The sequence below is a fragment of the Anas platyrhynchos genome, chromosome 2 (genome assembly GCF_047663525.1).
Source record: "Anas platyrhynchos isolate ZD024472 breed Pekin duck chromosome 2, IASCAAS_PekinDuck_T2T, whole genome shotgun sequence".
In the NCBI taxonomy this organism is placed as follows: Eukaryota; Metazoa; Chordata; class Aves; order Anseriformes; family Anatidae; genus Anas; species Anas platyrhynchos.
The window spans coordinates 33,774,256-33,846,344 of NC_092588.1; the positions used below are offsets into that span (position 1 = coordinate 33,774,256).

General features: G+C 37.5%; 1 protein-coding gene and 1 long non-coding RNA gene across 5 annotated transcripts; both read left to right on the forward strand.

Moving 5' to 3' along the window:
- Nucleotides 1-3,773: 3,773 nt before the first annotated feature.
- TRPA1 (transient receptor potential cation channel subfamily A member 1) lies at nucleotides 3,774-42,784 on the forward strand. Of its 2 annotated transcripts, none has more exons than XR_011807467.1 (27): nucleotides 3,774-4,031; nucleotides 6,489-6,651; nucleotides 7,746-7,921; nucleotides 9,318-9,425; nucleotides 10,334-10,442; nucleotides 10,795-10,940; nucleotides 13,272-13,408; nucleotides 15,944-15,992; nucleotides 19,757-19,856; nucleotides 20,937-21,037; nucleotides 22,292-22,461; nucleotides 22,549-22,713; nucleotides 24,054-24,168; nucleotides 25,396-25,562; nucleotides 26,518-26,611; nucleotides 26,964-27,023; nucleotides 28,327-28,425; nucleotides 29,840-29,910; nucleotides 30,361-30,508; nucleotides 33,135-33,224; nucleotides 33,446-33,615; nucleotides 35,675-35,804; nucleotides 35,939-36,121; nucleotides 37,143-37,211; nucleotides 39,059-39,147; nucleotides 39,681-39,778; nucleotides 41,665-42,784. XR_011807467.1 is itself a non-coding variant. In XM_027452346.3 (27 exons), exons 1-27 carry the CDS (start codon nucleotides 3,912-3,914, stop codon nucleotides 41,894-41,896), a joined length of 3,381 nt encoding a protein of 1,126 aa, XP_027308147.1. In that variant the 5' UTR covers nucleotides 3,776-3,911; the 3' UTR covers nucleotides 41,897-42,784. The 2 variants fall into 2 exon arrangements, 1 of the variants encoding a protein (XP_027308147.1); XM_027452346.3 differs by having other exon boundaries at nucleotides 3,776-4,031; nucleotides 39,037-39,147.
- A 10,378-nt stretch (nucleotides 42,785-53,162) lies between these two features.
- On the forward strand, nucleotides 53,163-56,656 carry LOC119716145 (uncharacterized). 3 transcript variants are annotated; one of them, XR_005263911.2, is made up of 4 exons: nucleotides 53,163-53,417; nucleotides 53,504-53,674; nucleotides 53,790-53,925; nucleotides 54,176-56,656. It is a non-coding gene; the product is annotated as an uncharacterized lncRNA (long non-coding RNA). The 3 variants fall into 3 exon arrangements; XR_011807469.1 differs by having other exon boundaries at nucleotides 54,208-56,656; XR_011807468.1 differs by having other exon boundaries at nucleotides 54,308-56,656.
- The last annotated feature ends 15,433 nt before the right edge of the window (nucleotides 56,657-72,089 follow it).

Here is a 72,089-nt window from a genome sequence, read left to right on the forward strand (position 1 = left end):
AGCAAGACTCAATATGTCTAGTATAGTATTTTGTATCTGGTTATCACCAGGAAAAAAAAAAAAAAAAAAAAAAAAAGGAGAAAAGAAAAAAAAAAAGAAGGAAAAAAAAAACCACACTGAAGCACAGTGGAATAATTTTTGTTTTCTATATTCATTTTTTTTTTGAATGAGGTATGTAATAAATCTGTCAGTAACTTAAAATCTTCTGCTGCGGATTACAGCATGTTCCTTACCTCAGCAAAATGTCAAGAAGAAAAAATACAATGAAAAATCTATTAGACGTATCTGTAAAATGTGAGTTAAATGAGTGAAATTCAACTTTTTCTCAATTGTAAGTATAACAAGGTTTCTAAAAATTTGTAAGAGACAGTGTGTCCAAGCTTGATTAGGTCAGACTAATTTCTAGATGACCATAACCAATATCTGAAGTAACATCAGAAATTCATTTGGCTTACTGAATTATGACAACACAAAACCCTCAATATAATTTTACACTTCATAATTTGTATAACACTGTTGCCAAACAAAGCACTTCCAAAGCAGAAAACATACAGTGCATTCTTTTCATTACTGTTATTTGCTTGAATTTGCAGTTCTTATGCCTACAAATTTAACAAAATTGCAGTACACTATTACTAAGGCTACAGGACTGGAATGGTGCATATTTACTGTATATACAATTTAATTATTAAACAATCATTTTTAATGAAATGTTACTCTGTGGTTACTTTTAGTGAACTTTGATTGTACTAATGGATCCACTATTCTACCATTAGCAAGATCATGTTTGAAATAAAATGGTATAAGTGTATTTTAATCCACTCTTGGGAAAAACAGTCGTAAAAAGGTTACTCTTTGACTACTTATGTGAATTAGTTCCTTATGTCAAATCATTATGTAGAAATAAAAGCTGTGGTCAGCCTACTTAAAATTCCATTTGATTCCTCCTGGGAATGGAAAATCTGTATTATTTTTCATAGTCTGAACATTCTTCTGAACATTTACTAGAAGACTGAAAACTAGCAGTAATTCTAAAAGAAGGGGGCAGCATTATCAGATTCAAGAAAATAAGTAAAACTGGTTGTTTGGGGATCATGACATCTATTTTTTCACAGCATTATTCTGACTGCAGTTTATAGAAAAAATGTAGTTTAAGAAAAAATGCATGATATGAACTTAACAACACTTACCAATGTTTCAGCAATCTCTGTCTACTTCCAGGTAATGATTCTTGCAGAAAACAGCATTTGTTTTCTTTATACAGCACTTGTTGAGTTGAATTCCTCATAAAGAGGGCTATAGACAACAGAAAGGTAAAGGCTAGACAGGGAATTAAAAGGGGCTTCACCATGGAAAGGTGAACTATCTCACAATTGGGGCTGCTCTTAATGGAAGTACCATGAAATACAAAGGGCTACTCCAGTGACTTAATCTCAAGACATAAAATTAAAATTATTGAAGTCACTAATGGCCAACTTTCTTGAATATAGCTTTCTTGCTGTAGCAGAAATTACCCTCTTTTACGGTCATGGTTAAAGATTACATAAAAATGTACCTTAAATATGCTTCTGTTGAACATATACAGTACCTATGACTTCCACAGAATGTGGGCTGAATATATGTTTTTTTCATTTTTTTAATGTTGCATGAAAAATCTGAAGGTCTACACCACAAGCATTTAAAACCACTGAGTTAGTTTGAGGACTATACATCTTAGGATTTTAAGACTATTGAGTTAAGGGTGTGTAACTTAAATCAACTTACTATACATGGTTCTGGAGTTAAAGGCTCTAGGATCAAAACAGTGAACATAGTGTTCATGGAGAGAAGTCTGGCATTACACGTGGCTGTGGAATTATCTGAAGGAACTGGCAAGTGCAAAGGTATAAATGATGCCAGTGATACATGCATTTGGGAAAGTCCTTCAGTAAGGTCTCTTAATGAAACAAAAATTGTCCTAGGATGGGCAGGCAGGATTTCCTGAACCTGATTAAGGGCTACAAAACACAGAATAGAAATAAATGGTTAGTATTTTCAACTCAAGGAGGTTCCTTAGGACCCCACAAAATCAGTGTTGGGACCAGTGGTGTAAAGATATTCTGGTGATCAGGAAGGCATTGTTGAATTTTTCAGAATGGCCAAAAATTAAGATAACGGTGGGGTATCCCACAAGATTTGGTGATAGAGTAATGCAATGTCAAATGAAATTTAATGTTGATAAATGCTAAGTGGGCACACTGGGGAACCATAAACCCAACTACCCTCACACGATAATTAATGCTATTTATACTATCACCACTCAGAAAAGGGATTGTGGTGGAGCAGAAAAAATTCTCTAGAGACTTAGCCCAATGGCATTCAAAAAAGCAAATACCATTGTGAACATTTAGGAGAGGAATGAAGAAAAAAAAATGAGCAACTAATTAATAACATTGCATGACTACAAGATTTCTGCTCGTAGGTCTTGTCATCCCATTTCAAAAGAAGCATAGAAAAGAAGCAGAGTAGCAGGATGAGGATGCTCAGGGATATTAAATGGCTTCCCTCAGAAAGGAAACCATGCAAACCTAGTCCCATCAGCAAGAAGAGACGGAAAAAAACTTCTTGAAATATTGAGCAATAACAGGAATAAAAAATGGGAAACAACTCTGCATTTCTCCAAATAAAAACGCTAGGGAGCACTAAGTGAAATTAGCGGTAAAAAGAAACTTTTTTTTTTTTTTCCCCCACAAATACACAATGAAATTATGGCACTTAGTGCCACAGGATGTTGTGGCACGAACACCATAAAAAGGGCTCCAAAAGGGCAGAAGCAAAGTAATGGAGAATTACGAAATGATGGGTATTAAACAGGCTGGACTGGGTGCAACACCTGGGTCAGGAAGCTGTTGAGGGCTGCAAACCATGACCTCGTAGGCAGAAAGTGCTCCCACACTCTTCCTATTGTTTTTCCCGAGCATCTGCCCCGGCCGCTACTTTAAGCCAGGACTGCAAGCCTGACCTTTGGTATGGCTTTTCTTATCACATTAAGTAAACTGTTAGCTTTCCTGAATTACAAACGATTTCATTAAAGACTCAGTATGACTCAGTTAAAGTTGCTTTAGTGGTTAACCCTTTGAAATACGTCGCACCGCTTCTTTCTACGTTTTTCCTACAGCCTTCCTAAACTGCTCCGGATTTTCTGGTACAACAAGGGCTAGAAGGATGAGTCCCCATTCTGCCGCTACAAGGCAGGGGCTGGCCCGGAGGAGTGTTTCTTCTTCTCACAGTTTCGCACCGGGTGCCCCATTTTTGCGCTGCCTCTTCCTTCGGTGCAGGTTTTGCCTTCACAGATGCGCTGAGATCTCTAGGGCTGCCTGACCGGCAGATACTCCGGAAATCTCGCAGCACTGAGAGAATTAAACAAAAAAAAAAAAAAAAATATGCGTGGGTGCTCGGCTCCCTCCCAACATTGACCCCACCGCAGACGGCCGGTCGTGGCACCGCTCTCCGACGGCGGAGCCTGAAGGAGCGGGGCTTCTCCCCCCTTCAAGAAGCCGGGTTTCTTCCCTGAGGGAATCGGGCTTCTCCCTTGACAGAGCTGGGCTTCTCCCCCTGAGGGACGACCCCGAGCGCTGCCTTTTAGCGGAGGCACGATCCCCTCCCCGCCCCGGGAGCGCCAGCAGCCCTCGAAGCCGCGACACCCGAAGCCCCCTCCGGGCCCCCGGCCGCAGAGGCGGCCCCGGCCGGGATCGTTTCGCCCTCCCAGGGGCAGCGGCGGAGCGCCCCCGCCCGCTTTCCCCGCCTCCTGCCGGCTCCGCGGCGGGGCGGCCGGGTCCGTGCCTCGGCGGCGGCCGCCACTCGGTCTCTCGCCCCGCAGGTAGCCGGAGCGGGCGGGGCGGGCGCTGCTCGGAGCCGGGCGGGCGGGCGCCATGAAGCGCTCTCTGTGGCGGCTCTGCCAGTCTCGGGAGAAGGCGGCCGGGTCCAGCGCCTACCAGGGCGTCGTCTGCGAGGCGGATGCCGCCTCCGTCGCCTCGCAGGATGTCTTCAAGGTGCGTGGGGAGGGCAGCGGGGTGCTGCCCGGTGGGGTAGGATGGAGGTCCCCGGGGTGGAGGGTAGCGGGGGTAAAGCCCGTTGGGGATACAATGTTGCCCATGGCAGGGACTTGGGGTGCGGCAAGTGGGCGAGGAGCATGAGGTGGACAAGATGGGAAGAAGGTGTCATGCTCCTGATACCCTTCCCTCCATGACACCCTTTCCATGGGCATGCCGAGGTGTCCCCGAAGAGCTGTGAGGGATGGGAGGTGACGTGGTAGTGGTGGAAAGGCCAAAGTAGGGCAAAGGGAGGGTGTGAGAAGCCGAAATGGGGCTGACACCCCCTCCCCCCCCCCCCCCCCCATACTCCCGCATGGCTCTGTAGAGGGAGACCCCTCTTCTAGAGGTCTACAAAGTTGATGTGGGCATGAGTACACCCTCTAGCAAAAACATCCTAAACAAAAAGTTGAGTACTGGAGCTGTTACGGAGGGAAAGGGAGAATAGGACAAGAAGTGCATTCATGTTGCAAAGAGAGAAACCTCAACCAGATGCTAGAGAAGCCTTTTGTAACAGTCAGAATAATTAAGCAAAAGAAGAGGTTAATTAGATGCCAACCTGTTCTTAAAAATCTCCAAAGTTACCTAAACAAATATGCCAAAGTACGTGGATGGGTTTGATGTCATTTCCAACCTCAAGCCCCGTGTGCCAGCTCTAGTCCCAAGCAACACCTCCTCTGCGTTACATGAGTTGCTGCTCAGGTAGGTGATCTGTCCTTACAGAGCAAGTCAGGCAAAGCAGAAAGGAGTTGCTGTTGGTTAAAAACAACAACTGTTTGATTGCTGTTTTTCTTTTTTCTTTTCTTTTCTTTTCTTTTCTTTTCTTTTCTTTTCTTTTCTTTTCTTTTCTTTTCTTTTCTTTTCTTTTCTTTTCTTTTCTTTTCTTTTCTTTTCTTTAAACCAAACAAAGTACAAAGAGGACCTAATTAATTTCTTGCTTTCCTGTTTTGTTACTGAAACACTGCAGTATTAGCTAAACAATCTAATTTTTGATGTAAGATTCTCATCATGAAGTATTTCAGCCACATTTTATCTTACATTGACAAAAAGTCCCAAGTTAGTGATGAAATGTGATTTAAATCAGTAAAACATTTTAACATTATTTACAATTAAAAATACATTATAATGTAAAGAAGAATAGAAGATACTCGATGCATATATATAGGGCTCTTGTAATAATTTCTTATATAGTCCTTCAGTATGTATAAAATGTGTAGATGTTTGCGTATGTAATTGACCTCTTATTTTTATGACTGTTGAGTCACCCTGAATACCCATTTCACAATGATATATTGCCTGTTTTTTATCAGCCCTCTCTGATCTCACTTTTGGAGCAGATGCTACCCCTGTGTTTGGCCCCAGTGTCCTAAATCTTTAAACACATTTTTAACAGCATTCACATGAGTAATCACACTGATGTCAATGGGACTATTAAGCTGAAAGAAGTTAAACACATGCTTAAATGTTTGAATGAGCAGCCCCATAACATATATTTGCTTAATGACAGCAAAAAATGTTGAGTGTGGTTTGAGGGGTCTTGGAGAAGGAGTTTTTCTTTTCTTTTGCTGCAGAAGAAGGAAAAATAATTTTTGGGATTTCCTTTTTTCTTGCTTCGCTTGCTTACTCATCTTTGAGGAAGTTTGCGTTACTTTTGGTATGCATTTTTCTCATTTTTTTCTCCTTTTTTTTAAAAAAAAAATCCATTTCAATCTTTTTTAATAACTTGAATAACTTTAATTTTGTGCCCATTCTATTGCACTCATTTTTACTACCACCTTTCTTCATCTGCAAGTATGTTTTTTTGAAATACTTTAACTTCCTAGAGGAAGAATCTGCAGGCTTTCCATACTGCGTTTAGGCTGCAAAGTGCAGTGCCAGAGATGTATAAAGATGTCAGAGGGCTGAGCTGTCAGAGGGTTTTTATTGTATTAGAGTGTGATGATGCTCGGTTGGTTTGAGCTGAGGCCCATGGGATGCTTGTAGGATAGAGCTGTAAACTGAAGAATTTATTGGTTGCTCTGACATATAATCATAAATTATACATGCTCTGATTTTATAATCACAGAAACCCAAGGGCTGGAATCAAAAGCCCATATCATAATGTCAGTCTCGGTAGAAAAGTTCAGAAAGGTCAGAACAAGATTATCAGTTTTTCATCTCTCTTGAATTTGTTTGATTTGTCCACAGCTGCAGAGAGTATATAACAAAAAGTGATGACTTTTTTTTAGTTCAAGGTTTCCTGGGTTGGAGGGATGATCTTGATCTCACTGCAGAAGATGAAATAATATGTTCTAGATCATTTCCATTTCTGTTAATTTTTATTCTGTTCAGTAAAATCAGTTTCACTCTTGACTTGATCTGATCAGGATTTGTGTACTGCTCTATGAAAGTAAATGAGAAAATATATGTCCAAAATAGGTGATTTCAGATGGAAGTGCCTGTAGGCTGCGGAGCTTCATTAAGAAGAATCGTTCTGGACTTACCAAAGTGGATGAATTAAATGCCACCCCACTGCATCATGCTGCAGAAGGAGGTCAAATAGAATTAATGCAGTTGATTATAGATGATTCGTCCTGTGAAGGTAACACACATTTTATGAATTATTTTATCTAACAGGAGTAGAAAAAAAAAAAAAAAGGTCAGTAATGAAAGTGTTTGTTACCCAACATAAGCAGAATCAGTACCTTTTCTATGTTTCTACATTCAAAAATAGTTGAAACTGTCACATTTTGCAGTGTCTTGGGTATGATTTGGGACACCCTTATTGTCTTAGTATTATTTGCTCTATAATGTAGTGATTTGATGCATCTTACATCATTTGGAACTCAGTTTTACAGTCATCAGATGTAAAACTTCAGTCTTCTTTCTTTCGAAAGAAAACTTCAAAGAAGTACAGCAGGCCTGACTATCTTCCTTATATGCATTATATATCATCTTTTATCACATTTAAAACACTGGAAACAGTTAAATACTTCCAAGTCAATTTTGTTTTGATACATAATTGAATATTTTCTGATTGCACATAAGCACTTCAGACCCATTTTAACAGACTTCTGATATAATTCAATAAAAATGTCAGCTTAGAGTAATACATTGAACGTATAGTTCAATATAATATAGTGGAAACATACATTTGTTAAGCTGCAGATACATGGTTGGTACTAGCCAAGAGGCATGCAAATGACATTGGCACTAGCCAATGGCTGCAAAGTCAGAGAAGATAGGAAAGAGGAAAGGAAAGAGGTAAATCAAGTAACTCCGGGGTGTGGGGGGGGGAAGGGAAAAAAAAAGAGTGTACAATAATGTGCAGGAAATAGACAGACGTTTCACCCTTCCTATCCCTTTGCTATTATAATTTCTAAAGATCTAATAAAAAGCTTTCTTGGTATTTCCTAACCTTATCAAACTTCCTCTCTACTACTGTAATACACTAATACTTCGATGTATTAATATTTTAATAGAACATTTTCTCTCACCAATACAGTTTTCAGCACAATATTTAGTTAGTTTAACACAGCACATTGTGTGAAATGTGATCTTTTTCTTTTTCTCTGTAAAGAAGCATAGTAGCACAGACCTAAACCTCCACTGAAGACACTTTTTTTTAGAAAACATGATTGTAACATATAATGATTTTGCTTTGTTTTTGGTTATATTTGTTCTCCTTTGACCTAGTATTAAACGTGATGGATTCTTCTGGAAATACGCCACTGCACTGGGCCACAAAGAAAAACCAGGTTGAAAGTGTTAGTTTACTTCTCAGCAGAGGAGCCAATCCAAACATTCTCAACTCCAATATGATGGCACCTTTGCATATGGCCGTACAGTCCCTGCATAATGAAATTGTTAAGGTAAGTCTAAAGTCCACATAAATATACAGATTTGATAAGCAGCTCAGCAGCAGCTGTGTGCAGAACACCAAGACCTTGTTTATATATGCTGTATCCTGGATGTAGCTCCTCATATGCCTTCTTTGGCAAGCAGAATATACAGCCTACGATGCTTAAAGAAAGGTTTGGGTCTTCTCACAGCAGAAGGTTCTTTTTAACGCTATATTTTGTCATTTGACTAAGTATAATGAGAATGCTTTCATTCCATATATGGTATTTGGATATACTTTTATAATTTGTAAAGTTATTGAATTTACTAGGTCAATGAAAACACAACACTTTTTTTTTTTTTCACTTTGAAGATGACTCTTCTTCTAGTTCATCTAAAGGAAAGAAAATCACATTCCTGTATTCAAGATTTAAAATCCTTTAGAGATTTTCATTGATAAAACATTTTATTGTACTCACATCTTTCACAAAATCGGTATTTATTATCAATTATGAATTATAAAACTATAAAATCTAAAATACAATGACATTTTAAAAATGGGCTTTGTATAAAGTTCTTGATTTGGCTTGTCTTCCAGCTCTGCCCTTGACTAAGTATATGCTCTAATTTTTTTCCCCACTCTGTTCTTTGTTCAATCAAATTCTCATGTGGTTTCTATCATCAAATTCCCTAAGAAAGATTAAAATGTGTCAGTTCATCCAGAACCAGAAAATTAAAAAGAAAAAGGGGAATTATTGAAGGAGAAATAAATAAGTATATGGGTAGAGAAACAAAAATGTGGTACAGTATGGTCATGTTGTTTCCAGATCCTCTTCTCATAAGTATGTAGGAAGCAGTCATAGAGATACTGGCTAACACTGATAGCTCAGTGTTAGCTGTCAACAGGGACTGAAATAGGGATTCATGACTAGAACGGTTCCTGGTTTTCTTAAGTCTCATCTCCTTCGATCTTATATATAACTGTTCAATAAATGCCTAATTGACTAGAGTCTACAGCATTGCCACTTTGCAGGGATTACAGAATATCACCGTAATAACAAACTTTATTTGAAAATCCCTATCTGCAATATGCTACAGAAAAGGTTTTCTCCCAGTATTAGATAAATTGTTAAATAAAACTTTAAAATACATGTACTCTGGAGTCACTGCAGCGTTTATCTTAGGCAGCTGTCTGCCATACAGAATTTGATTTGTCTGTTCTCACCAACATTTTTCACCTGCATGTATTTACATTCTTCCTCATTTTGTCCCCAGTCTGCTTCAGCACTGTGAACTTTTGCATGCAAAAAGAGCAAGTCATAAGAGTGCTATGGCTGATAAGCAATGAAAGTAATAGAATAGGCCTTTGTTGTTTGTTTGTTTGTTTGTTTTACTTATGTGTGACTGCATGTTTTCTTAAATATCTAGATTTTAGTCCAGCATAGCAGTACAGATGTTAATTTGGAAGGTGAAGCAGGAAACACACCTATAATTGTAGCGTGTTACAAGGATAATCCTGAAGCGCTGACACTCCTGGTAGGTATAATTATCACATTTTTTGATGTGATTCTGTTTACGTTGATGCAGTGATATTTTATTCCTATGTTCTTTGCTTAATGGAGGAAGGATCATGGATACAATATTCAAGATATTGTGCCCATGTGTGCTACTTTTATGAGATGTTTATACTGCAAGTAAATATTCAGTGGATGTCCTTACAGCATCCCCATATATTAAATAAAGACAACATCAGCTGGGGAAAAAATGGGATTTAAAATTCAAAACTAACTTTTTTTTTTTTTTTTTGGGGGGGGGGGGGGGGGCTGGAATACTGTGTTTTATCTTCCCCTTTGTCAAATCTGTTTTATAGTTTTCATTTATATGTTTCTGAAGAAAACTGTTTATGAAATAGTTAGGAACTGTTTGAAAAGATGGTGGAACTAGTGCTTATATATGTTCTAAGATCCCTAAGCTATATATACTTTGGAAGAAATGAGACATTGTATTTCGTGATTTAGAAAACAGTAGAAAAAAATCAGGCATACCTGAGTTCCTTTACTTGTCTGTACTGTACGTTGTGTGAAAAAGTCTTGTCTGGTTTGTGGAAAAAAAAAAATGTTTATGAATCAAGTGATTGTCTTCAAGGCTACTAACAAACTTTAATTTTTTAAGACAGCCTGTAAGCATATTTGTGTGGCAAATAAACAAACAAACAAAAAACTACTAACCTTGAAGGTCATAAAAAAGAAAGAAAACAAAACAAAAAGAAACACATGTATATATAAAAATATGGAGGTAACACATAGAAGATGTATACTAACTTCACAATGCATATGCAACATAAAAAAGGAGACAGCTGCAGAGGAGACTATATCTGCAACAATGTATTCATTAGTGGGAATTTTCTGTATGTCATTAAGCTATATCCAGACATTGTTTTTCAGATTGAAAATGGTGGGAAAATATGTAAACCAAATAAAACAGGATGTATGCCTATCCACGCTGCTGCATTTTCAGGTGCAAAAACATGTATGGAAATTCTTTTAAAAAAAGGTAAATACTTTGTTTAAAATTATTCTTCACAATGTATTATTTGTATTAACAATACCAATTTACAGCTTTACATCTCAAAGAACTGTAAACAAGCACTTAAAACTGTAATGGAGCTTAGAATAAGTTAATGCAATTATTCTTATGGGCAATTCATGTTAGTAACTTTTGTAGGATTACTGCAGAAGCTTCAATGCATTTCTAAATGTTTGCCCATCGATTGTTTAATGATAGGTTTGAAAAATGGGAGGGGGAGAATGTTATTCCACAGTTGTTCTAACTGTTATTAAAAAAATATAAATAAAAATATCGTCTCTTATCTCATCTTTGCTTTCCAATTATTTTCATCTCTCAGGTGAAGAATTGGGTCACTCTGCTAAAACCCACATCAATTTTACCAATAATGGGAAGTGCAGTCCACTTCATTTGGCAGTTCAAAGTGGGGACTTAGAAATGATTAAAATGTGCATTGAATTTGGAGCCCAAATTGATCTAAAACAGGTAAAACTTGGAATATAGTGAAATATAGTTTTGATAAAGACTAGATATCTCTGAAACTCTGAGTAGTACAAAGAGAAGATGAACATTCATTGGTCATTGTGTTTTCCGATGCAATGCCTGGGGAGCAGCAAATGAAAACAAGTCTATAGCTCAAATCATGCAAAATCATATCATAGAACCACAGAATCACAGAATGGCTTGGGTTGGAAGGAAACTTAAAGATCATCTTGTTCCAACCCTGCTGCCATGGGCAGGGATGCCACCCAATAGATCAAGTTGCCCAGGGCTTCATCCAGCCTACCCCAGAACACCTCCAGGAATGGAGCATCCACAGCAACTCTCGGCAACCTGTTCCAGTGCCTCACCACCCTCTGAGTGAAGAATTTCCTCCTAACATGTCATCTAAATCTCCCCTCTTTTAGTTTAAAACCATTCCTCTTTGTCCTGTTGTTACTGGCCCAAGTAAAAAGTTGCTCTCCATCTTTTTTATTAGCTCCCTTTAAGTATTGAAAAGCTGCAGTGAGGTCTCCCTGGAGCCTTCTCTTCAGGATGAACAACCCCAGCTCTCTCTGCCTTTCTTCTTAGGAGAGGTGCTCCATCCCTCTGATCATCCTTGTGGTCCTCCTCTGGGCCCGCTCTAATGAATCCACATTCTTCTTGTACTGGGGTCCCCAGACCTGCATGCAGCACTCCAAGTGGGGCCTCATGATGGCATGTTAGGGGCAGACAATCCCCTCCCTCAACCTGCTGACCACTCCTCTCTTGATGAAGCCCAGGATGCAGATGGCCTTTTGGGCTGCAAGCACACACTGCTGATTCATGTTGAGCTTTCTTTCCACCAGAACTCCCAGGTCCTTCTCTGCAGGGCTGCTCTCAGTGCGTTCTTCTCCCAGTCTGTACTCATGCCTGAGATTCCTGACCCAGATGCAGCACCTTGCAGTTAGACTTGTTGAACCTCATTAGGTTCACATGGGCCCACTTATCTATCTTATCCAGGAGGACATCCAGGATGCCCTCCGGATGGCATCCCTTCTTTCTGTTGTATTGATTGCACTACTCATCTTGGTGTCATCTGCAAACCTGCTGACGGTGCACTCGATCCCACTGTCTATGTCACTGATAAAGATATTAAATAGTAACAGTATCAAGACAGACCCTTGAGTGACACCACTGACCACCAGCCTCTACTTCGACACAGAGCCATTGACCACCACTCTGGGTGCAGCCTTCACATAATTCCTTTTCCACTGAATGGTCAAATCCACCCTTCAGATCCATATCTCTCTAATTTGGAGATCAGGATGTCACATGGTACTGCGTCAAAGGCCTTACAGAAGTCCAAGTAGATGACATCCATTGGTCTTCCATTCTTGACTGATGCAGTCACTCTGTCATAAAAGGCTTCCAGCTTCATGTTGAAAAAATATCTGACATTAATCAAATCGTTTGCAAGGCCGAAACCAGCTCAAGAGAGCAAAGATAAGAGTTTATCCTTCTTGTATTTGTTTGGTTCTTGGAACACACAGCTTTTGAATTAGATAGTTTGTGCTGAAGGTTTTGTGATGGATAAGAACCATTTTGATAACGTTCATGGCTTTCTGGAAAAAGCCCATCCCAATACATTTAATGAAATTTTCTTGTTCTGAAATGGACAAAGACAAAACCCTCGGGCATATATCAAAGCTGATTTGTCCCATATACCTAAATGAAATTGTGTTTTGGCAAATCTTATTCCAATCATTTATTTATTGTCTAATAGTTGTTATGCTTATTTAGATGATAATAGTTAATAACTTTTTAGACCAAGTTGTTTTTAATGAAACCTGCTGAAAATTGTAATTAAGAAACACTTCTGAGGAAGATAAGGAAATCAAAGATATTCTTAAAAATACATTTTCTGTATTACAGAAATCCGTTATAGAGGCAATTTTGTTTGATTATTCATTTGTACCATTCTGCCTATGATTTTCTGTGTTTTTCTTCTGCATCATCTTTTCTGTTTAAGGCTGCTGTGTGTGCTTGTTTATTAATTCAAGTAGAAAATTGTTAAGACTCATTATGGTATATTGTAAAGGCTTCGCGTAGAATAATGATGAGTTTTGTAGTGATCCTTTAAAACTGTCTCTTTAATGGTTTTGGTCTTTAAGATCTCTTTAGAATTCCACTATTTTAGTTAAAGACTAAAGTTTCGTCACATGCATAGGAATTCAGGCATTTAGGAATTATGAATCCCATTTAGTACGATGGGGGCTAGGTTGGCTTTAAATGTTTTTTTTTTTTTTTTTTTTTTTTTTTTGTTTTTTTTGTTTTCTTTTGTTTTCCTATTTATAGAATGAAAAATGTACAGCACTTCATTTTGCTGCCACTCAAGGAGCAACTGAGATTGTGAAGTTAATGATGTCATCCTACGCTGGTGAGGAATCCATTATTGATGCTGTTGATGGGAATAAGGAAACATTGCTTCACAGGTAGGAGACTGCTCTGACACACTTCACTGGCATGATATTCTTAGTTTTTACTGCATCCAGTAACACATTATAAAGTGTACTTGGGAACACCCTTCCAAATGTGTTGGAACTCTATGGGACAGGAGGTGGGTTTTGTACTATATGAAAGTGTCTGCGATTTGGTCAGAATGTTAAAGATTTTGGTGTTGATACCAAAATCAAAATAGTGTGGTCTAGTTACCTTGGTACCATGTCAAGGAATGGTTGCTAATAGTTTGTACTGAAAATTCACTCCAGTGAAGAATAAGGAAGTGAACAAGACTATGGATTTGTTAACAGCTTCTGAGGTTGTGGAACAAGTGTCCTAATCTAGTGTGGCTTATGTCCACATTTTTTCCTCAAAAAATATTTTATACCTTCTCAAGTACAAGTAGATGTTGGTATACTTCCCTATGATTGCAAAGTTGTAGATGGCGTTTTGGTACATAATAACCTTCTAGACTTATAGTCTTTCCCAGTCTATTTTAAACAAGAGCACCAAACTGTGGAAGATTTTCCTCAGTCATCTTCAGCAGAAAGGCACATATTTAAATGTGATGGCTACCAGCTCTGTGGAAGATAATATATTTCTCCATCTGCACATTTTTGCAGTTGCACTGTATTAAAGTAAAGCTTGATAATTTTACAGTATTGTTCTATGATGAGTTTTACAATATGAATTGGTAGAAAGTTGGAAGCAGTAGAATCACAGAATTAAATGATGTCCTGAGTTAGAAGGGACCCACAAGGATCATCAAATTCGACTCCTGGCAACAGGACCACCCAAAAATCAGACCATGTGTCTGAGATCATTGTCCAAATGCCTCTTGAACTCCAGGAGATTCAGTGCCATGACCATGTCCTTAGGGAGCCCACCCCAGTGTCCAACCACCCTCTCAGTGAAGAACCTTTCCCTAACACCGAGCCTGACCCTACCGGGTCCCAGCTCCATGCCGTTTCCTTGGGTCCTGTCACTGTCCCCAGAGAGGACAATATCTGCCTGCCCCTCTGCCCTCCTTGTGCGGAAGCTGTAGAGCATGATAGTAGAGATGATTGTTCTTTGGAACACGGTATAAAGTAAAATGATTCCAAGATAACTGAAGAAATTAAAAGGGGTGCGTGTTGTAAAGTTAAGATAAGGTTCGAGTACATTTGGAAATGTAACTGCAATAGAATGTTACTGAAGACAAAGTGATGACAGCATGCCAAAGAAAATTGTGCAGACCCAATATAGCCTTACTACTGGATCTCACATCCATGGAAGTGATTGTCCTGGAAAAAACTTTGGACCAAAAAGAATGACACATTTTTGCTCCCTGTGTCTGTGAAAGAAGAGAAAAATACAGTATCAAGAATCATTCGAAAGTAGAAAGTCACCCAAATCTCTCTGAATATAAATAAGCTGAATTAGAGCATTAACTTTTTGAGAAGTGAAGGAGCCATAAAGCATAGGCTGGATGCAATCTATTCACATTCCTACTGTCATTTTCTTTCTACATATTTTTATAAAATTTCACTCTCTGTTTGGGCACCTTGGAATTTGTTTTAAATGTGTGTGAAGCACTCAGTATTTATGCCTGGCTTGAGAGTTCTGCTATAGATAATAGAGGCATGTCGACTCATTTGGAACCATGATACCTACTTTCAAATATGTCTTTTGAGTAATTGGTTCTATTTATAGTACACCCTGTATTATTAGCTCTTCTTAAGGGAAGTGTTATCTTTGAGATACAGTACAGCCTTGGAATCGTCCCTCTGTGTTGCTCACAGAGTAAAAATATTTCATAGCGGTCTGACTTCTGAAAGCATTTAGAATGTGTGTATTAACTGTTCTATACTTCCTGCTTTATTTATTTATTTATTATTGAATATCACATAATTCAGTATCATAGAATAAAACCCGAGAATGTTTCATGTATATAGGCAACTGTAATATATTTTGGTAATGTAACCACCATTTATGTCAGGTTTTGTATAACTTTTTTTTTTTTTTTTTCAAGTAGGCTTGCCTGCCATAGTTAGAATACATTTTAGCTGAGCCATTACAATTTTAACCACTACTCACTCCAGCATTTTTAAACTAAATAGCAAAAATTTTGAGGATCGAATGGATGGAATGAATTTCATGTTCTAGATCTGTTCATGTTCTAGAATGATTCAAATCCGAAGCATATGGAATTATATATTGATCTTGTGTGGGATAGAGAAAGATCTGGCATATGAAATTAAGCTGTTTCTGTTAAAAATCAGTAGCAAAATGCCCTTTCATCTACCAATGAGGTGTTTGTTTCCCATAGTGTTTTCAGTGCATTAACTGAACTGTTAAAAAATGAAACCCAATGGCAAAAAAGCCATTGGCACCTTTTTAAAATGAAATATGTAGTAAGGGTATTTTTGTCACTTTATTAAATATATATATATATATATTTGAAAATATTAGCAAATAGAGCTAATAACAGTTTGAAAATTCATTGTCCATTCTAATGTTACTCTAATTTTGCATTTTTTTCTCCACAGGACGGCCTTGTTTGATCATTATGAACTGGCAGAGTATTTGATTTCGATGGTAAATATTTAATGAAGTAATATGTTTATAGAGATTATTGCTATCTGTTACTACAGGTCTGCATAGAGAAATTCATAAAGGAGAATGTTTTCTTAGCTATAGGTTTTATATATATATATTTCATAAAGCATAATTGACAGTTAAAGTACAGTGGTAGTTAAGGCTCTGTTATAGTAATCCACAGTTACAGAGAATGAAAGCTTGCATTTTAATTTCTATTTTGCTTACTTAGAAAAGTTTCATAAATATCTTTTACCAGATATGACAGACTGGTTCAGGCATCTTCACTTTTATGGTATGAAATACAAAATAAAAGCTGAACATGCATTAAATTTAATCTGATTTCTCCAGAAATAAATCATTGTCTAATATATGCACATACCATTCTTCTGGGATTATAAAGCCATGTATCGAAGCTTGTTCGTGATCTAGAAATGCCTTTTACTCTGAGTAGCTTGGTTATATTTCTTCACAGAGTAACTACATGGGAGAATGAGGAAAAAAAGTAACTGGGGATGCTGCTGGCAGTGCTCCAAGTGTCCATTAATACAAATTAAGCTAAGGCTCATACAACCATTATATGTCGTACTCTGTTTGCTGAGGAAACTTTCAGAAGTCAGTAGTCTTTCCCATTTTATGACTGCTAGGATTTTTTTACTTAATTTCTTGGTAATTACATTAAGAGCAATTCTGCATATAGTTTTGCTTTTCCCAAGATTCTCTTAAAGGGATTTGATTTAGTTAGAAATAGATTTGTGCTTATTTTCAATCCAGATGTGAAATGGTGAGGTTTGACTGCTGAAACCTGGCTGACAAAACAACCTGTCTACAGAGTTTATTACCTGAGAAATACCGGCACATGTTTTCACATTTGGCAGTTTGTGTGCACAAAGTATTAGAGGGAAAATTGTTCACACTGCTAAGAACACAAATTCACTGAAAACAAAGTTAAATTCCTTGAGTGTCATTTTGACTATTTTAGCCTCTTATATGCTGAGGGTTTTTTTGGCTTTCCGTATAGAATATAACCATTTAGAAGCTTTAGGACTGTTTTAATTTGTCTTTCTGGAAATGAATCAAAATATTCTATTCAAGATTAGTAGGGTGCAGCACATGCAACCTGTGTTACCTGCTGATTGAACTTCTGGTGAGATCACTAATTTTCTCCTATGCTGTTTTATACATGAGAATAAAAAAGAAAAAGTGGAGTGATTTTTATTGCTCAGAAGGAATACCATGTTTCAGGTCAGAATGGCTTTCTGGTTTTAAGAAAGAACAAAGTTTATTTATTTTACGTATTAATTATCCATATTTGTTGGAAATTGACTTACGCTGCTTACTTTCTTTATCTTATTTTTGGTAATTTTTGTATTTGAAAATAAAAATCATTGTAAACTAAGTGTTAAATGTAGCTCTTCTAGGTAGAAAGGTTAAGATTATCTATACTAAGCAAAATTGTCCAGACACAATGGACAATTATACTGTTTTCGTTTAAATTATACCAGTTTTATTTAGGAAGTTGTAGGTCAGTATTCTATGCAAAACTCAGAATCCAAATTGGTAGATATTTCTTCCACAGTCCTTTGTTATTTTGCATTTGGCTTCTACAAACCATAGCGAGTGAAAGATCGTGTTTCAGTGACCTGGTTTAGGTCACTGAAGACTCACTGCAGCCTCAGCAAAAGGGAAAGACAGAAACCTGTCAGCGTTCTAACATTTAAACATTACAAACTTTATAGCTTTACAAAATTGGTGCATAGAAATTGCTTTACAAATTAAGCCTTTTAAGCACAGTGACTTTGACTAATGTCAAAATGATCTTCGTCACATACATGTATGAAAATTAGATGCACAGTATCTGGTCAGTGCATGCACATGGCATGATTGTATTTGCAAGTTATGTACACAATTATAAAAAAGAATTAAGACATGAAAATCAGAAAGTTAGCCTTTTTTTTTTTTTTTTTGCCTGTGTATTGCCTGTGCATTGTACAATTGAGCATTGAGATGTCTGTTGTTTCCTGAGTTTAATTCCTTTAAAGATTGTTTATTTTCATAGACTTTGTTGAAATGTACTTAGTCAAAGTAAATGAGCAGTGCTGTTACTTTTTTTTTTTTGAACTTCCCTTTTCCCCCATTTTTTAAATCTTAATTTTCACCAAATGGAACATATTAAATTGCTGTAAATACTAAATGATATTCACAACTTTAAACGTAATATTTATATGTACGTTTCATTTCTGTTTAATTAATAGATATTAATTTACATGCCAGAGTAAAAGGAGTTCAGAAGCTAAATTTACAAGTTGTTAATTCAGCTGTATTGTAAATATGGTAAATATATGTGGTAGTATGTAAGTTACTCTGTATCATGATAAATACAGGATGAATGCTGCTGAACTTGTTTTGCTGAGAGCTGGACAATAGAGTGAAGGTGATTATAAGATTGTATTGTTGACTGGAAGTTGGTGCCTCTGTATTCACTGAAATGAACAAGCCATTTGGATAAACAGGTTTCTGTTTGTTCCTTTGATCAATAAGAACATTTTTCAGAGTTTGCCAGACCTTGTAGAAAGGTGACTGGTGAAAGGGTCCTGCACGTGTTACCCTCAAACATTTCATCAACATACATTGAAAGCTTCCTCTTCTCTCTTCGTAAAGTAAACATATTGCATTTATTACACACTTCTTATTACTATATTACAGGTTTTACTATCCTAGAAATTAAATATTGATCATTATCATTATTAGTTCTCTGTCAAATTTGGACTGGACCCAAAGATTATTCATGTTAATATAAAAACTCCAATTGATTTTTTTTTTTCAATGATCTTTGGATAACATCTGAAATAGATTTTTTCTTTTTGCATGCTTTGTTCACTCCATCCAGTTTCACTTGCACTTGATATCTAGAAAAACTCTATCTACAGCATTATAAAATATATATCTCATTATTTCATTTATTTGTATCACCATGCTCCCTTGTTGGCAGGATTTTTTAGATAGACATGTTTATGCTCATAACATTGTACTGATATGACCATAGGTCACCATGGTGACCACACTTTCCTGCCATTATGCATCTTGTGCAAAAATAGATAACATCAACACTGTGCTTTTGCTGGAATATCTCATTCCAGTCCTTGAGCTTCACCCAAGGAAAAAGGTCATATCAAAAACCTTAAGTTTGGAGAATAAAAATGTGTCTGTTGTTGATACAGCTACTTTGGGTTTTAAAAAAATAACTTGGCTTACATAATTTATGATCAATAATAGAAAATGAAGGTAGATCAAGCTATACAGATCAAACTTTATATTCCTGGATGTATCACTTCTTGATTAGTATTCATCTACTATAGTACAGTAGTTCAGAAGGCTCTTGTTCTGCTAATTGTTTGATAGGTAAAAGATCATCAAAAGGGATGCAATTTTTGTATTTTCCAAAGTTTTAAGTATTTTCAAGTTAGAAGTATATATTTTAAGTATTCATATGCATGGGAGGGTACCCTATTAAAAGATTATGTGGTGTTAGTGCAGTATACTTAGAAATAGGCATCTAAAGACAGATAGATGACTGTGTTGTGGCTGGTAGTTTAAAAACATTTTTTTAATATAAATACATAAAATGTTTATTGAATTTACTTATCTGGAACATGTATATTTACTAAGAATGCCTATAGTTCTGCTATGCTTCTAAAGAGTAACACAATTTTAAAATCATATTTATTCATTTTTCATGATAAACTTGAAAATTTTTATTGCAGGGAGCAAATATTGATAGTGTTGACATAGAAGGTCGATCCCCGCTTCTGTTGGCAACTTCTTGTGCATCATGGAAAATTGTGAATTTACTGCTCTCAAAAGGTACAAAAGAATACGTGTATATGACATACTTTCTTTGAGCAGGGTTCATACATATGAAATCTCTACATTCAACTTTTCTCTCAATTTTAATGCAATACTTCAGCATACAGTCCAGACGTATCTGAGTTAAACAGCTGCTCTGTGCTGGTGTTTCTGGAGGTAAAGGCAGAATTAGACTGATGGTTTCACTGTTTTTCATATAGAATGGATAGGCCATAGAAAAAAATGTGGGCTATGTTTCATGTTTCTCAAGGCAGAGGTGGCACTGGCACCCCATCCCTCTATTCCTTAGAAGTTCACAAAGTAATAAGAACCGTGCAATAAATACACCACTTACAAAAAATAGTGTTTCATATCAGAAATCAATCTTTAAGTGTTAAAGCTCATATTTCAAATATTACTTGTGACTTTATAGATTCATGGTTACCTTGACAATGTTTGAGCTATATTTTTCAATTGCTATACCTTTGGTGCAAGCTAATAATTGTTAGTGTATTTCTTCTTGTTAACGGTAACATAACTGTTAAGAAACCTTATAATGAAACTTTTAAAGTTGTATCAAGGTCAAAAACTTTAATAAGACACTTTTTTTTTTTTCTTTCTTTCATAACTGGGAAAGCTCCCATTTCCTGTTGCTTGCTTTATGTAGTATTTCTCTAGATTATTACTTAAATAGCTTTGCTAGATAAAATTACTGTAATTTTGAAAATAGTGAAACATGAAGACAGTATGATTACAATTGGAATGGACTGTAAAACCCATAGGAGAAGAGGTTGATCATCTGCATCTTTAAATTACCTCTTGATCTGTGGGTGCTCTGTATCTCTGAATATAAGGGCCTCATATAAATCTTAGTGCTTCAGTGAACTGCAAAATGCATATGCATTGAATAAATCTGAGTGTCACTAGTTGTGTTGGGGGGGGGAGGTATAAGTAAAATGATATAATGTTGACTTGAAATTATATTTGTTATTTTATGGATTTATTTTCAACATTTGTTCCTCTGTTGTAAACATAATCAGTTAGTGCCAGGGACCAGCAGTTTTGAAGTTGCTGGTATTTATTTCCATATTTATCTAGGAGCAAATGTATCATTAAAAGATCATCTTGGTCGGAATTTCTTGCATTTGACGGTGTTACAGCCTGGAGGATTACAGCATCTGAATGAGAAATTTCTGCAGGTACAGTAAGCATCAATTTATGTCTATCTGTTACCCTTACTAGAAAATGTAAAGGAAGAACTACCTTTTTATTTCGGAATGTTGGTAAAAGTTTCTGGTGCTTTCTAAGTTGCCCAGTGTCACAGAAAATAGTTTGAACAGGTACATATCTCTCATGAAAACTTTTCAAAGCAATAATACAGTTTTCTTATTGCCAGGCAAAGGAATAACATAATCCCATAAATTATTTTGCTGTTGGGGGATTGAATAGCTCAAGAGGTAGGCAATAAAATATAGAACTTTTCACTTCTACTTTCCCAGTTTGCATGCAGTAAAACTAGAGGACATGCTCATATTCAGTCAAGCTCTAGGACTTAAATAGCTTACCTTCTATTCTTCAGGATTTTTCTGTGGACTGGACTGTAATGAAGTCTTGTATTTCCTTTTAAAATGATTTAAAATACAGATTTGTATTTGGCTATGCTGAGATGAACTCATATTGATAGAACCCAAGCTTGTTTGAAAGAGTTAAAGTTGTTAGCCTCCAAAGTTCTAGAAACAACCTTTTAAATGTGAATCACGTATAACTGATCTTATGTTGGCTGGACTCTGTAAACCATTTTGATTAGTAGTGCAGAATGGATTTATTCTCCTTTTTCAGCAAATTTTGGGAATCAACTTTAAAGAGTGGTAAATCTTGCTTGTCTACATTGACTTTCTAATTATTGATCATACAAAGAGTGGAGCAGACTGAGGGAGGAGATTCTTGGTTTCTTTAAGAAAGGATATACATACAGTAGTGTTAGACAAGATATAGAGAAAAACAGGGAATGAAGATGAGGAAAAAGAAATTGGGGTAAAAAATTATACCACAAAACAGTGAACTGGTAGTTCCTGACATCCAGAAGTTTTGCTGCTGAATAAAGACTATAGACTACCCTTGCTTTCTGTACAATCCTTCTATTAACATGAGTGAGTTGTTAATCATTGTGGTTGAATGGCAGCAAAGAATCTCCTGTGTTACACTTGTTCTATGGATGGATTGCAGTGAGGGCACAGTTTGGCAAGTTGCTGTGTTCTCCAAAGAGTAATTGTCTTTAAAAATGATGACCCACTAATCAGCAGATATTAAGTGCTCCTTATTACTACACTTATTTATTTTTTGTTTTTAGATACTGCTTTAAAATTATTAATGCAATTGTTAGGAACTGTTAGAAGCTGAAGCAACATTGATATAAATGTAATTCTGTGCTTTTGTTCTTTTGGGGGTAACAGATGGAACATATTAAAAATCTTGTAGTGGATGAAGATAATGAAGGATGCACTCCATTGCATTATGCATGCAGACAAGGTGTGGCCCTCTCTGTAAATAATTTACTCAGCCTCAATGTTTCCATTTATTCTAAGAGCAGGGACAAGAAGTCACCCTTACACTTTGCTGCCAGGTTAGTAGTACAGTCTCGGCTGTGCAATCAATGCCATTTTCCCATCCATATTTCTTTGACAATAATTTATATGTTTATCTTTCAAAGCTATGGACGCATCAATACATGTCAACGACTTATAAGAGATATGAAAGACACAAGACTTTTGAATGAAGGTGATAAGAAGGGAATGACTCCCCTTCATTTGGCAGCCCAGAATGGTCATGAGAAGGTAGTTCAGTTTCTTCTGAAGAGAGGGGCCCTTTTCCTCTGGTAAGTGTTCAGATTTCTGTTCATTAAGGTAAAGAACTATCACCTTACATTTTTTTCCAGTAACTGGGAAGCTAATACAATATAAATACAATATATAATAATAAATAGTATATACAAATCCATACATATATATTAAATAAAGTAAATTTATATAATATTTATAAAAATAAGCTGATTGTACCTCCCTCCTGCCTCATGCATAGAACCAGGACTACTAATGCTGACAAAACTGAGATTTCTCTAAATCCAACTGAGAGAAAAATACTGTATTTTTTTTATGGAAAAAATATTGTTTTAGAAATAAAATAATCATGTCAGCTTCACTGATATTCCCTTTATATTTGCTTACAGGTTTGGGTATGGGTTCTCAGAGTGGGTATTTCTCGGGCAACTTGCCTTTCACTCTCAGTCGCAATTTCAGGTCAAAGATTCTCAAAGCAGCTCCACATCCTGACAGGATTTTCAAAGTTCCCTGCAAAACCTGGTGTGAGCCAAACCTAGTGAAAGTTTAGAATCTTTAGACTCCTGTTTACATGGTACATTCTAGAGCTTTAATTTTCAAATGCTATGTTTCCAAATCCTTGACAATCTGTACAGCATCTGCACCTTGGAGCCAGGGATCTAGGTGTTCTGAAGAGATCCTATACCAAACAGACCTGTCATACATTCAGTATTTATGACAGTGGAGGACCCACTAAGTGGACTGCTGTCAGGCTCTTTATTTCATGTTTTCTTAGCTGGACTAGACCACCTAGCTAGGATAGGGATGATGATTGATATATAATATGCGTGTGCACAAGTTAGTGTTTATGTATGTATTTAGGCTTAATTTAGATTTAAAATTAGCATTTTTTGATGAAATGACCTGATAAGTTCTATGTGATTAAATGCTTAATTTTGTTAAACTACAATGAAATAATATTAATTGGAATAAATTTGTGTGCTTACAATGATTTTTATGTTACTGCCTTTAAACGCACAATTCTATAACACGGTCATGATCTATGCCATCTCTGTTGCAGGTATTAGTAACAGAATATTGTAAATATTTGACTAATTTTCAAGGGACACCTAAGAAAATGGGTGCAATCCCCATTTATATATGAATAGAGAGATGAAAGGAGAGAGGGGGACCAAAATACTTTTATTGTCTTGAACCTTTTACTTCAGAGTGATGCATTTTTATCACATAATAGTTGATAGAAGGCATGCACATTTCTATGGTAGTCATGCCAAAACAAAGATGTTTGAGTCAAAGAACAAGGCAATTACATTTATTTGAAATTTATGGAAGGCTTTTCTGTTTCTAATTAGTATTTTTTGTATCTGCTATATGTAAGTGATTATAAAGGCTGGACAGCCCTGCACCATGCTGCCTTTGGAGGATACACTCGCACAATGCAGATAATTTTGGATACTAATGTGAAGTGTACTGACAGAGTGGATGAAGAAGGGGTATGTGTTCACATAATGTTATTTGTTTGTCGTCTGTTACTTCTAGAGCAAATATTGGTGGTATACTGTTAGTAGATTGCATTTCACTGTGTATTGCGTCTATAATATTCAATTTTTTTAAGTCAGTTTATATTTAATTGTTGTTAAAGTTTATCACTTAGATTAGCATAATTAATGAAATTATTTTATATTAATACATATATTATAATTATTATTATGGGATACAAAATAAACAAACAAAATATCAAAAAGTAATGTGCTGAGTATGTTGGACTTGTCTCTCTTGCCCCCTTTACAGCTCAACAGTATTTTAATAATATAATACAAGCATTGGTAATTTAAGTTTTAAAAACCCATACAGATTAAAAGAAATCCAACATCAAATAATACTCATCAACATACAGTATGAAATCCACCTGTTCTGAACAGCCATATCAAACAAATGCATCTTCTGTCTTGTTCTGAAGTTTTGAATAAAGACAGAACATAGTTCCTGGATTGAAGATTTCTTGTATGAACCTGCCTAACAGTTTTTCATCAGAAAACACAGGGAGATCATTTTAAAGAACTGTTCAGTTGTCAACATAGAAGATGTTGCTAATTTCTCAGAGAAATGATGATGAAGACATTCAGAACTAGTAGTTTAGGAAAAACTGTTGCCTAGAAATCAATCAGAAGCCAATGTTTAGTTTCTAAGTTTCCTCAGGAAAATATGGGTCACTTGGGAAGGCTTTCAAATGTCAATTTCAGTGTCACTTGATTCCTATACCACTCATTGCCCTACTTTTATGAACATAATAAAGAAAAAAAAAAAAAAAAAAAGGTTTCTCCTAAAAAGATCTGCCTACAGATTTGTTTGTATGAGTACATCTGGATTGAATGCTTCTTTTCCTGATCGTCAAATGCAGGCTTTTTGCATCTGGCAACACTGTCATTTTTACCTATCTGTGACTCACTATTTGTTAGCTACAAAACTAAAAGATATTGACAAATTGGCCTTTCTTACCTACAGTTGAGTTTCCTCTTCAAATGGAATGAACTATTCTGACCGTAGATGTAGAATGAAGAATTTGTCTACAATTTCTCTGTGACAAGATTCTACTTGTTCATATTGCCTGTAAAAGGATTTAGGTCTTGTAACTGAGAGTGTCATGTGGTTTTCAGTGTGGGAAAGGCAGTTTATTTTTTTGAGTCTCATTTGCATTTCCGTCCTACTTTTCTGTACAGAACACAGCTTTGCACCTAGCTGCAAAAGAAGGACATGCAAAAGCAGTAAGGTTACTTCTTGACTACGGTGCAAAAATTCTGTTGAACAAAGCAGTAGCTTCTTTTTTCCATGAAGCAATACACAATAGGAGGAAAGATGTAGTATCAGCTGTAATCTTGCACAAAAGGTAAAGTACACAGAAAATGCTTTTGTGTTTTATTTTCCTTTTTTTTTTTTTTTTTTTTTTTTAAATTAAGATTGATTAAGTTTTGAAAACCTGTGGTTTAATAAGTAGGACTGAGTTCTTATATTAAATTTCTAGAGATTGCGTTGTGATCTAGTGATAAAATAGGATAACTGTAATGAACATCAGGTATGTGACATGTTTTTTTCATATTAGACTGTGTATTCAGATTCTGGAAAACAAAACAAAACAAAAACAAGAAAACAACAACAACAAAAGCCAAATGTAGAAACCATGAAAAATAAGTAATCCTTCCCATGTCATCTCTCTACGTATATACATAATTTTGTCCTTTCACAATATGTTTCAATACCTACAGACTTTTAATAAAAATATAAGCATATATAAAAAAAATATATAAAATAATACCATTCAAGGGAATTAATTTTAAATTGTTCTTTTAAATATGTTTCAAAATTTTAAATATGTGTCAATTGAACTGCAATTTAGAATATTTTATATTAAAATATAACCAAGTTCCACTTCAGGAGCAAAAGTATTGCACCACTGCTAGATGAGTGCATTTTTTGGTAAGAGTTGCAGGAGCACTGCCAGTATTTAACTGTATTTATCTTACTCATCTAATCTTGCAACTTGAGATTTCAGCTTTAGTTTGTTTCCTGTGGAATAGGAAGTATCCTTTGGAAGGATACTTATTCTTGAGAACGTTTTAACACAGTTCAAACATTTCTGCTTAACTGCTAACAGAACTAGATATGATGGAAGCATCCAAAATGTTACTCAATTACATCTGATTTTCCATGTGATGGTATGTAAACTTACTACATATTGTGATTTGCAAGATAATATCTAAAATAAAACTCAAATAATCTAAAACTAGTTTAATTTAAAAGAGAAGTAACTCTTCCTTTTCGATTATTTCAATTTATTTTTACAGATGGGAAGAAGCTGTTCTAACATTCTCTCACTATTCTAATGCCAATAAGTGTCCTTTGCTGGAAATGGTTGAGTATCTTCCTGATTCTTTTAAAGTAAGTTCACTGCAAATATTAAAAACGTAACTGCACCAAAAAGCCCCTTTGGTTACATTGCATCATTTGCCTTTGTTTTTCTAATGCCATCCTCACTAACATGGATTATTATAAAATAGGAACAACATGAATTCATACATTGATTTAATTTTATTATCCTACATGTAAACTCTGGAGTTTTATGTATTCATAACATAAAATATATATTTACCATATAACCTGACTGAATGAGCACTCCCATGAGATGACTGCCATATTTGAATGTCTTTTTCTTTAGCTACAAATGTTTTCTGTTCATTCTGATAAACATTATCTGTATCACCTTCATTCACTTTTCTGTTCATCTTCAAAGCTGGTTTTGGACAACTGCATAATTGAGTCTTCAGAGGAAAAGACAAGTCGAGACTTCTATGTAAGTGGACAAAAAAATTTATGAAGACAGTACATTTTATGGTCTTAGAATGGAATATGTCATAATGTCCCTGGCAATAACACCAGTGCATTATCTGGGTAATAGTTAACTTAGAAAATCATCAGCTTGCCTTTTAGCCACTAATATTAATAATCTTACATATTTTCTGTAGTTACATAAGTGTCCTGATATAAATTCAAATTGACTAATATTTTAACTTCATTCATGAATAATACCATAGTTACCAATAATTAAATTTGGATTTATGCTTTTAATATGTATTTGTTAAAAAATTGTCAGTATTGGAAAGACTTTTTAAAGTCACTTCATCAGACATTAGCAATCTTCAACCATTAGTCTTTGTCTTTATTGCAATGACAGTAATTCTATTTATTGTATGTTTGTATGTAAAAATAATAATAAAAAAAAAAATCTTAAAAAAAAAATCTTAACAGAAAACATTGGTGACTGATCTTATTTTATCCTTTGGGCTGCAAATGGCTTTGAAGTTCAGTTTCTGTAACCTTCATGCTTATGCATTTTAGCAAGTATAACATCAAACCTGGGCAAACTATTGACTTTAACCTTGCTGTGTAAATTCTTACAGACAAGCTGAGTGTCAGAGGTTATGGATAGTGCAAAAGAACAGTGACAGAAATATTAATATCTATTAATGTATATGAAATGCATGCCTGTCATAAGAAATACTGTTGTCATAAATAATTCCAAGTTGAATACATTTTTTTTTTTTGTAAATTCTTGTCCAACATTTTAAGCAGTAAATTGCTTCCACAATGCTGAAGAGGCATGAATGTTCTACAGTTATGTTATCTTTAAAACCATATTGAAAAAAAATATTATGATTTACTACATTAACAGAAAACTTGAGAATTTTCTGCTACTAAACATTTTCTTTATATTGTATTACCAATGCCATATAACTTTAAAATACAATATTTTCTTTGAAGTCAACATAAAAAATGAATTATAGATACGAGAATGACCTTTTTAAACTATAATATTTTAAGAATAAATATCTTTTTTTTTTAACAATGTTTAAAATGACTAAGAGTTTAAAATGACTATTCTTACAAGCTTACATCTTGCAATCATACATTGTATTTTGATGGCATGTGCTCACGCTGTTTGTGACTAATAATTAGTGAACATCAGTGTTCTAATTACTTTGACACAATATTTTTTTTCTCTCTAAAGGATTAGTATTTTAAAATTTAGCACATTATCTCAGTCTTAGACTGTGAGTTTTATCATATTCAAGTGCTGATGTATGTTTATTATTCAGATTGAATATAACTTCAGATATCTTCAGTGTCCTCTGACACTTAACAAGAAATTAAAGGATAGTGAAGATATTTTCTATGAACCACTTGCCATTTTAAATGTAAGTTGTTTTTTTGTTGTTGTGTTTGTTTGTTTGTTTGTTTAATTGACATAATTCTATGCTGTCTTGTTTGAGATAAAATCAAGTGTTTTATATTTTTATCATAATATTTCTTCTCCTAAGGTCCTAACTGTATATTTAAAGTACATTGTAATAAAGTATGAGCTAAACTTCACAGAATCACAGAATTTCTAGGTTGGAAGAGACCTCAAGATCATCGAGTCCAACCTCTGACCTAACACTAACAGCTCCCACTAAACCATACCCCTAATCTCTACATCTAAATGTCTTTTAAAGACTTCCAGGGAGGGTGACTCCACCACCTCCCTGGGCAGCCTGTTCCAATGTCTAACAACCCTTTCGGTAAAGAAGTTCTTCCTAAGATCCAACGTAAAACTCTCCTGGCGAACTTAAGCCCATTCCCCCTCATCCTGTCACCAGGCACGTGGGAGAACAGACCAACCCCCACCTCGCTACAGCCTCCTTTGAGGTATCTGTAGAGAGCAATAAGGTCGCCCCTGAGCCTCCTTTTCTCCCGGCTGAACAATCCCAGCTCCCTCAGCCACTCCTCGTAGGACTTGTTCTCCAGGCCCCTCACCAGCTTCATCGCCCTTCTCTGGACTCGCTCAAGCACCTCCATGTCCTTCTTGTAGCGAGGGGCCCAAAACTGAATACAGTACTCGAGGTGCGGCCTCACCAGAGCTGAGTACAGGGGGATGATCACTTCCCTATCCCTGCTGGCCACACTGCTTCTTATACAAGCCAGGATGCTGTTGGCCTTCTTGGCCACCTGAGCACAATGCTGGCTCATATTCAGCCAGTTATCAACCAATACTCCCAGGTCCTTCTCCGCCAGGCAGATTTCCAACCATTCCTCTCCCAGCCTGTAGCTCTGCTTGGGGTTGTTTTGTCCCAGGTGCAGGACCTGGCACTTGGCCTTGTTGAACTTCATGCAGTTCACCTCAGCCCATCAGTCCAGCCTATCCAGATCCTCCTGCAGAGCCTTTCTACCCTTAAGCAGATCGACACATGCACCTAGCTTGGTGTCATCTGCAAACTTACTGAGGGTGCACTCCATTCCCTCATCCAGATCATTGATGAAGATTTTAATGAGGACCGGCCCCAGCACCGAGCCCTGGGGAAGGGCCTTCATATAGTCTAAATAATAAATAACTAGTCTTTCAGGATTAGATATAAATTCTTGGTTTATTTAAACCAAGTTAGGTGCATATATAAGAAGAATTCTAATAGCTTTGGTCAAAAGTGAATAATCAAAAGAACTTTGCAATATTTTACAAACAATGTGGTTTTCACTAGGCTAATATTCAGGCTAGGAAGGTGGTCAAACTTGTTTTTAAGTGTTTTACTCATCTAGAAGAAACAAATTGGATCCTTGCACTTTCTCGTTTTGTAGGCCATGGTACGTCACAATCGCATGGAGCTACTTAGCCATCCTGTGTGCAAAGAATATTTGCTTATGAAATGGTAGGTGTATTTTTATAGATACAATTTATAGATATAATATTGCATGTCAGGATGAAGGCTATTATACCTGAGAGCTGTTTAGTAAAGTACACATACTACTATGATGTTACTAAAGCAAATGTATTTGCACAACACACTCATAAACATACTTAGATTATGCTAATGTGGTTTAGTACTTAGTCGTGATTCTTTGATGGATACAAAAAAAAAAAAAAATGCTGTCTTTTTTTTTTTTTTTTGATATTTCACTTATCACTGAGCTAAAATGAAAAGGAACAATATTTCAGAATGACTGATATACTTTTTTCCTCACAAAGCTCAGTGATTCATCCTGAAAGGGTGTTTGAAAAATGCTTGTTTCCTCATCGTGAGAACATTGTTGGCTATTAAATTTAAATGCAGGCTTTAAATTTGTAAAGTGTTGTAACTGTGAACATTTTTACTTTCAAGGATGGCCTATGGGTTTCGAGCACATCTGATGAATCTAGGCATATATTCTCTGGGTCTCATCCCATTGACTCTTCTGGTCACCCACATACAGCCAGGAAGACCTTTGAATGGAACAGAAATCTATGAAGCAAGACCATTAGAATATGAGGTACTGAGTTTTCATACTATTTAGAATATGTTTAGGAGTTTTATAGCAAGAAGATGTGATTGTTTATGTATTTCCTACACTTATTTATTATTTAGCAACTCTGAATAGAATTGTTTATTTTTAAACATTGAGCAACAACTTCTGTGGATAAATTTAAATTTCCATATCTTATTTTCAAAGTCTTTTCTGAAAAGTTCATGTCTGCTACATGGCTATATCAGCCTCTTCCCTGAAGTCAACATTTCTTTAACACTGAAGAAAAAGGATTAACGTGTATTTAATCATGAAAAAACAGCAAATAGTGGATTTTTTTAGAATTTTTTATCCTTTTAATTTTCAGCAAAAATAATTGGATATTGCTCATTTTAAGTTTAAGACATAGAAATAGTTGTCAATAATAGTGTTTCTGAATGTTCAAATACAGTTTTCTTTGCCTGTGTTATCACAGAATCACAGTTATGCATTACTTCTCCTTGCTGGCTCAGTATTTCTTCAGTATGTTCATAAACTGTGTGGCTAAGACAAAACAGTTTTTTCTAGTCTGTATATAGCTACTTTATGTACAACAGTAGTAACAAATGTAACAGCAGAATTCAGTATATATGAATGAAAAACTCTCAAAAAAAAAAAAAACTTTCAAATGTATTGGTTCATTTCTTGTGTATAAACATTAAAAAAAAAAAATGTGTTGTGCAAAAATGTGAATGTCATACCTTTGTTTTGGAATTATGATATCTCAAAAGGAAAAACATAGCTAGGTAACAATGTAAATGCATATCATGTTAACTTCTGAATATTTATCTGCAAGTCAAAACTACAGTAGATGTGGGGATACTCTAATAATTTGTGAATATTGATCTTGTTCATGATATGCATTGGGTGAAAATGCTGCTTTAGGTGGGGCTGTAAGGAAAACAGGCCAGGATGAACTCTGTCTTGGGATAAACCTGTCCTCTAGAGGTACTTTGGGGTTGTTAGGAGACAGAAATGAACTTTTTTCAGAAGCTGGAACTGCAATAAGTAGGACCTGAAGTGACCTGAAGAAGTTAGATTTGCCCAATCCAAAATGACATTTTAGAAAAGACAGACATTGGTGTGACTGGTTGATGTCTTTGTAAGTGTTTCCCTCCTGCAGTTAAAACTAAGCAGTATTCTGTCCCTTAGGAAGGCTGTGTTGTCCCAAAGCTGAACATTGTACTAGACTTTCAAAGAAGAAATTGCAAATACTGCTTTTTGCTGAACCTGTGAATACAGCTCATGCATAGTGTTATACTCCTGTGTTCACCCGAAGAGCAGGAGAGTCCCAGAGCTCTGTCTCAAGCTGTGGCATACTGGCATTAATGGACAGAAGTTATTGTTGTGCAGTGAAATCTTCAAATTAATGAATTTAAAATGGTGATTTTTATCACTAAAAACAAGGATTTTGAAGAAAATAGACAAGAAAAATATTTTATATGTCATTTCAGGGGAGAAAAAGAAAAGAAAAAAAAAAAAGGAACTCAAAAAAAGATATGCTAGTAGAAATATGAAATAATTTAAACTCAAGGAATATAAAAGGTCCATGAGGATATCCTGATGCATGAAAAAGTCTGGAGAACCACACACCCAGGCCAGTGCATGCAAGTTTCTCAAAATTCAAAAGCCAAGACTAGAAGAACTGGAATAATTCATGCTCAAATTAACTAATTTTCCTGATGGAAGATAGGAGAAGGACAGAAGCAGACAGAGGAAAGGTTCTGATTGCCCCAGGTCCTTGAGACATCAGGAAGAATGTAACTGGACGAGGGAGTTCTATCCTTCAGTGAGGAATGATGCCAACTGGTGGAGAAGCAGTGTACTGATGAGGAGCTGTGAAATTGCTGCCTGAGAGACTAAAGCAACACCAGCATATGTCATGCAGTGGGGGAGTCAGCGTCGTAGTGATTCTGTAATGGGAATGAAGCCAGGAATACCAGATCCTGAGGGGAGCACAGCATTAGAGAACATGGTACTGTTCTCTGAATCCAGGTTAAAGAGGGCACAATGGGGCAAAAGCTGATATGTATTGCAGCAACACCTCTGGTGGCAAATTGGCTTTACAATTTATTTATTAAAGATAAAATTCCCTGTTATCTATGCCAGTATAAGGCATTTCACAATAAAGTTGGCTTTGCTGATACTAATTGTAAAGAGAGATGTCAAAGGGAGCAGCCACATAAGTATGCCAGGACTCCAAATTGTGTGTCTTCCAAAGACTTCTGTTGTTATTCCTGACACTACAATATGATAGTGAAGTTATGGACCATAGAATTTATCTTTATGTTCATGTAGTAGCAAAACACACCAAAAAAAACGTGGCATAAATACTGCAATTTCAGATCCCAATCTTGAACAGTAGTAACAAGGAAGCTGCACAGCAATGGTTTATCATTGGAATGTGCAAATTTTAATATTTGGTTTGCATTAAACATGATATATATTACATGAATTTCACAATAAACATTATTAAAATAGAATTTAGTCTGTTTGTTTGCTTCAGATAAGCTTATTACTATCCTAACTTGGCAATATAATGTATATATAGTAGGTAGAGCAAAAATAAACATTTAACAATTTCTGATTTGTTTTGTGCTGCTTTTTGTTTCAGGACTCATACTTCACAAGGGTGTGTATGTGTTTAGTTTTAATTATGAGTTTACTGGGAATCTGCAAAGAAATATTTCAGCTCATTCAGCAGGTAAGTTCATAAGGAAATATATGCATAACATCAATCACAATCATGTGCATAGCAGTTTGTATTATATTGAAATATATCTGATTTTTCTCTAATTGTAAGGGAAAGAGAATTTATTCCTATATATGAGATTATAAGTGAGAAAAGGATTTAAAACCTGTTATTCAATTCAGTCCTTTAATGATGCATGACTTGTAAATATGCATCTCTCTCTTAAATCCTAGAAATTGAAATATTTGTTGGATTACTCCAATCTACTGGACTGGACAATTTATACTACAAGCATAATTTTTGTGTCTTCTTTATTTATTAATACACCAGCTCATTTGCAGTGGGAATGTGGAGCAATTGCTGTATACTTGTCTTGGATGAACTTCTTGCTTTACCTTCAACGGTAAAAATTATTTACAAGCTTTACAATAAATACTTTCAATATTTTACAAATTCTAGAGTGTAACTTATCATGTGATAATCCTATTTTTAATTTATGTATTTATTTTAAACTATACAAGTTTCCAGATTAGGATCATAGGATTTTTTTAAAGTATTTTTATTTTTTTAACTTATGAACTGTGAAGTAGTTTTTTGTGCTCTTCATGTATGGAATCACGGTGTGTAATGGAAACATAAGAAATAACAAAACTTATTTTAATGCTAAGTGAGCAAAGTCACTGGATATGTCTTTTAAAAACGTGTTTTATTATACTATATAGACTTCAACTTGAAGAACAAGCAAACAAACAAAACAAAACAAAAAAACACAACCCAAAATAAAAATACATGCCATCACAAAAAAAGAATGCAAATTACAGGAGGCAAAAGGACAACAATCTGTTGTTACAACACCTGAGGGAGGGTAATATCTTCCATCATTTTACAGAGTGAATGGCACACCCCACTTTTTTACACCATGATGTCCTGTAAAAGAATTCCAATGGGTGAAATTATTTCTTTAGTTGACATTGTCTATTTATTGCCATAAATGACCCCAATCATACAGGTAATACAGTGGTGTCTGAGGGTCATGAACTTAAGGAGAGTTATGAAGATGGAAAAATAGGGTGGATGTACTGCTTAATACTAATAAAGCATGTTTGTACCTGAGCAGGAGTGTCTTGCATAAAGATGACATATGGCTGAACAGGAAAAAAAAAAATAGTGTTTTGAGCTGCTAAAGAATCTAAGTGATAACCCGGCATATATGCTTTTCAGACTCTTATTCCATGTGGTTTGACAGATAGACAAACATGCATTTGCTAATTAATTTTAACAGCATTTTACTGTAGTTGGGATGTTTGAGGACAAGGTTTGTCAACAGAGGCAATATCATAAAGATATTGTCTCTTTATGATATTGCCTCTGTTGACAAACCTTGCCTTACATGTGTCTGACCTTAGATGACTAGTGAATGGGCTTATCCTCTCTTTTTGGCTGTGTTCAATGGGAAAAATGAGTATGGAACCTAAACAGTAAAAAGTACCCAACCTTACCTCTTTTGTGAGATTAAATGCTTCCCTTCCCTGCTTATGTCGGTAGAACTTTACAGGTACTCTACAAGACATTTCTGTAACTGAGTCAGGCCATCTCTTCTCAAAGCAAGTAGTTCTGTTGACTTCAGTGGTGTTGTATCTAATAAATACAAATTTATTTGCATTAAGATTAGGTTTGCTTTACTTCCAGTTTGATGTTTTCAGACTTGCAAATAATATTGGGGGGAAGAGGGAGGAGGAGGAACCCCATGAAGGGATTTCCTCAGTTGCTATTTTCATGGCATTAAAAAGTTATCTGGTCCCTGAATCTGCTTTTTGGGGAAAACAGTTCATGTTCTGAGAATTGGTTTTCATGTAAACCAGGAATGGAAGGGGCTTGCCAGCGTATAGACTATTGTTAGAAACACAGGTGACTTAAAATAGTGCTACTCACCTTCTCTTACTGAGCAATATTTTTTTCTTCTCATTTGTTTTCCATGACTTCTAGTGTCATAAAAAGAAAAATCTTTTAAAATCAGATGACTACTAGATGTATAATGGTGCCAGTTGTCCTTTGTTCTAATTGCTAATTTGCCTCACAAAATAGCAAAAAAAAACGAACAATTTCCTAATATTTAGAGAACAAGTTGTACAGTGTAGTACTTTCAGTGACTATGGACAGAGTAAAAGTTGTCGATGAAAAATAATTATCTTGAAATGCAGCTCTAGTGCATTAAGCATAAGATTCTGTAATTTAATCTTGCCATAAATAAGAACATTCTTTTGCATGTGAAAATACAAAATATTTAGACCATCTCAGAATGTCCAGAGGCGAAATGTTTCTTATCACACATAGAAAGTAGGATAACTGATTTCATATTTAACTGTATTGCATATAAGAGACTGTAACTGTAATGTAACTGTAAGAGACTGTAACTTCAGTATTTAATTTTACTTATCTTTTCCTGTTTACTTATTGCCCAGGTTTGAAAATTATGGCATTTATGTTGTGATGTTCTGGGAAATTCTGAGGACTTTGATTAGGATTGCTGTTGTTTTCTTTTTCCTGATATTGGCCTTTGGACTGAGTTTCTTTGTCCTTTTGGGTTCACAGGTTAGTTGAATGGCACAGTTAATTTTTTATCATTATAAATATTATCTTTGAATAAAGAATTTCAAGAGATTATTTAGAAATTTCATAGTTTTGTGGTATTTTCTTGATTTTTTTTTTCTTTTTTTTTTTTGCAGCAAACATACAGCACGCCACTGCTTTCTGTAATGAAAACATTTGCAATGATGCTAGGAGACATAAATTATCATGATGCATTTCTTGATCCATTACTGAGCAGTGAATTGCCGTATCCATTCCTGAGCTACACAGTTCTCATTATATTTACCTTGCTTATTCCAATCCTTCTTATGAACTTGCTAGTAAGTAAACTACTTCTCAATATACAGAAGTGATTATGCATATATTTATACACAGTTTTGGCATATAGCATTACTTTAGTGCTGACTTGTGACATTCATTCGTTATTTAACAAATAGACGTTCTTAGTAACATATTAAAAAGTTGCCTTTCCCTTGACTCACATTTCCTCCAGTTACTGTACAGTTAATTGTTGTAGTGTTATCTTGTATCAGGTAGTAACTGTATGGAATTTGCTGAGCTTCAAGAAAGTCTTCCCCATTTCCTGGGTTCAACTTTAGAATAGGCAGGAGCACTATTAGAAGCACTTTAGAATAGGAAAAGCACTATTTTTATTCTTTGCTGAGGCATAGTCCCTCTGGTCTCTGCTACATTTCTCTGACTTTGTACTGACAGTGGAAAAAATGTAAGAATTAAGGCTTAGTGCTCTGGGGTGATTCTGGACCAACATTCGCACATTTTGGTCTAACTTCATGTTGGAGAGAGTAAAGTGAGTAAACAAAATGAAGTAAACAAAATGAACTGGAAAACCTATACGTAGTGAGAAAGGGCTAAAATAAAATGCATGTATAATAATAATAGTTAATAATAATAATAGTTAAATCATTTTCAGCCATATTCCATTGAACATCAGTTATTGTATTTAGTAAATCAGGGTTTCACAAGAGATGAGCATTAATGATCAATTATTTTTTCTTAGATTATTTATTGTCACAGTGATAGTATTCAATCAGTGGTCAACATGTATTTTTCTCTTAACATAAAAGCAATCATGGATTACAGAAGAAGGGATTTTATTCTTGACAAATCTTTTACATTGTTTTTATTAGTAGTGGACAGTTGACCTTAAAAAAGCTTACTACGTTTCTTGATATGTGTTTTTCAAATATGCACAAAGGAATTGTGTTTCCAGATTCAAGTAAGCAAATTTAACTTTCAAGTTATCTGGACTTAAATGTGAGTGAGAAATACAACAATAAAAACACAATAAAATGTTTCTTTGATCCTGTGATGTATTTTTAGATTGGTTTGGCTGTTGGGGACATAGCTGAAGTGCAAAAATATGCTGCACTCAAAAGGATTGCAATGCAGGTGAGTAGCATACCATAGAAGCAACAACTATAGGAAGTAGATAGCGTAACTAGAATACTATCAAGATAATTAACTAATTTATCGTCAACATCCCTAACTAACATTGCAACATCTCTATAAAGCAAATTGTTGAACATGGGCATCCTAACTTAACCTTATTTTCAATCATGGGAGTCACTGTCAAAAAGGCATATGTAAGCAAGTGCATTTTTAAGGAAATTAGAAGAGCCAGATCAATTAATTTTGAGTTATTTCAATAACAGAATGTCAAAGTGAATAAGTGCACTGTTTGAAATTGGAGTGTTGACTGTTAAGGTGAGTCAAAAGAGGGTCAAAGTACACGAGAATCAAAAGGAAGCCAAACGCATTGCAGTATACTGAATGCTCATGGTGGTTTGTGGACCAAGAAGATACTCTGCGATGCCAGGTATAACTAAGGAGCTTAGGGTCACATTTACAAGTGTATTTAGATACCTTAAGACGTATGTAGACATCTAACAGAATTTGCATTAAAAGCAGAAGAGTTTAGTAATTTATATGCCTTTTTACATTTATTTTAAGAAACACAAAATTTGTCATATATTTTTTTCCTTGTGAACTGCATATCAAGCTTGATTTTTCACAAGTGGAAATATGCTAAGTATACACCTGTCAACTAAAGAGTAAATATTGCTTCTCACAATGTGTTCATAGAAACTGGCTGTTCATATGCTGCAGAGAGAAGCGTCTTTGCTCATGTTCCCTGCTGGCTCTGCTTTTTCTAGAAAGTTTCAGAGCCTACATAGTGCCTATAAAAGGAGAGATGTGTGCACAGACAGAATATCCAAAGACAAGAACTCAGAAGTAACTTCTGCTGGTAGTTACATAACTTACAATTGTGTGCCATACTGGCTTAGTTCAAGCATATTTGAAGAAATATGTAACATTTCCTTCCAAGAGTTATAAAAATGACTGAAGTAAAGGTATAAGGGCAGTTAATATTTTTTATCTGTTTAAGTATTTTGTTGCCAACAGAATGCTCAGGAATGGTGGTGTCTTGCCACTTTAGACAGTGCTGTGAAATCTTTATTAAGCATGTAACATTTAGTATGTTTGATAGGATTATGATTGTCTGCTTAAAGGCTCATGCTGTATGTCCTTTTCTTTTAGATACATATGCTTAGTATTTCTGTAGCAATGTGAGAATGAATGGAAAGGTGACATCTGCTGAAAAGGCCACTTACATATTCATTTTACCTTTGGGAATACTTTACTCACAGGCATTCTACTGGCCTCCTAATCTATACTGGCTCTGCCAGAACCTAATAAAAGAATATAGCACAGTTAAAGAGAGAAAGATCACTCTCATTATTTGGTTTCAAAATCTGTTGCTATGATAAGTATTCTGTCTTTGAACTTTTTTGCTCTATAATTCTATACTGTAACCCTCAAGGTAAAAAAGATGTTCAATTCATTTCACAAGAATTAACTCAGGTTTTTTTTAAAACAAAAACAAAAAACAAAAACAAAAACATTTTAATTGTAAGAGTGCATAACTGTGGAATACTTAACTCTGCTAAAAAATCTCAATACTGTTATGAATAGTGTCTAGTTATTAATAATTATTATTATCTAGTTATTATTAATTATTATTAATACTGTTATTATCTAGTGTCTGAGCTACACAGATCAAATATTATACTATGGTGTGCAGTGTAGATATCCTCTAGGACTTGATATCGAGTAATAGTGATTTGAATGTAATGACATAATTGTTATTTTCATATTGTAATGTGTCGTTATCTTAAGAGAATATATCTTACTCTAAATGCGAAATAATGTTTAGGTTAATCTTCACACAAACTTAGAGAAGAAGCTGCCATTTTGGTTCCTAAGTCGGGTGGACCAGGAATCAATCACTGTGTATCCTAACAGACCAAGATACTGTGGATTTATGGTAAGATGTTGAATCTTAGACTAAAGATTTCATATTTATATGTGTTATGATTGACTTAATTTGTACACAGATTGCTGGCAATGTTGTATTAATAAGACTTGATCATTATTTGATATCACTAGAAGCATGTTTAAACCTTGATTGTCTTCACTAAAAATGAACAGTCAAGTCTTCAGTTTGAGTGCAGCCCAATTTATTCAAATATAATTAGTGTTTGAGTTCTTAGTGAGCTGTGACATTATGAGATGAGACAAGCTACAGAAGTCACTCAGACTGAAAATGTAATTACTCCCTTTTGGCATTTCTTCTTTTATTTGTTTACTTTTAATTTCAACTGTTGTTGGTAGAATGAATTTTCTGATTAAACACATTTTGCAAAACAAATGTTTGATATACTAAAAATAACTTTATAACTGAAATTGTTTTCAACTTTTAACAGTGTGTTGCAACTGTTAACATTCACCCTTTTGGGATTTTTAATCTGTTTTCAGACTATAAAATCTGGTTTCATTTTGGTACTTTGTTTTGTTTAGAGTGTGTTCCAGTATTGCTTTGGGTGTGAGGACTCTACCACAGATGCACAGAGCACTGATACAACCTTAGAACTGGAAGTTCTGAAGCAGAAATACAGGTATTCATTGTGTTACTTTATTACAGTAAGCACAGTGAAATTACAAATATATTATTTAAATGTAGTGTTCTAAAACTCAGTGCTACACCTGAAAAGTAAAATCCAGTGTATCTTTTGTCCTTAAATAAGCTCAATCACTATGGCAACTTAGTATTTTATTTTATATTCTGTAATGTATTTACTTTCAAAATACTTGAGGGTTAGAGAAATATTTTTATCCCATGGCAGCAAAGGAGGTGGAGGTCGATTGTACATTAAACTGAACTAAATTAATGAGGAAAATGAACTTTCATTTCAAAATCAGAGGTTTGGATATGGAGGTTTTCCAGAGTTACACTAAAATTAAAATTAAAGTAATTCCAGTTGGTTTGCAGATACACACAATCTGTAACTGACATTGGAGTGGTCAGATGGTAAATCTGCTTCAGCTTTTTTTCCCAAAAAATTGATTGTTGTCCTGGTTCTCCTTCAGACAAATCATCTGTTTCCTAAAACCCTGGAAAGAATTCTCTGTATTGTACTTTTCTTACTTATCTTACCAATGTCCAATGTCATCCATAGGAATGGTTTCAGAAAAGCCTTCCATGAATGTACAGCTAGTAAAATCTATTTTTTTTTTCTCTCTCTCCCCCCCCCCCCCCATCAATGCCTCCCCTGCCTCCATACCCAAGCTCATTCTGTCTCTCCTTTTAATCTACTGATTTTTTTTTGCCCTTCACATAATCTGATGAAGTATGTAGGACTGAAGCATGTAGGACACAGCAAGAACTGAGGGGCTGTGGATACGCCCTACAGATGTTGGCAAGCCATGGAACTTAACAAGTCTTTCTTCAAGTCTATGCCACATCAGTGTATTTCAAAACAGCATAGAACATACTCTTTGTTTTTCTACAAAGAGGGAAGAAAAATAATATTTTCTATAATTATAGAATTATTTGGAATGGAATAACTTGTGGCCACTTCACTATGGAAAATTCTGCTCCGAAAATATGTCTCAAATATTCGTTTTACTGTGTTGCCAACATGTTTTTGTTGTCAGAGTTCGAAACAGCATTCAGTTTCTGCTGAAGCTAGTGGCAATCAGCACCGAGTATTTACACTCTTCATTTTGTTTTGTTTCATTTTGTTTTCATTAATGCTAGCTAATTGTTACACTACTTTAATTCTTATGGTACTTGATTGATAGCCACATGAATACAACAGTAACTAAAGAAACCCCAAAGTGTTCTTCAAAGAGTCTTTTCAGTCACGCTCTGTATGACTTTGTGCTGTAATTTTGTGAATTCTAAAAAGTAGAATTTTAAAAATACTGCTTCACGCTTTCATAAAGACAGTTTCTGCACACATTTACTATTTATTCCATTGTTCCTTAAAAGTTAGCAGATAATGTGTTCTGTATGTGTGATGCTAAATGATGCTTTTTATTTGTATTGATTGCACTTTGGATAGCACTTTTAAAGAAATTAGTATGTGTCTCATCAGTTTGACACGTGCTGTTAAAGTAGCTGTGAAGTCCACCAGGTGTCTGAATGCTTATTTGCTGTTGCACACCTGGTCTTTTTTTCCTTGCCATATTAATTGAGTCAGAACTATGGAAGAAAGTTCAGAATTTTACTTTATTTGAGAGTGAGACTTCTCTTACATTAAATATATGTCACTTATCTCAAGATCCATAAATTTGTTCTTTAATATAATTTCTTGGAACCTGGAAAAGTACCACAGCTTAAAAAATCAAATGTACTCCAGAGATAATTAGCAGAAGGGTGAAATTGAGGACTGACAGATCTTTTGTATCTGTCCTTTGAAACCAAATGGCAAAGCCCCTTTTATGCATTTTTTTTTCTCTCTCTCTCTTTTTTTTTTTTTTTTTTTTAATCTTCTTTTAGGCTCAAAGATCTATCAACCCTGTTGGAAAAGCAACACGACCTCATTAAACTGATTATACAAAAAATGGAGATAGTATCAGAGGCTGAGGATGAAGACAGCAATGATTTATTTCAGCACAAGTTTAGGAAAAGGCAGTTAGAACATAAGAATAGTAAATGGGATACAGTGTTAAAAGCTGTTAAAACAAATGTGCCTAACCCAAGCACAGAAAAGAACAATAGCTTCTTCTAGACATTTCTGTGATAGTATGGTGTATTAATATTTTGCTTTTCTTTGGGGTCAGTTATCTTAATGTCTGTGCATAATGTCAATGTGACACATTATTTATTCAAGTATAAAAATAAATTCAGATCCAAACAAGGATGTAGGTGCTCAAAACAGTATTTAAGGAGACTAAAGATGTCTACATCCAAAACTGTGATCCTGAAAGTAGCTGACTAATCAGGAAAGTGCCTAACTCACCAGATGCCAGCCTTGCTGTCCTGACAGTTCCCAAGGCTTCTTTCTAGGTCTATTCCTGAATTTGGCCCTAATGCTGTTAGTTATATACTTAACTACAATGCTTTCTGTTACAACTATTTTTAGAATTTCAGAATTTTTAGAAGTTCAAATTCCAATTCATCTAGTGTTCAGATGTTTTGAGAGAGCCAATGGGCTTTATGTAGACTAACAAAAAGTAAGAAACTAACCTGGTAGATTCTTTGGAAGCTTTGCTGAGTAAGGACTGCAGGATCAGGCCTGAAAGGTAAGAAATAAAAAAGATTACAAAAATGTAATCTAAGGCGAGGACCATTTTCTTTTGTGGATAACTATATGCAACTCTCAGAGGAATCACTTGGACTAGTACGCCTATAGCAATGATAGAATGACATGCTAAATACTATTAATTTACAACTTAATGTCCTTATACTGCTAGTGTGATTTTGGCCTTCCTGATATCCTGAAAACTGACCTAGCTGCTTTTATCTGCACACTGGTTTTGTTATTTACTAGATATTCAATGAATTATGTAATATACGGTAATATACCAGATGTGGAAATAAACATGAATTAAACTGTGTTTAAGTACCTGAGTATATTTGTTGCAAAAATAGTGCTAATAAACTAATTGTGCCTATATGTGGTTGGAGTCTTCTGTGGTATGCTTTTGAATTTAGACTATTTGTTTAAGAGCTTACTATGCATTAATTCTTCATGTAAGGAACAATTACTGTTCCTGTTTATTTAAAACCAAGGTAGACACCAGAAAATTAATTCTCACTGTACAGAACTTGTCCAATCCTCAAAAAACACAGAAAGATGCACTACTAATCAGGGAGACTTGTACCTTAAAATTACCATGGACAATGCTCTGTTCAGTAGGGAGAGTGCTTTCTCATCCAACTGCTTTATCCTAGTTTTGAGACTTTTAATCCTTGTCTGGTAAATAGAAAAAGGAGGAGGTTATCACTTTTTTTTTTTTTTTCCTTCCTGTTATGCTGTACTTATTAAGGTGAACAACAGCTTAATATCTAATGGTAATGGTAATGACTTCTGAAGAGATTCAGGAAGACCTTGGTGTTCGTTTCTTTTCACTCACCAGATTCACTGATGCCTTTGAATTCTGTAGCATAAATCCACAGTAGCTATCACTGAAAATGTTTGCTGTTAAGACTGAAGCTCTGTTCTGCTTTTGCCTCCCAAAATCTGAACAGGCATTCGGTATGTAAGTGTGACTCGATAAAATTAATCCCAAATAGCCTGAGGCAAATCATAAGTACTTGGCTGCAGCATTCAGGCGATTAAATGCGGCATGGACATATGCATTGCTGTATGACTGTGTCCACAGTCATTCTCCTTGGTGCTCCACCACTTGTTGAGTCTGCCTCTGGACCAATTGTTTGTACCACCACTCTTACCTGTCCATGTGGAAAGTAGTTTTGTACATGGAAAGAGAATCATAGCACATAGCAGTGGCTTTTTTTTTTTTTTTTTTTAAGACAGAGAGGGAGCGAGGAACATGTGCCACAAAGCACGTGGCATCTGCCCTGCAGGCTGCAGGAGGAGTTGCTGTGGGGTCTGGTTCAGGACCAAGTCTGACACATGACAGTGTGAAACAGGGAGAGTAAGCAGACAGAGTAAAGAAGGTAAAAACAAAGGTAACTGTAGTTAAATATATTTCTTTAAATAAACTGTTCAGATTTTCTGAGCTACTGTTCATCTATGGCTCCCTCTGGCAGCTGAAACAGGAATGTCCAGGTTCTTGGGTTCAGGGCAAATTTGAAAAAAATGAAGATTTTTAATTCTTAAAGCCAGAAATGTTATTTCAAATTGGTGACAATCTGTACCATCAACACTAGATGGCAGTAAGTGATAACATTTTTGAATAAATAAATTGGGCCTAAATGCATAGCTTTAAGTGAAAGGGAACAGCAACATGGTTACAGCAGAAGCAAAGTAGTCATTACATACTTTTGAAGTTTGAGCCTTTCAAGCAGAACTCTGATACACTTACACACAGCAGCCTCTTAGGACAGGGATTTAATCTTTTCTGAATTGTTAAATTTCTATTGGAGATTTTATTTATTTATTTTATTTTCTCAGGCTTTGCTGCTTTGATTCATTTAGCAGCTGTTATTACGACGGAAAATATGGATAACCATATTCATCCTTCTTGTGGAGGCATCCAAACCTGATATGAAAGCCACTGCATAGTTTGTCTGCATAGAGGACAATTTGATGGTGGGAGATAAGAAAATTCCAGATCTCCAAGTGGTTTTGTTTTATTTTATTTACCGTGAGTTAGCCATAGCAGCCTTGCAGCCTGTTAAAATTCATAGCACCTGCTTATCCACAAAACAGTGACCTACTAGTCACTAGTCTAGTGTGGGTCTAAATCCCAATATTGGTTCATGGTTAGGATGCCAATGCATATCATGGCATATAGAAGTGATTTTATTTAATGACAAGCTTCTGAAAAACTGTAGAGATGTAGAGTGTGTCATAATACATTTTAAAAAGAAAAATGCATTCATATAATCAACTATCATTCACATATATAATATAAAAGCCATTATAAAGTAGACTGGTAATATTTTAAAGCATCTGGATTTAAGGAAAAACTATGATATATACATTGTTTACTGAAGAGTTTATATACAAATAGGTAGTTGAGTAGATATTGGGATCTATAGATATATTGTTATAGGTAGTTTCTCCTGGTTTTAGTATGCACTCTCAGGCCATGAGGGTAGAGTGGCAGAAGAGTAGTCATTTCCATTTTGGTGATAGTAGGGCTATACAAACCAAGGGAAAAAGTAAAGAAGCTTACAGAAGTTGGGATACGTAGAGCCTAGATTTTAAGCTTAATGATGGAGCAGTTCTCAGCAAGTACAACAGTGGATAGAAAACAGTTTAACCACCTGTATGTATGAATTAATATTCAAACAAAAATCATTTTTGTCAAAGGTTTTTATATGGAAAAACAAGGTATTTTATAACTATCTAATATCACAACATTGAATTAGATATTTAACTCTGTATGGAAATCATCAGACTATGATTATTTGATTGCCTCGTGATAGAAATATCTAACAGTCTCAGTGGTCACGGCACCGAGCCTGCTGGAGTTCAAGGCATTTGGACAGCGCTCTCAGACACGTGGTATGATTTTTGTGTGGTCCTGTGCAGTGCCACGAGTTGGACTTGATGAATCTTGTAGTCTCTTCCAATTTGGGATATCCTATGACTCTATGATAAGTTTCAAGCTTACAAAACTTAGTACACATATTATCAATCAGAAGATAAATCACACATGTTTAAGAAGAATTGTGTAGGCTGAGGTGAAGATAGTGGGTTATTTCAGCCATCCCTATAAACAATCCTGTTGGATACATCCATATATATTAAATGAAAGTGTTAAAGTGTGAATTTTTCCACATAGGAATTATCTAACTATAGGTACATTCAACTGGAATTGGTTATTTGTCTGTGGATGTATCCACAACCTGTAAATGGTGTTTATCTGCATCTGATCTTCATCACCCACTTCCATTTAACCAGTAGCTCAGGGCTAACAGATCTCTAGAATGTGCTTACATGTGTGTGTAATTCAACCTTTACTTCACTATTTTCTTTCAAATTATTCTTCATGCTCACCGTTTAAGTGTCCTAGTAGTCTTTCCTAAAATATCCAAATGCCAGAAGCATTATGGTGATTTCACTGTGGGTAACTGAAGAGAAAGTTAAACCATGAAGAATGCCATTGGCGTTGTAACTGTTAATCTATGTGGAAATGCTTCCTACTCTTTATTCAGGGTGCAGAGGGTACTGCAGGCACATATAGGTACCATTTCTCTCTCTCATGATCTTACATCAAGTATTTCTGATAGTGAAGGTAAGTATTCCAGCTCATTTCCTTCTGCTCAGCAGCATTCCTTAAGTGAGCAAAGAGAGCAACAGTGTGGGCAAGGCAATGGCATAAAGTTCTATCAAAACCAGGGCGGGGACATTCTGGGACATCCCCAATAGCTCTAGGAAGGTCACAAGTTGGGCCAAGAAGTGCTTGCTGCTGCAGTGTGATTTGTCAGTCTGAAACAAATCAGCAGGGCTGTGCAACATGAGTGGCAGTGTGGTGGCTGCAGAACCCAGAGGTCCAGAGGCCTGTATTTCTACTGAATGCATCAGACTGTTGTTAAAATGGTAATAATGCTGTGTCCACACGAATTGAAATCTGTTGGAGAAATGAAATACATCCTTACAAGCAAACCTGAAGTAAGCAACTTGGAAGTGGACTACAGTGAGGTTATTTTAGGATGGCAAAACCCAGTAGGTAGGTTATAACCCGCTTCAAACTCTGCAGTGTGCATATTTGTGTCCTTTGTGTGATGTTATGCTATTGGAACAAAGACAAAGCTGCACTATAAACTGACATTATATTATGGCTCTCATTTTGTCTCCAAAGAAATAACCTTGCATTCTCCTTTCTCTGCTGTATGATGCCATGTTCTTACCTGCAACATCTTGAAGATGTGGCTGTGAAAAACACTTCAGAGCCAAGCATAGCCATATCATAGCAGGCAATACCTGCTGTGTGGTAAAATGTGTTGTAGAGGATGGGTAGAGGAGAAAACCCTCACTGAAATCAGCCAATAAGGTTTTAAAAACCTTGGGAGCTACATCTATTGATGAAGAATAGAAATCTGTATAATCAAAGAGATGGTCATCCTAACTGCTTAGGATTTTGTTTTGTAAACTTTATGCCCATAAGTAGAGCATGCAGCTAGAGGAGAAGAGAAAAAAAAATTAAAAAAAAAAATGAAAAAAGGAGGTGAGAGAACACCCTTAGTTGGAGGACCCTAGAGAAGAAACCAGAGCAAAATTTTCCTTTAGATTGATTCCCTTTTGCACCACTTCATCTGTCAGTGTAATGAAAGTTGCAACATAGTATTAAGCAATTTGAATTTATCTTTATATCAATCGTCTGATGGCAGGTGTGGCCAGAAATTAGACCCAAGGCATCAGTAGTAAATGGAGAAAGTGTAGGAATGTATGAACCCCCACCCTAGAGTTACTGACAGAAGGAGAGTGGAGTTTGATCTCTTTTTGAAATTAAGGGAAAGCTATTATGGATGGCACGGAATGTGAGAAAATCTTTGATTCAAACTGTAAGTGTGCTACATGAAGGCAGCATCTTCTGAGCTGTACAAAGATAGAGGGTGGTACCAAGCTGTACCTCAGCTCATGAGGTGACAGAGAGCTCCTGTGCATCTCCATACCATATATGTAGTTATGTAGTCTGTGCAGGGACAACTTGAGAATGTCTGAGCCTGTTGCATAAAGATGTTGGCATCCATCTAGTTTAGAAAGGAAAGAATTGGGAAATGCAGGAAATATAATATCACAATTGTCAAGAGAGAAAGTGCTTCAGACACTTAACTCCTTTGCAAAGGAGTTTCTGTGCTTGCAGGGATACGTTACATTAGTTTTGTGGCAATGCAATTTAGTTTTGGAAGTTGTCTCGCCCTTTTCTACATCTGTAGCCTCCTTCCTGCATCCAGAGGAGAAGCTGTGAAGCTTGACGTTACAAATCTCTTATGCAGAATATAAACCCCACAAAGTTAAGGTAGTTGTTCATCTTGGATGGGGTACGTTTGAATCCAAAACTCATCTTTAGGATAGAAGCAAGGTATTAAGCTCTTTCTGTTAATAGGAACGTGAGTCTTTCTGCCTGGAGCACAATTCAACAGAGCAGTCAACCATTTCTTTAGCTTTGAAGATGCTGAAATGGACCTTGGGTTAAAAAGAACCGGTTCCCAGCCTGCCTCGAAAGGTAGTTGTTTAGTGCTAAAATGTGAGTTTCCTTTCTGGTACGTGAACATCCTAGCCTTAAGATTTTCAGTACTCAGTCGCGGTCCCCAGACTCTCGTGTTTTGAGAGGGATTGTACTCCCCTCACCTAATGTGGGAATCCCATTTTTGTGCCTCAAGGGTCAATGGTGTAAGGCACTTAGAAATCATTGCGGATTGTGGTTATTGTCAATTGCCACGGAAATTAAGGCCATGCAAGTACCTTCTTCTCCTTCTTCTTCCCTTTCATTTGTTGTCTGGTTACTGCTCAATATTACACATTTGGTGAGATGTCCTAAAAAAAGCATTACATCCTAATGTTAACAATTCTTGGTTTTTCTTTCTCTAGGTCTGCCAGTAGCTGACAAGGTAGAAAGATGACCTCTTCTCTTTCATTCTTGTGAAGTTAGAGGCAGTGCCCATTTATACTGTGGCTGAGGCTCTGCGATGGTGCAAGTCTATCTTACTCCTTCAAATTCAGTGATGCTGCCGGAGTTTTCAGTAATGAACTTTGAAGGATTCAACCACTCTAAAGCTTTTGGACAGTGGCAATTATCTGAAAACATTCCTACAGGTTTATCTTCTTCGTCTACGTTTGTTTGCTCTCTCCATCTCATTCAAAGCAGTCAGGACTGGTTTGCTCTCTACAGATAACTTAAAGGAGGCTGTAGCGAGGTGGGGGTTGGTCTATTCTCCCATGTTCCTGGTGACAGGACGAGGGGGAATGGGCTTAAGTTGCACCAGGGGAGTTTTAGGCTGGATGTTAGGAAGAACTTCTTTACCAAAAGGGTTGTTAGACATTGGAACAGGCTGCCCAGGGAAGTGGTGGAGTCACCATCCCTGGAAGTCTTCAAAAGACATTTAGATGTAGAGCTTAGGGATATGGTTTAGTGGGAACTGTTAGCATTAGGTCAGAGGTTGGACTCGATGATCTTGAGGTCTCTTCCAACCTAGAAATTCTGTGATTCTGTGATTCTGCTTCCCCCTTCTCTGGAAATTTGCACTAGGAACCATTGTTAGAATCAGAATCCTGATCTGAGAGCATGATGAAAAATGTTGCACTCCAACTTGGACATTGGAGAGGAAAATGTTCATGTAGACGTCAGTATGGTACTCAAACAGCTGCTTACACCTTTTAACTTTTAAACCTGAGAAGCAACAGGTAGTTTCTACGTTGCCCTCAGGGATAGTGTACTCTTTTGTACTTTGCTTCTATACAAACAGTTCAAAATTTTAAAGTCATGTTGTCGCTCATACCACCAAACAACCTTGCACGGCATTACACGTTCCCCCCCAGATAGAGCTTGTCCTGAATGCGAGACCAGACAAGGAAATAATGCCAGCACGTAAAACTAACTCTTACATACATCTCTTTTTGGCTTTTTTTGTTTTGTTTTGTTTTGATGCTTTGTGGGGCTTAGCTGTACTTCAGTGAGAAGAATGTCTTCTGGTGTGAACTGAAATTATACCTCTATGCCACAATGTCCCTCTATTTTGGGGGAGGGGAGAGGAGGGTGTTGATAATTCCTTGTGGACACCTGAAGGAGTTGCAAAATAATAAACTTTAGGTGAAGGAAAAGTTCCTTCTCTTAATTTTTGTCATTGTTGTTTTTCTTTTCCATCTGGTCATAAAACGAAGGTCCCATTTTCTGGCTTTTGGCAAAGTGCAAACATGCTGAAACTGTTCACGTCACGTAGACTGTATTTGTCTGAAATGATAATATCATACCTATAGTCTGCTGCAGGCTCAAAAGCAGCCTATGCCTCCTGGACTGTTTTATGCCTTTGCTTTTGTTACTACGTCCTTGTAAGTCTTAAACAGGGAAACGAAATTACCCTATACAGAAGAAACACCATCCAGAAGAAACTTCAGGTGCTAGGGCCTGAATTTTCACTGAAACCAAAGGCAGGTATCTTACTGACGTGAAGAAAGGGGCTTTAATCTATCCTGGCTTGTTTACTAATGAAGGAGCGTGAAAGAGATGCGTGTCCTTGTCTCTGAAGAGGAGGTGAAGGAACAGCTAGTGCAAGGAACACAAAATTCAGTTATGCCAAACTAACAGGTGGTTGTATCCCAGCTTGGAGACCGCAACACAGAATCACCTAGGTTGGAAGAGACCTCCAAGATCACGTAGTCCAACCTCTGACGTAACACTAACAAGTCCTCCACTAAGCCATATCCTTAAGCTCCACACCTAAACATCTTTTAAAGACCTCCAGGGATGGTGACTTGACCACTCCCCTGGGCAGCCCGTTCCAATGCCTAACGACCCTTTTGGTGAAGAAGTTCTTCCTAACATCCAGCCTAAAACTCCCCTGGTGCAACTTTAGCCCATTTCCCCTCGTCCTGTCACCAGGTACATGGGAGAAAAGACCAACCCCCACCTTGCTACAGCCTCCTTTAAGGTATTTGTAGAGTGCGATAAGGTCGCCCCTGAGCCTCCTCTTCTCCAGACCGAACAATCCCAGCTCCCTCAGCCGCTCCTCATAAGACTTGTTCTCCAGATCCCTCACCAGCTTTGTTGCCCTTCCCTGGACTCACTGGAGCCCCTCAATATCCTTCTTGTAGTGAGGGGCCCAGAACTGAACATAGTACTTGGGGTGCGGCCTCACCAGAGCCAAGTACAGGGGCACAATGGCTTCCTTAGTTGTGCTGGCCACGCCGTTTCTTGTACGAGCCAGGATGCTGTTGGCCTTCTTGGCCACCTGAGCACACTGCTGGCTCATATTCAGTCGACTAGCCACCAGTACTCCCAGGTCCTTCTCTGCCAGGCAGCGTTCTAACCACTCAGATGGCTTTTCCAACCATCTTCAAACTTCCAGATCTAGAGGAACGCTTTGGCTGCAGCCTAAAAGCCACGTGCACGTAAGCTGCCGCAAGCCAGCCAACCTTCTTCCCATGACCTGCCAGGAAACAGCAATGTAAGCACGTAACCAAATTAAAGCCAAAACTTGCAGCCCAGTCCTTGACCTGAATAGTGAGTGAGGATCCAGAGCCTGGCATTTATGCGTGATAGCTTCTACGCAGCCGGAGTAAATACACCCCGGGTGCCCTGAGCTGGAGGACCATGATGGTGGGAATGATCAACTCCCAACCGACCCCGAACGTGTGCAGGATTTGCTGCTCCACCTGGATCTATACAAATCCGTGGGACCGGGTGGGATTCATCCCAGGGTGCTTAAGGAGCTGGCTGGTGCCATCGCGGGACCTCTCTCAATTATTTTTCAATGATCTTGTGAATCTGGAGAGGTCCCAGTGGACTGGAAGCTGGCAAATGTCGTACCAATTTTCAAGAAGGGCAAGAAAATAGACCATGGCAACTACAGGCCTGTCAGTCTCACATCAGCACCTGGTAAAATCCTGAAGAAGATGATCCTTGAAATTCTTGAAGCGCACCTGGGGGACAATGCAGTCCCAGCCAACATGGGTTCATGAGGGGTAGGTCCTGCCTAACAAATCTGAATTCCTTTTATGATAAGATCACCCATCTAGTTGATCAAGGGAAACCAGCTAACGTGATCTTTTTGGACTTGAGCAAAGGTTTTGACATGGTTTCCCATGGGATCCTACTGGACAAAATGTCCAGCATACAACTTAACAAACATATCATACGGTGGGTGAGCAATTGGCTGACAGGCAGGGCTCAAGGGCTTGTGGTAAATGGGGCCACATCAGGCTGGCACATGGTCACTAGTGGGGTCCCTCAAGGCTCCATTTTAGGGCCGGTCCTCTTCAATGTTTTTACAAACGATTTAGATGTCGGACTAGAAGGTATTTTGAGCAAAGTTGCTGATGGCACCAAACTTGGAGGAGTTGTAGACTCAGATGAGGGTGGAAAGGCCTTGCAGAAAGATCTGGGCAGATTGGAGAGCTGGGCGATCACCAACCACATGAAGATTAACAAGAGCAAGTGCCGGGTCCTGCACCTGAGACGGGGCAACCCTGGCTATATGTACCAACTGGGTGACGAGATGCTAGAGAGCATCCCACAGAGAGGGATCCGGGGGCGGTGGTTGACAGCAAGCTGAACATGAGCCAGCAGTGTGCCCTGGCATCCAGGAGGGCCAACCATATGCTGGGGTGCATCAAGCACGGCATTGCTGGTCGATCGAGGGAAGTGATTGTCCCGCTCTACTCTGCGCTGGTGCGGCCTCACTTCGAGTACTGCATGAAGTTCTGGGCACCACAGTACAAGAAGGACATTAAACTGCTGGAGAGTGTCGAGAGGAGGGCGACGAAGATGGTGAAGGGCCTAGAGGGGAAGCCGTATGAGGAGTGGCTGAGGTCACTGGGCCTCTTCAGGCTGGGGAAGGGGAGGCTGAGGGGGAACCTCATTGCAGCGTACAACTTCCTCGCGTGGGGGAGTGCAGAGGCAGGTGCTGACCTATTCTCCGTAATCACCAGTGATAAGACCCACGCAGGAACAGTGTTAAGCTGAGGCAGGGAAGGTTTAGGCTGGACGTCAGCAAGAGGTTCTTCACTGAGAGGAGCATGGTCGCACACTGGAACAGGCTCCCCAGGGAACTAGTCACTGCACCAAGCCTGTCTGAATTTAAGAAGCAATTGGACTGTGCTCTTAGTCATGTGGTCTAAACTTTTGGGTAGACCTGTGCGGTGCCAGGAGTTGGACTTGATGATCCTTACGGGTCCCTTCCAGCTCAGGATATTCTATGATTCTATAAATAGTGTAGTCAGAGGTCATGGGGCTAGATTTAGAAAAGTCCTGCATAAAGAAGGGATCTCAGAGAAGAAAATGTAAATAACATTAATATCAAGAAGAGGAATTCTGATTGCTAAATTCTTTATCTGTCATGACTAGACAGATGAAAGTCTATGGCGGCAAGTTTGCCTTTAAGGTCATTTTCTTTTTTATTCATTTCTTTTATTTATTTGTATTTATTTTTTTAACAGGCTCTGTACTAATTTTGCTCACAGAATGACTAACAGAAATACGACCCTTGTGCACCTTTTGTAGTTAATGCATTAGGTCAACTGTAATCACTAAGCCCCTTGTCAGGTTATTTCTACTAGTGATAAGGAGCAATAGACCTTAAAACTTTGAAGCCAGGTAGACGAGCTTATTCCACAAGGTCTCTTGGCTCCACCCTTGTTAAGTGAAACCTGCCAGGTGTGGGTCATTTGACCTTTGCTATATAGGAAGCCTGAGGACTTGTGGGGGAATTGCCTCCCCAGGAGAGACTGGGGCTTGGGTAGCCTAGGGTGTTTTTCTCTTTTCTCTCATGGTGAATTGGGCTCAGTGTTCCCTACTAGGCTGCTTTTTCTTCATGTTTTCTGCCCTCTCTGTGAAATAGTTTTAGAGACTCTATGAGCTACTTACATTGGTGGTGCCTTCTTCAGAAAAACCCTCGTGGCATTATTTCACTGCAAAGCACTTTGGAAGTGACTTGAGTTCAGAAGACAGCAGGTAAGTGTTCCTGGGTTCTGTGGTTGTTACTGTTGAGGAGTTTGAGTACTTCCTTCACCTTGTCTGTTTTCTGTGAAATTACTTAGGTGGATTCTAAGCTCCCTTCCAAGCACTGGAGGGAAAAAAAAAAAGGCCTCAGAAGACCAAGTGCACACAGGTCAGCTTGATGTTGAAGAAGGTTCTTAAGTATTTGGCAGATTGAAAAATGGGCTGTGTGAAAAAGGTGCCTTAATGTGAATGCAGATTTTTGCCTTGTGGTAAGTAGAAGCAGGTTGGGATGGATACTGGTGGAAAGATTGCTACTTTGACTAAGTGGAAATTGTGAGAATGTGATGTTGTTCATAAAAGAAATACTGTTTTCACAATATGCAGGTCAACAGCAGTATGAAGAAAGTCTTCCCTTCAGGCCTGAGTCTCAGCTGGGGACTGCTTCCTGAACAGGTCCAGCAACTTGAAGAGAATTGAACTTCCTCCCAAGCTCTATGAACCAGAGTCTCAGCTATCAGGGGTAAGCGTCTTTCTGTGCAAGAAAGACAACATGGCGCAGAATTGAGGTGCAGAATTGAGGCAAGCTCAGAAGGGGAGAAATCTCAGCAATGTTGAGTTTAGAAATCAAGACAGGAAATAATGCAAGTGATGAGAAGCAAGGTATTTTGTATTGTCTGGAGATTGGGAATCATAGGTTAGAAAGCAGAGAAAGATTTAAAGCTATTCATGTCAGAAATAAGTAATAGTATTCTTAATATCTCTTTATCCAGAGAGGTGACAATAGTCTAAAATTGATCAATAGCAGGAAACCGGGGACTGACAAAAACAAAGTGCAAATGGGCCAGAAAATTATGAAGGGAGAGAAACTCGGAGTGATACTGACCACAGTGTAATCATTCTAGAAAAGAATGAAAGCCCCAAGAGGCCACTTGCCCAGTCTGAGCGCAACAGTGGTGCTCCAAGGACCATCTGATTCAGCTGCATTCAGCCATGTGAGATCGAGGACAAGGAGAGCTAAGATCATTTAAACTTTTAAAGCCAGGAAGCGTGCTTTGCAACTCAGTCCTAATGACAATGCTTGGAGCTGGCAATGTCCACTGGAACTATTTGGCAAGGAAGCATGGAAGCGATGCTGTGATAGATAGGCATAATGGACTGCAGAATAATTTCTCGTCACTGAGGTGACTCACTTCCTGCCAACCCACATTTTAACACTTATTGGTATCTTTTCCCCATGGTTGTGATAATTACAGTTGCATTAAATGGCTGCAAGCAATCATAGTAAAAGTTACTACTGGTGCTGTTACTTTCCCATGGGGAAAGGAGCATCTATTTCAAAGGATTTGGTCTACTGTATTTCATCTGGAAGGTGGGATCCACATCTTTGCATGAAGAAGTAAAGGGTGGTGGCTTGTGAAGGTATTGTTGGGGTAAGAGACAGCTGCACTTTCTCAGACTGAAACAGTTTATGTTGCATTAGCACTGATCAGCCTTCAAGTACTCTTTTGACACTAGGAACGTGCTCCCTCAGAAGCATTCGTTGCTCTGCCTTCTGCTTTGTATATTAAACCTCTTCTCTCACTGCATCTGCTGCTGGAATGCCACCTCCAACTATCTTCAGTGGCCACCAGGCCTCTGCTAGGCTATGAGAACAGAAATGATAACCACAGCTGAGTGGGTCCTTTCAGCACCTAAACTTACCAACAAAATTCCAAGTTATCAAAACTGAAGAAATTCCCTGTGAGGGGACAGGCAGAATTGGATTCACATTTTCAGCTTGGGTAGAGTACTCGGCCAAGGCACTGACACCTTCATTTAATTATCCTAAGAACAAGGTATCTGTAGGTAACAGGTTTGTATGCATGCATTATATTTTAGATAAAAGCTGGGAAGCAGAGAGATCTTATCCTCTAGAACCCCAGACCCCAGTTTGCTCCAGTAGGATATGCTCTCATCTGTAATGATGACAAGACTACAGTATTTCAGGTCTTTAATATGACTGCTCCTCTTCATTGACAGGAGCAGGAGAGAAACAGTTTTGCTTTGGGGAAATTTCAGTATCTCTTCAGGTCTGTGCCACTGCAGAAGCATGGCATCCAGGGTGTTATACATAATATCTATTTTCCTCTGTAAACAAAACAGATTCCTCTATAAAACAAATAAATAGAAGTAAATTAAGTGCTTTCAAGTTTAAGACAGATCTTGCTGGGAGCATGATGAAGAGACAAAAAAGAAATATTTGTTCTAGACAAAAGAATCATTGTTATTCTTCAGAACAGGCTCATTTCTCACATTTAGCATGGCACATGGGATGCAAATCACTTACAGAAGAAGAAGAAATATGGGAATGCTGTTCCTTCATCCTAACAAGCTAAGATTAAAAGTCACTGCCTCCTAAATGTGCTGTTATCCCAGAGCTGTTTTGGTCACTGTTATGATGAGTTTCTGCCAGAAGTCAAGCATTAATGAACTACATGCATTGCACACCAGCACATGAACGTGTAATACCATTACTAATTGTTGATAGGAAATTTAATTTTTAATGTAGAAAGAGAAATGTAATGAGGTTTCAGTGTGGCCTGGACTGTCTGCAAGGACACTTTATTTACAGTGAGGCCTCACATTGTTTATTGCCAAGTTAAGGACTGTGCTAGTAGTTTTGTCTGTTGTCTGGCCAGAAGTTGGTTTTGTCTAGCCTTGACCACAAGACCTCAGCTTTTCTTAAAAAAAAAAAAAAAAAAAAAAACAAAAACTTTTCTCTGGGAAAACTAATGAACCAGCCCCTTTAAATATGGAGTATGTGAAGTAAAAGAAACCCATGGTGGACAGTTCATCAAATGAAATGGTTTTTGACAAAATGCATACCTGAAAGCAAATATGTCCTAAGGGCAATACTTTATCCATCAGAAGCAGCATCTTGGCTCAACAGAGTTGCCTAAGGGTTGGATCCTTGCTCTGGCACTGTGCAAGCATCTAGTTTTCAAGGAGTTGCCTCTGCTTCATTCAGGAAAAAAAAGCAAACTAGCTTACTGTCTGGAAAAAACAGAGGCAACTTCTTTGAGCTAAGCAAAAGGATGTGTAAATGTGCATTTATGTCTGAACATCTGATTAGCAATGCTCCACATACTTATATTGAAATAATTAATGTCTTTATTTTTTGCCCATATACAAATACATATAGCATTATTTTAACTACTATATATGATGATGCATTATATATGAAATAAATGGTTGGTATTTCACACCAGTGATAGTGGCAATCCATGCACAGGGTCAGAGTGTGGTCCCCATCTCCAAGTGGAGGATGGGGGGGCATACTACAGCCAAGAGTAGAGGATAGGGGACTGCCTGCACAAAGAGGTAGTCAGTAGGCAGAGGAGCACCTCTTCTCTGAGATGTGTGGGATGGGCTGGATCTGGTCCTCAAGGGCCAAAATGCTTCCATTATCAAATTTTAGCTGGCTTGTTAAAAATGATTTATTTATTTGTTTATTCCTGCATGCAAAAGAAAAGTTGAGAGCTTGACTCTCAGCCTTCTCAAGTAATTTTGTAGGAGGTGTTCTGAGTAGGTGTATACTGTTTCATTTTGAGAAAAGTCTGACATGCTTGCCTAGGATTAGTGTTTCAAATTTTAATTCTTGGAAATCTGGTCCAAGTCTGGGCATTGACTATCTCTCCCTTAAGAAAGCTAGCTGATATTCCTGTAGAACATGCACTGCTTTGTGAGGAAGTTTCACATACAAAGAAAAAGACAGGGAGTTGTACATTACCTCAGCCTTTAACTTCAACCCACCAAGCTTTGCTAGTTAATAGACATGGGCTGATTTTATTTCATTACAACTGGGCTGATTTTATTTCATTACAACTTGTTCCTTGGCTAGTTATATTAAGTCTTTCTTTCTGAGCATGAAAAAACTTTAATGGTTCTTAATTAACATATTAAACTAGTCAAAAGATTTTGGTACTTTTTTTCATTCCTTCATCTGAAGTAAATAAGTGATATCTTGTTTTGAAACCTCTGTTATTCTGTAAAATAATAAAAAAAAGTTTTAGGTATGTAAAAATATATGCTACATTATGTCCGATGACAAAGAGAGAAATGACTGTGATCAGAACCCTGCACTTCCAACCTCCTATCCTCCAGGCATGATTGGTCTTGTGGAAGGGCTGAAGGCAATCCAAAGGTTTTGCTGTCACAACCTAGGAAAATCATTTGGAGAAGTGGAAGAAACAGTTTCCCACAAGCTGTTACAGGAAGGCAAGGAGGAAATGCATGTTTCTAAACACAGTAACAGGCTGTTAGAAAGTGAAGGTGATGGGCAGAACTCATCAGCTGTGGCCTGCATTAGGGAAACCTCCCATGACCTGGTGGTTCCCTGTGTCCATTCCTCCCTTATACTAAACCTGAATGTTGCTTTGCAGCAGCTGAGGTGGATCTGGGAATCTTCTCTTCCTGAGTCCAGTCATACAACTGGTATCACCCCTGGGAGAGATCAGGCATGGGGTGTGCTACCCCCTCAATACCATTTCCTGTCCAGGGCATGCAGAATCACAGAATGGTTTGGGTTGGAAAGGACCTAAAGATCATCTAATTCCACCCTCCCTGCCATGGGCAGGAACACCTCCCACTAGACCAAGTTGCTCAATGCTTCATCCAACCTGGCCTTGGACACTTTCAGGGATGGGGCATCCACAGCTTCTCTATGCCAGTGCCTCACCACCCTCTGCGTGAAGAATTTCTTCCTTATATCTGTTCTAAACCCACCCTCTTTTAGTTTAATGCCATTCCCCTTTGTCATTCCCTGACAAAAAGTCCCTCCCCAGATTTCCTGTAGACCCTCTTTAGGTACTGGAAGGATACTGTAAGGTTCCTTGGAGCCTTCTCTTCTCCAGACTGAACATCCTGTACTCCCTCAGGCTGTCTTCATAGGAGGGGTGCTCCAGCCTCCAATCATCTTTGTGGCCTTGAAGCCTCAGGCATACCCAAGGCTTCCCCTGAGGTATGTAAGATAGGTTTCTCCAGAGAGAACATGCATTGTTAAAATTACTCTTTTCTCAACTGTGTAACCTATAGATGTGGCCAAAGAGCCTAAGAAATATCAACGTGGTGTCGGTGACAGAAGACAAGGAGAAGGAGATATTTAATCGCAAAAAGTCCAATGCACATAAGAAGCTTAGCTGACCCAACCTGGGGCTGTAGGCAACTATGGCAGAACTTAGAGAAGACAGCATGAAATGTGTTGTAGGACAGATAGCTTAGAGGACACTGGTCATGTCAGGGTTTGGTATAACAATGTTTTCAATGCTATAAAGCTCTTCAAGTTTCACTGGTTAAAGAAAAGGCAAGGGGTACTGAGGGAATTAAGGCTGGAGCCAATAGTCCACAACAAGGAATGTGAGTCACCAAGGAGCTTTGTTTATTTTCCAGCAGAATCATAAAAGCATCATCCACTTATCTAAATAAACACAACAATGCACAAATTATTCCTGAGGAACTCATAAAACATGTATAAATGACTCCAGAGATAAACAGTAGAATTCTATCTCTAGCATGCATATTTTCTGATTTAAAAGTCTAATTTTTAATCTTCTCCCTATAATCCTACTTTACAAAAAAAAAAAAAAAAAAAAAAAAAAATTGGTAAGGAACTTGCTCTTGAATTATAAAATCAAGTAATAATACTTTACTAGTCATGGATTTCTTTCCTCTTAGGCTTTAGAAACAGTTAAAATGTCTAACTAGAGAGGAATGAGAGGGACTGAAAAAAAATATAAAAATAAACATCACTTAAGCTTGGATATTTGGTTTACTTTATGATGTATCTAAATACTTAGGGTCATGAAAGGCGAAATGCTTCAGTAAGACTAAAGAACATGTAAAGCAGGGATGGTCATTCCTAGATTCAACATCTGCAATCTTTATCTGTCCTCATAGCTCTTGGTACATCCCAGTGTATGCATGTGAATAGTACTGCATTAGACAACAGCAGATAAGGTGGGAATTATTTATTCTGGTTATTCTGCCCCCCATGACAAATCCACGATCAATTTCCTTGAGAACTCTTTTTCTTTCAAGCAATTGCTCCTTTGAGGATCTCACCTGTGGGGGTTCATTCTCGTACAGCTGCACCTTACGCCATACTGCCCTGTGATCACTTTCCTGAGTCCTGACCCAGACCAGGTGTTCTTCTTTGAACCTTTGGAGTTCACCTGTGTCTCCACCAAGTGGCCTATGGCTATATTGATGCTCTGTTGTTTTATTCAAATGAAATGATATAGCCTTAGGGTAATTTATTTCAGGTAGTCCACTTCTGAGTTATTAGGGCTGTTTTTCACAGTGAATCTTCTGTACTTCTCTGCCACGTTCATCTTCATGTTGTCTAGGAACTTAGAAAATGCTTGAAGTGCCTACAGACTGCAGGTGACTACCCTAGTCCATGTCTGGAAACATAGATATTCCTAGCCTGACAAAACTTTGGAAATAGCTGGTAGATTCATGCAAACCTTCTAGCAAATTATGCTGGTTTTCAGAATAAAGTGGGATGTCTGAGCACATTCATGGGAGAATTACCAGTGACATTTTGCAGTGTTACAGAACTCCGCACTGAGCACATTCTTAGATGAAAAAGCAGCAAAACTTTGTGTCTTACAGCACTTGAGCGGAAAGTACGGTCCCTTTACTGTTCAAAATATAGCTCTGTTTTTTGTTTGTTTGTTTTTGTTGTTTTGTTTTGTTTGATTGATTTTGGTTTGGTTTATTACTATTTTATTTATTTATCCATATTCCATGTTGGCCAGTGCCAGAACCTCTGTGCTAGCACAATACTTATTTCTTGGTTTCTATCAGCAGTTTTCCAGGGAAGCAAGATACAATGAACCATGGTTGTGACAGCATTACTGACATCATTAAGGGCATCCATTTCACATGAGCACCCTGCTGTCTATAATCTAAGTTGTCTGGGTTCCTTCTGAGGGTAGCTGGGGGATTTGCTCAGTTTTTGCCAGCAGTGCCAGCTATTCTCATGGCTAAATAATTTGGCGGCAGCTAAAAGTCTCCATAGTCCACAAGCACATCTTTCACCCACAGCAGCAGCAAGTGGGTCAAATGTAGGGTTGACCCAAGTGGTTGCCCCAGTCAGCTGCAGAAATTTTTGACTTGCTGCAGAAACTGGACTTTTACCAACTTCTTTGTTTTTTGCTGGTTAAGTGGCCTGTGTTCTTCCTGTAATACAGCCTCAGTATGTTTATAAGGAGAAGCATATGTATTACTGTGGTGGTGTTATCAAAATAGGAGGGTTTTCAAGATCACCTTCTACACCAGAATCAGCAAAGCAAAGCAAAGTGGTGACTGGCAAAAATGTGTAACAGGTGGCACAAGCACTGCAATGTGTGTGGTCTTTCACAAATTGAAGCCATATGAGGTTTTCTGAAAGGCTTTCGGAGTCACAGAGCCTCGTGGATGCCCAGTCTGTAATGTCTTGTGCTAGCACTTTGCAGCATTTGTAGCACAGTTTGCAGCCATGGGAGTGGAAGGATGGTGCAACTGCCCTCGAAGCCATCAATGGCTGTTCATCCACACCTTGTATTTTTTCTGTTAGGCTAATTAAGAGCTGCATAGAAACTACAACAACATAACCATGGCTGCAAGTCTCTTAGGTCATTGAAAGGAAAGGAAAGATTTGTTTTACTTCAGAGAGCTTGAGTTTATCTTCCAAGTGTGTCTTTATGCAGGAAGCAACTTGAAGATGACTCAGGCACAGTCAGTATAATGGATAGACCAAAAGAAAGTAGTTCCAAGAAGGACGGAAGGTTGGAAAACGACAGCCTGTTCTTCAAAACCCATAAATTGATTCGTCTGTTGGTACAGATGGAGGACTGCTTGAATTTCTATTCTGATGCCTGTATTTGGCCTCCTTTGTGCTAGCTGAGAGCACTTGCACTCATAGTAAACTTTGCAACATCCTTAATTTACCGATGACTTGGATGATCTAACTTTAAAATATCCTGTCAAGGTTGTTCCTTTGGTTTGGCATAAGGAGTCTGAAGAAAAGGTTTACGATTCCCTCCTCATCCGGTGAAGGCCTAATCTTATAAAAGGATTTCACTAAATACAATAAAAGAGACCTCTATTACAATACATGTAAGACAATACCGCTGGCCCTGGGAAGCTGTTCTCCCCATCTCAATATACAGTAGAAACATAAGATCTGTATTAGGAAAGAATAGATTCTTCCCTCCTAGTAGAAACAATAAAGATCCGAGTTTCAATTATGATACATATATTATATTCTTAATTATAGTATGTCACTTCAGGAGCCTGAAAGAAGCTTTTAGATAGGAATTACCATTCTTCTGTTTTCTCTTCACAACAAAGCAAAAACAAACAAACAAATATCATACCTTAAATAAAGCTTTCCATTTCTATAACACCAAAGAAGCTAAGGTGCTTTATAAATACTTCTTGACATCTTCATTAGGTTGTTGCTTTTAGAAAGGAAACAATAGCACGTGGTCATTGGATTGTTTGTTTTTTGTTGTTTTTTTTTTTTTTTTTTAAAAAAAAAACTTTAAAGAAAGTTTTTTTCATCAGAAAATACCAATTGTTGAAAATATAAATCATACACAAGAAAAGCAACATTTAAAAAAATGACAAATTGTGAAAACACCCTATTTGTTGTTGTTTTGTTTTTTTTTTTTTAAGTTAGAAGGTGTTATTATTATTTAATTTTAATTTTGACATTTGAGGTTATTGAGTAAATAAAAAAGAAAAGATAAATACTGAAGCTATATCACAATGATAGGTATCAGAATTCACTATACCATGGTTTTATTTATTTATTTGTTAAATAGCTATCAGCTTTATGGGTTTTATTTTGGATTAAGATTTGTAATTCACTGTCTTGATTTGGCCCATGAAATATATTTTTTAAACCTGCACAAAGTCATAGGAAGGCACAGCTCTCTCTATCTGCAGACCTGTCTGGGTGCTCCCAATTTTCCCATCATACAGATGGCTGCGGCCAGGACCTCTGGAGCTGAAAATACTGCTTTCCTTGTTCAGCCCCTGGAGGCAGAGTTGTGCTAGCCCCTCTGGATGGCCTGTGGAAGGTGGAGTAACTCTCCTGCTCAAAAAACTGCAAGAAGATCTGAAGATAGGGCACAAGCCCAGCTCTCTGGAACACTGTCTTAAGCCTTTGCTCCTCCAGCAAATGGTTTAGGAAGATAGTATCAAGGAATACAGATAGAGAAAACTCTTTTTTGTTCTTCCTGCCAGCTCTCCGTTAACCTCCAAGCCCTTTGGATTAGGAATACAGTGAATATGTATGTTTTGTACATTGTTTGTTGACTTCCAAATCACTCTGTAATGCTTCTTTCTGGGAAAGTGAGCAGTGAGGACTGACTTTAGGGGAATTGTAGTTTGATGGATGTGGGAGGTTTTCATTTGGAAAAAAAAAAAAAAATGTTCCAATTTTCTTGTGATTACTTTTTTGTACACATGCCCAGAGATGTGGCTATGGGCCCACTTAGAGCTAATTAGTAAATACATTCAAGGCTTTGGGTGTTTTTAAGGCAAATTTAACCCCCTCTATCATTCACTACATGAACAGTAGTGGTGAGTGGCTCACTGGTCAGACACATTTTGTACTGAAGGCAACATACAGGAGATGCAATTGTCCCTCTGTTACCAGCTCCAAGCCCTGCCACTGATGTTAATTTCAGGTGCAGAGGAGAGTGACAATATCAGCAAATCCATCACTAAGAGTTCATCAGTGGCTTTGCTTTTCACCCGTTCCTCTCTTTCCTTTGGGTCTTTTCCAGATATGATGCTTACCCACATCTGCACACTGCCTGTGCCCTGAGCATCGTGTCCCTGGCAGGGACAAGGCTGCTCTCTTCTCTTCTTCCTGCCCCAGAGGCAACCACCCTGAGGTGTGACACTCTACCCTCTCTCGCCTTCCTCGGAGAGCCCTGGGAGCTATTAAAGCACTGTTATAAATCACGGTTATTAGCCAGCTGACTCATCTTACAGCACCGAGAAGGAATCTCTGATCTCCTGAGTGCACCGTGTCTCGCACAGAAAGCACTGGGGTGTTGATAAATCGTTGTGGAGGCCTTATCTTGCATTTCTAACAGCAAAACTCGACCTATGTTTCACTCGTGCTGTTTATATATCTAATCAAAGTGGGTCAGGAAACGTGGAAGACAGCACCAGGGCTGCCTGAGAAACATAATATTTGTCAGAGAGCATTAACTCAGCCGCTCTCTTTCAAGGAATGATAGATGAAGTGTGCCTGAAACTCTGTTTAGATTATGTGAAGTAATGCACTGGTGGTTACATTCATCCTAAGCAAATCATTTTCACTCACACGAGCTGCCTTACAAAATTTTCCAATAACACTCCAGGCAGCCTAAAACAAAATGAAGTCTTCACAGGTCCTTCACGTGGGAGTTCCTTTTGGAGCCCACTTGTACAAAGACAGGCAGATTAAGGAGGCTCTCTGTACATAAAATAGAGGTGGGCACCAGGCCAAAGCTTGGATCAGCATTGGGATCAAAGTTTGGGAGGTGCCAGAGTAAAAGCCTATGTCCACTGCACAGTATTTAAGCTGCTCCCAGAGAGCTGGACACCAAAGGAACCCCAATAACCCTTTGTGAAATGGTAGAGTGGCGTTCACAGAGGATCTGAGAAGCTTCTGTATTCCCACAGCCACCCACCGGGGAAGCAGATGTGGGCACCTCAGCTCTTGCTGGGGACTGCTCCCTCACCCTGCTGGCTTCACCTCCAGACAATGGTCAGCCCAGAGGCATCTCTTGGGCCCCTTGGCTTAAGAAATGGAGTCCACCAGCTCCTTGAGCTCTTGAGAAAGAGAAATAAACCCATATGCTGCACCTCTTATTCCCAAGGTGAGTGCAGCACAAGAAGCCTGCCCAAGGCCATTCACCAGCAAAACAGGCTCTGGACCAATGCAAGCCATGCTGCTTCATGAAGTGTAAATGGAAGGGTTGCTCTGACAAAGAAGACTTTAATTTAAGCACATCTCTGCTGAAGTCCAGGGACAATCACTAGGGATAATTATGGTTTGCTCAGTTTCATACTTACACAGTGATATGTCTCATCTGCACTTGTTGCTGATTCTATGCTAATCTTGATGTATTTAATCAAGTTGAATATTTTATTTTTTTTTAGGGAGGGGTGCTATAATTTTCAGGGGAGGAATGCAATTAGATTAAGCCCAACAAATTTCCTGCTAGCCAGCATATTTTTAAAGAGCATTGACTTTATCTTTTTTTTTCTTTTTTTAAACAAACCTTTGTTGACATCAGCTCCTGCCTTCACATGTGGTGTGGCTGCAGCAATTAGGAGTTCTGGGGATTAAGTAAAAGTCCCCTTTATAACTTTTCAGAAAATACTTTGAACAAGAGAGGAAAACACTTAAGTCAGCTGCTTCTGTGCATGTCTTTTTGTGCTATGAAATATGACTTCAAAGAAAACCCTTCTGTTTCCATTTCAAGGTCTTTTTGTAAGGAAAGAAAGATAGGCAACCAGCACAGGAATGTTGCCTCCAGGAGATTTATTGGAAGTCTTGAAGGGCTCAGTAGACTGGGAAGGTAATTTTTGTATCCTACTGCACTCAAGACTGATTTAATTTTGTGTCAGTTCTGGAACTGCAACCAGAATATGAGCTGTGAGTTTATAAATTGCTCCTCCGAGTGCCTGGCCTTGCAGGGGGGTGGAAACTAGAAGGAATTGGAAGATAAAGAGATCTTGCACAGCCGAATAGATGCATTTCTGTGGGGCAGTGGACGACTCACTTGTTCTTCATTTCACCCTCAAGTGCTCCCACTCCGACGGGTTGCGACATTCTCATCAGTGCTCCTGCTGCACACGTGCCATTGTCCACCAGGATAAGTCTGAAATTTTGATCCTGTTCTTCTGAATGGAGGACACAGTTACTGGGATGATACCCATATCACCAGCACAGGAGCTGGAACATGAATTAAGAGAAATCATGTGGCATTTTAAAAAGCTTTGTGTATGACAATTATTACTAGGGATATATATATATATATATATATATATATCCCTAGTAATAATTGATATATAATTGATATATAATTAATTGATATATAATTAATATATATAATCGATATAAAATTAAGATATATATATATCTTAATTTTAATACTGTCATACATGAAAACCTTGAAATAAAATGGAAGTTCAGAGAAAATATTTATGGGCAGCAATTTTCATTCAAATAGCAGGAAAAATATATTAATCACTTGATTAGATTTGGGAATATACTCTGAAGGGGAATGCCAGAAGTACTATCATATGAGTCACTTAAATATACATTAGAGAAAGCTCTTGGGAAAGCATTTCAAAAAGTAGTTTGATTTTGGCAAAATTTAAAGAGAAAATGAGCTAATAACTGTAGGATTTTTCATTGTTCAGTTCCAACTCAAAAATCTATGATTCAAGTCCTGAAATGTGTGTAATCTATGAAGTCCCATTAGAACTTACGTTTCATTTCTAAAGAAAATTTGATTAGAATAAGTTGTACTTTCTCAACATTAAATCATTCCTATGCATAAAATATGAGATATAGGGTGACTGCCCTTAAAAATAATTTCAATTACCTGAGGTTAATATAAATGTAATGCTGTTGTTGCAATAAGGTGGGTTTTTTTGTTTGTTTGTTTGTTTATTTGTTTTTCAATAGATCTTAATAACAATCACAGAGCAATTTAAACAGCACTGCACAAATCCAGATAATATTGGCTGATTGTGAGGACAATAAACACCACCATGCAGCAGATTCTCCATGTGGTGAATGTATAGTAAAGGACAGGCACTGCCAAATGGCAGCCCTGATCTGTGGTGGGCTAGCTAGTCACATTCTGCTGAATCTTATCCTTGTTTCCATTTAATATTTTTGCTAAAAGAAAGCTAAATTATTCCATAAATGTTGCCCCAATATCATCTTACCATGTAAGCACTCATTGCTGCACCAGGAATGCTATGCAATCAGTAGTGGAAAGCGAAGTGATCCATGAAATATGCCAGTAAAACAGAAAACCTGAAATCCCCCTGCTACATATCATATCAACAAAGCCTTACTGTATTATATGCAGTTCATTAATAAATGTCATGTGTGATTAGCATTGGTAGAGCTGCTAGGAGTATTATATATTTTACCTTCATATTTGCTACATTGTCCATTTCAGTGGTCATTTCACAGTTTTATCTTTTGAAGGAGATATCTCAAGGAGGAGTGGGAGAGATACCATGTATTACCTCCTCATTCACCTTTTTCTTATTCATTTACTACTGTGCACTGGACTCATGGAAGGACTGGGAAAGAGTTTTCTTGAGAGTAATATTTCCCAGCATTGGGATATTTCAATTAAATTGGGAATAACCTTAGAGAATCAATAGAAAATGCAGTAAACCCCATATATTCTACATCTTAATGGACAAATAAGACATTGCACATTTTTTATTATAGAAATATGCTGGTCTGACATTCTTTCCCTTCCACTCTCCATTTTGTCCGACTTCGGCTATCCCTTATTCTCTCCTCACTTTTGGGATTTTGGGGTGTGGGGGGCAAAGGATTATTCTTTGTAGCTGACCCATTACAGCACTACTGCAATAGTCTGTTGTTTAGACCACGGTGAAATGTACCCAATGTGAAAATCCCATGTGAGACAGCCTATCAGATACCATCTTGGAAGCCTTTGACTTTATTTACTTTATTCCTACTTGCACTGGGGAGTTCACTTTTTAGTGTGTATCTTGATATATCCTGTAAAAAAAAAATAATGAAAAAAAAAATAAAAATTGCGAAATGGTGGTTGGTTGGACTCAGCTGTAACTAGCAGTGGAAATCTCCAAGGGAACTTGCACATCATTTTATCTTAAATGGGATTGGTTGCCTTCCTTGCTCACATAAGTGTTGTGATTGTACTCTGTGCCTGATGTGGTGACAAAAAAAAGGAAATTTTTCCTGGAAAGCACAAGGAAAGTTCTCATTTTGTGTGTTTTTGTTAGCTAAACAAGTGTGATATCCTAGCTAGGAACTGAACAGATAGGGGCTGGAACAGACTTGACTGGAAGGACCAGTCAAAAGGAAATGACAAAAGGTTAGAGCTGCATTGTTACAGTTGAAGTATCAATCCCTTAATTTTAGCTAGAGACTGATTTCCTTCTTGACACACAAGCTAAACTGCTTGTCATCTAACCATAGAGGACTGAGACGCAGTCCAATCTGGAATCCAGGGTTCTGTTTACAGGACAAGTATTTAAGTCCAGAAGAGGACTTCACAGATGTCTTCTTATTAGAGAAGATTGAGTAGTCAGATTAAAACATTTGTGGGCACTCATGTGGCATTTCACCCCCTACTCCATCTTGTTTTGCACCAACCAAAAGGGGCCAAGAGTTGGAAGCAGCTCTGAAAACCTCCCTCTGTCCAGGCAAAGGGGATACCTTGGTTAATGCACTTTCAAAGAAAGCTATAAGTCACTTTCAGAGGACACCATGGGGCTGTATGGGCAGCACACTCTAGAGGCTGGGAGCTACATCTCCAGGGCTTCAGATATTGGCAATAGGTATGAGAGATTTGAGATACACCCAAAACCCAAACCATGGCCTTGTGCCTTTGAAAGAAAGCTGAGGGGCAGAGAAGGAAGAGAAAAACTGTCAAGTTTACCCTTCACACACAACAGGGTTTATCAAGATGTGAGAAAATTTTCAACTGGATTTTGAAGCTCTTGCTTTACAACAGCTGTTTTAAAAACCTTTATGTTGACCCTGGGTATTTATATATTAATATAATATAATATAATATAATATAATATAATATAATATAATATAATATAATTAATATAATATAATATATATTTTGTTGACCCTAAGTGTCACTAGAAAAAGTCTGTTGCATCTGCAACTTGAGCTGGGCTAACCATACTAAACCTAAAAATACAAGAGCTTTGGCCATGCCCACTGAAACCATCATTGTGTCACTGCATTATAGAGTCGTTATTGTTGTTGCTAACATGGAATAAGTTTTATGCTTAAAAACATCACTTGGAGACAAAGTAGGCTAGGTGTTATTTCTAACAATTTTAGTTTTGTGTCTTAATAACTGAATTAATGCTTCCACTAATATTTAGACTTTTTATGCTCTAGAGAACATGCTGAGCTAACATGCCTTTTTTCTTTTTTTTTTAGTAAGATTAAAAAAGATAGTGTTTAAACTGTGATGTAGCTTGATGTTAAGCATCACCTCCTGTTACAATTTTCTGGCAAAAAAAAAAATCAGCAGAGCTTTAATAGAAATGGCTCTGGTGGATACCATTAGGCATTGGCTGGCACTGATTTTACTCATCTTCCACACATGCTTTTTATTTTCTGATATGTTTGCAGAAGATATATAGTTCTTAGAGTGTTTTATGTCCTCTGCACTGAGAACAGATCTACATAGTGAAAACTCACTGAGGCTTATGTGGACCTTGGGGGTCACAGACTGGAAGATCTTTTTCATTTTTATTCTTTATTTCCCAGTGTGATTCATGCATTGTTTTGACTACATAAGTAACTCACAATATGGAGTTCTGCACACAAAGCAAAAGAAACCTGTTTCACAACTCTTTATGAAAGAACCACCCAGACTGTCCTGTTGTTATCACAGTTTTCCCAATTAAGCAGGTACTTAGACAGCATTTCCCTTCTACATTTTATTGTAATTTCTTAGGTGTAACCTGGGGTGTTTTACAATAAAAGTTTGTTCTGGCAAAAAATACAGTCTGTAAAGTCCTTAAAAATTTTTTCATTTGGCTCTGTGGTATTACTGTTTCAGTATTCATGTATATATTTTTCTTCCCAAAACGAGCAAAAGTACTACGTGACATTCTGGTCATTTTTCCCTCTTTGGCAGCACTGTTCATTATATGAAACTTTCCCAAGTGGTTCTGATAAGTAGTAAGTATTTTTGTTAAAATGAATCATGTCAGCTACCTAAAGCACAAAAAAAATCAAACTTAAATAAATATTTTGGGTGAAGGAGGAGAAACATTCTAAAAATTCTCTATGTATTTTCCTGGGATCTGATCTTCTGCAATTTATCTGTGAACATGCTAAAAGACTTTTAACTGTTCCTGAATGAATACTGCATTTCTTTAGAACTCTTCCATGTTATTTATTCAAAAATATAGGGGATCCTTGGATAATTTGCTATACCATGATTCAGTTAGGGAATGAAAAGTCTGAGGAATGTCAAGGGATTATTATAACAGTATAATTAGCTTGCAGACAGCTCTGTTCTCAACAGCTTTCAAAAGCTCTTCTATCCATCTCAGTTACCCAAGTAATTAATTAAACACAGCTGCAGACTAGAACAACCACTGAAAAAAAAAAAAAAAAAGTGTTGCTATTTGCTTTTCCTGCTCACTTCTAGTCAGTAGGAGAAGAGGAAGTCACGTAGGAGCAGTTACGACAGCTAAGGACTGTCTGCTTTGCCCAGTGGCTTGAGATCCTGCTGAGTTAAGTAGGAGAGAGGGGCAAAATCATCTGTGCTGCACAACACCTTCTAAAACCAATCCATGCCTGCAGCAGGGGTGAATCTTTTAAAATCGTTGCTGGTCTCATGTGACTATGTCCTGGAAATGACCTAAGGAGGAAAAGCCCTAAGGATCCTTGCCAAAACTCCTGTGTCATGTCTTTTTTACGCGGTGTTAGAAATAAAGTACATAAGTGGGAAAAATGGAATAACTGAAGCAGTCTGATTTTGGAAGGGAACTGGCACAAAACTGGAGCAGGTGACTTAAATACTTTCAAATGTTCCTGGAAGCAAACGGTGCTGAAAAATAAAAATAAAAAAAAATACTGGAAATGGTGCCGTCTTCTCAACTGCTAGATGTGGCAGGCTCAAAGGTGCTAGGGACTTGCAATAAATTCCTTTGGGAAAATTAGAAGGAAAGCAAACTGCTCAGTGAAATCACCAAAATGTTCATGAATATCATGATCCATGGAAGAAAGTGGGTTTGGAAAGGTACATTTTCTTCTAAGAAGCCAGCTATCAGGCCAGAAAACCAAGCATTATATGGCAGAGTTACATAATGAAGGTATCGTTAAATGCAAAGCGTTAAGGCATGGACAAGCTGAGCAATGCTGGGCAGCCATGTTATTCTTTCCTTTTAATGGCCTGTACCAGCCAAACATAGCAAAGTCTGCAGAAAGAGAGTAACCACACTGCTCACCATAGCCAGTGTTGCTTTGCGCCCTAGGAGCATGAAGTAAGTAACTGTAGAGGTAGAGAAGAGTGAATCATGCTGTGTCTTTGTTGTCTTTCCACATATCCACCAATTTCCCAGCAGAAAACGTGGAGAAGCAGTGGTTAGACTTTTCAAAGGGTGTCTGGAGATGCACGTTTGCTGCCACAGTGTTCCCTGTTCCACAGTTACAAATGGCCTGTTACAGTACAAAATATTTTATGAACTGTGTGATTGCTTTTCCACAAAATGCCAACACTGTCAAGGAGTAAGGAAGCTCTCTACCTGAGTTGTTTGATTTTATTTTATTTTTTCTTCAATGTGTTCAATGGCAGGGATTCTGATTTGAAAAGAAATGTGGATTTTGTCCTGGAAGGGGAAACCATTTATCCTTACAAGGCACAGGTTGTGTAATCAGTGAAATGTCATCGCTCATGTCCCATCCAGCTTTCTTCACTCTCTACGTGATGATGGAGGTCTTACCTGCTTGCCCTGCATGAGTCAAGGACCATAATGAGGTTTCCAGAGGCACGGCTGGAGCCTATGCCTCTTTCCAGACACTTCCAATGATATTTTAAGGGCAACCTAGACGCATATACTTGTCACAAGCTCCTGTGCAGACTTGAAGCTTTACACTTTTTTCAGTTTTCAACTTCAACTTTTGAAAGCAGAAGTATAGACTGTAAGCTGATACTTGAAAGGCCTTTGCACCTTCTTGTATATGTGAGGTGATGTGGGCTGGAGATTTGTATCTTGTCCTGACTGGTAAACAGGAATATGAGAAAGCACAGCCTTGTTCCCTGGTGAAGAAGATGTTTGGGACGTAGTGCTCAAAACAAACTGTAGGGCTCTAGCTGCCGATATATTTCATATATTATCTACTATGTATGGTACTGAGATATTTTGTCTTAGAAGGAAGGCCCAGAGAACACAACTAACTAATAAAGAGAAACATACAACAGCAAAATAGGTCAAAAAAGCAGTGATGGCTCTTGGCAAGATTCTTCAGGAAAGGAGGCACTCTTACAGATAGATATATGTATCTCAATAGGTAGCCAGTATTCAAATTACGCAGTGTTGGATTCTTCTCAGTATTGTATGGTCAGCAGGAGGGCAGAGTGCCAACTGCAACAAGCCATCACCTTGTACCTTCCCTGAGATCCTGAAGATGTATAGCTAGCAGGAAGAAAATACTTGTTGTTGTTGTTGTTTGTTTGCTTCTTTGTTTTTGTTTTATTTGTTTGTTTGTTTGGTTGGGTTTTTTTTGTTTGTTTGTTTTATTTCGTTGTGTTTTTTTTTTTTTCTTTTTTTCTTTCCAGACCTTGAGATGCTATGAGATGCTGGCAAAAGTGGGGGAAGAACAGTTTCCATGTTTTTCAGAATATATATTTTTCAGGCCTTTCTTTAGGC

Excerpts from the sequence above, each read along its gene's own strand:
- TRPA1 (XM_027452346.3), top strand. The coding sequence starts at position 3,912 with ATGAAGCGCTCTCTGTGGCGGCTCTGCCAGTCTCGGGAGAAGGCGGCC. Across the intron at positions 10,941-13,271 it reads CCCAAATTGATCTAAAACAG|AATGAAAAATGTACAGCACT; the intron begins GTAAAACTTGGA and ends TCCTATTTATAG. Across the intron at positions 33,225-33,445 it reads TATTTCAGCTCATTCAGCAG|AAATTGAAATATTTGTTGGA; the intron begins GTAAGTTCATAA and ends CTTAAATCCTAG.